Raw genomic sequence first — 57126 nt, 5'->3', positions numbered from 1 at the left:
ATTTGGTCGGAGGAATAAATGTCTTCAATGGCAATAAAAATGCATCTCTCTATTATATTTATTTTGAACAGAAAATTTTAAAATCAGACACATTCTGTTATGTGCTAGTCCTTAGTCGGAAATAATCCGAATTACCATGAAAATTAAGTGTTTTTTACTATAAAGTTATAACAAAAACTATCAAGCGTCAGTAGTCACTCGTGTCATCATTTATTGCACGTTTACGACGTAGATAGATGAGCTCTGCGCATGCCCTGTGTAATACCCTCTGATGTTGAAGTGTAAGGCAGTTGACTTTCATAGCAGCACGATCAATCCTTTTTAGCTAGCGAGTGTTCTTGGACACAGTTTTGTTAATCATTGTATTGATGCTCTTTTTTCCCTTTTGCTATCTATCATCTAAGGTTCACTAACCATGCATGCAAGGAGCCTCGCAACTTTGGAACAGTTCAAACGATTTATTTCAACATGATGGTGTTCTGCAGAAAACTGATTATGTAGCTCATGTAGACAATAACTTTGCTGTCTCACAGCTGAAGTCTTCTAGCCCTCAGTGTTGTGTTAATTTGTTTGCTTCTGTTTTATTTATTTACTTATATAGTTTTTGGCTTTGTGTCAGTTAAAGCAAAATATGTTATTCTTTTCTTTTTAGTTTGCTTGCTTTGATTTATGCATGTTTGCTTAGCTATTTTATTATGCATTTGTTTTATTTGTATTTGTAGTCTGTCATATATGCTTGTAATTTGTTATTTGTTTTTAAATATCAAGTCGGTTAAGAGCTCTACAGAGCTCATGTCTACTGCATGTGTTAATTTGTACATATGATGCCCGACTCTAAATAAAATTAACTTAATTACTTCACTGGCAAATCTAACTGGAAGTTCATGAGGAGGAGTAAGAATCTAACAGGCAGTTCATTTTTGGAGGATTAAAAATCTAACTGGCAGTTCATGGGGAGGAGAAAGAATATAACTGGCAGTTCATGGGGAGGAGTAAGAATATAACTGACAGTTCATGGGGAGGAGTAAGAATATAACTGGCAGTTCATGGGGAGGAGTAAGAAATTAACTGACATATCATGGGGAGGATTAAGAATCTAACTGGCAGTTCATGGGGAGGAGTAAGAATCTAACTTACAGTTCATGGGGAGGAGTAAGACTATAAATGGCAGTTCATGGGGAGGAGTAAGAATCTAACTGGCAATTCATGGGGAGGAGTAAGAATCTAACTGGCAGTTCATGGGGAGGAGTAAGAATCTAACTTGCAGTTCATGGGGAGGAGTAAGAATATAAATGGCAGTTCATGGGGAGGAGTAAGAATCTAACTAGCAGTTCATGGGGAGGGGTAAGAATCTAACTTGCAGTTCATGGGGAGGAGTAAGAATCCTCCTTTTTCGATTTGATTTTGTTGATTTGTTGTGTTTGTTTTTTATCATTATGTATTAAATGTTTCATGGTGATTTAGGGGTTGGAACACCTACTTTATCTGCGCTTTGTATAATGTAGTAATGTATAAAGTATATTATAATTGTTGTGTGGCGTTCTAAACCAGATTTTATGAATTATAAATGTTTTTTCGTCTAATCTAAAACAGCTGGGATGTAAAATAGTTATCCCATTCGGACTTGGGTAGTCAGTGTTCGATCACCCTCTGGCCTCCGGCCATCGAGGTGATCTTACACTGCCAGAGGGTGAGCTAACACTGACACACCGCGTCCTCGTAGGATAACTATTACATACACTCCCCTTAAAAAGGGCTATTGTTTTAACGTCCCCTGAATTACCAACAAAACTGCATGTACTTACACAGCACATCAAAAACAGTGTAGGATCCATTTTACCTACATCTAAACTAGTTTTAAATTTAGCATTCTAAAATCATTAATAAACTCTAAGATTTGGTAAATTCCTATAATTTTACACCCATGCAGACGACATGAGCATCGAAAATGAAACGGACTATACCTTGTAATGCAATATCGAACTTAATCATATGAAGTAAATTGAAACAGACTATAAACCTATTGTTGTAAAAGCAATTAATTAAGTCATCGTTCATGGCCATTACGTATATCATTGTTCACCATATATTAATGAGTTCATAGTCGTACCATTATAAATAATGGAAGTATCATGCAATAGAACTGCAAATGGAAGAATGATAAAATAAGTATCGCAAATCTTTCGGAAGGAAATTATCTGTTAAAAAGTGCAGTGAAATTGTACAAGGTGACCCAGATTCATTGATATCAGCCATGAGTGTTAAACGGATGAATTATATCGAGCTGTCGACATTTCTTACAAACAAAGGATTATCTGATACGGGAAAGAAAAGTATTACAGGTAAAAACATTGTTTACAGGTATATTTTTAGTGGATAAAACCCTTGAACTGGATCTGTTTTTCCGGGAGGGGAAAGAGAAAGGGGGAGTCCAATCATGTCGTGTTTCATTTAATTTCGGGGGGAGGTGGAATAGGTGCAATTATCAGCTTTATAAATCGGTTGAAGACTAAACTATCAAAACGATATTAATTGCTGTCAAGCCTTTTTATATACTCCCAATATCAGCCTAGGGTTCCTTTAGTTTAGCAGGAGCAAATTGTGATGCGGAAAAGGGGGAACTCAGCAACAGGAGGGGGAGTATCATCAAAAGTTCAATGAATGATAAAAAACTTAATTGGCATAGTTTTTTCACTGACCCCCACCCCCTTCTTAACTTAATTTGGAAAAAATTGATTGACCCATATGGATATATGTAAAAATCAATGTCAGACATTTGTCAGATAACCAAATCTTGCAGCAGTTCAACCCCCACCCCCAAACTATTTGAATTAAGTTTTTTTTTATCTTGCATTGATCTTTTGATGTCGTCCCTAACAATATATGCATTTACCATGTATATACATTTGTACTTAGCTTAATAAATTGAAAACATATATATATATTAAAAGAATCAAAACATGTGTTCATAAAATAAAATATAGATGGATAAAACATAAAATCCATAATTGTGCATAAAACTATATATATATATATATTGATTGAACATATAAGCATTTTTAGGAACAAATATTTAGCTTTATATTTTGATTTTTTTTTAATGAATATTGCAACGTTTAACACGTCCTTATATCATGTATATAGAGTAGAAACATGATAAAGAAAAGCTCTGAGAATAATGGGCCAAATTAATAATATAAAAAAATAAAAATAAAAAATTTATAAAAAAAACATCAATGAACATAGAGAAAATTGTCTACAATTTAGAGAATTCCGAAATTTGATTTCCTTTCAGATAAGACACTCATTATGATAATGTTGATCAATAATAACACAGTAAATTGCCAAAGAAGGAAGTAAAACATTTTTTTTTATAAATGATGTTGAGACGACAATGGACGAGTGAAAAGTAAATTTGATTGTATAAAAATAAACATGTACCTTCCGGCTCTTTTTTCCGTTCACATAATATCGTAATCCTACATTAGATAATATCTCTAGATTATTGTCACATAAACATATATTATAGTTTGTGACAAAACAACTCCATTGAATATATAGCATAGTCAAAATATATATATACAAATGAACTAAAATAATTTTTAAAAAATGTACAAGGCCAGAGACTCCTTCGGCTGTCAGTAAAGTACAAAAGCAGCATATATTGAAAAGAACTAATTCATGTATACCAATGCAAAATGCGAAGCAGGACTGCACTCAACCACCCATTCACCTACCAATCATCTTCTTTCAAATTTAAACCCACGTTAAAATAATAATAAAAACATTCAGTTTTTAGAATCATGGTAATATATATGGTTAACATAAGAATTCGTGCATGTGCTTTTGTTCCGGGGGAGAAAAAAAAAACAACTTACGCCGATTTGTTACCATCATGACCATATAAACATGATAAATTAGAAGTGACATTTATCCAACGGAGTTTTTTACGCGGTGTATAAGTTTCTGTTTTAAATAAACATTTTCATTATTTTTTTCAGAAAATGAAATTACAGGACATATGTTATTTGAATTTTGTGAAGAGGACATTCAGGATGCGTTTTCTGTGTTCAGAGACAGATTTACAATACGGAAAGTATTAAGGGAACAAAAATCAACAGAAAACCAGTCGTCCTCAGTCGTCTCCCCTAACCGGCCCTCGTTACCATCAGCCAATCATCAAGTTCAGCCTTCATTACCATCAGCCAATCATCAAGTTCTGAGTTCCCAACAATATAAACAATGCGATTTAAATAAACAGTTGTCTAATTCATTTTCAAACAAACCTGTTTCGTCATCAAGTCAACAAAACAATATATACAGTCATCAACATCATCAGCCAACTCGTGGAGTTATTTCCCTTGTGTCATCGGAACCTGAACGGAATTCTCCGATGAAGACTCAAGTAAACCCAGCATTTATGTCTCCAAGTCGGACTATATCATCACCACCAATCAGAAGAGATGAAACCCAATCAAGGCGTCAGTCGATCGAGTTAATGAATGAAAAGGTTTCTAGTACGGACGAATATAGTCCTCATCGCGATCGGAAAGTAATAGAAAAAGTCGATGATAGCCAACGGAACATTTATGACTCGGCAGTTGATGCACTAGTTTCATTGTCAAAACATATGGGCAGTGACTCTAACTTACAACAGAGAGCTGGTTCGACTGAATTTCGTATAGATCCGAAAAGTCAATCGCCTTCAAAGACTGCGTCTACAAATTCGTCAAATATCATGCACCAAAATCAAATACAGCTATGTCAAATGCCATCTGCAAGTAGCATATATGGCTTAAATTATGACTGCACTTACGCATGGAGTGTCATGTCAAGTAAAGTGAAAACTTTTACAGCAGACGAACTGTTGTCAAAGAGATCACGTTATGCCAAACCAACGGAAGCACAACGATTGGGTGGAATACTTATAAGAAATGCAGCACACGCAGCAGGTATATGGAAGGATGCACCATGTTTGCATGAAATCAATGTTCCCCAAAAGAAAGAATTTTTCAAGTTTATAGTTTCTTTGGCTCCGCAGTTATCAGCTAGTCAAAATACTATATTTACTAGGTTGAGAGAAGCTCTTCAAAATAGGAGGAAGTATCTTCTGGACAAGAAACTTGGTAAAGTACAGGCAAGACGAAAACGAGGCTCTAGCGATCTCAGTATAGAAATCGCAGATAGTGGATCGTTTGTGGATTTGTCTGGCTTACCCGATGATTTTGAAGACGAAAGTATGGATAGTAATGCAGACGATGACGTTAAATTTCGAATGAATAGTGAGGAAATCCATATTAAAACAGAAGCAGTTATAAAAAAGGAATAATAAACACTTTACAGCAAATACAACAGTTGTCTCCTTGCCACAGTATATTTTTTATTAAAAGGACGGCACCTAGGTTCTTTGTGCAAACTTTTTTTCAAGTCACGTCTTCAGCTTCCTTTTTGGCCATTTCAAACTCTAGTTATGTCCATTATTAGCAATTTCTGTTCCATAGTAATTCCAATTCTGGGTTTCTATTCCGTCATAAAATGTATTGAATGGGATGAAATTGGATCATAATAAAGACTCCTGTATCTGCATGTGTTTGCCTCAAATTGACCGAAGTGTCAATTGGCAGACTTGAGGCAAAATTTATAATTTGCAAATGGTCTCTATTGCCTAAATAACATACACGTATTGTATGTTTCTTTTATATTTCTTTTCTTAAAAAATTCCGAATACAACTATCATTTTCTTGACTAGAGCCTCCTCATGTAAACTTGTGTTATAAAAATAAGGAGAAGTGATGTGATTGCCATTAAAATCTTTCAATTAGAGTCGCAATAACCTGGACGTACATATTTAGCCAAAGCTCACTATACAGCCTTCAGTCTTGAACAAAACCAATATCATCTAGTTAGCTTTGACATGACAAAATGTATATAATAATTCAGACGAGAAAACTAAGAACCTTTTTAATGGTAAAACAATAAACAAAAAACTAGTATGATCTACACTTTTCCGAAATTGTGTTACATGAACATCATGCATGTCATGACGGGTGCCACATGTTAAGAAGGAATGAATTAATTGCCTTCAAAAGTCGTTGCCGGATCCAAAACTGTTCACAGGGGAGGAGTGCTGCTACTGACTCCCATAAGAGGCCCGCCTCAGTCTAGCTGCATGTAATCTCTGTCCTGCCTTTTTATTTTTCACTCTGATCGGTCCTGCCTTTTTGTTTTTTTTGTTTATCCTGACTATTTTTTACCTAAATTTTCGTCCTGACTTTTTTTTTTGCAAGTGTCTCATCCTGCCTTTTTTTTACTCAAAACTCCTGTCCTGCCCCCCCCCCCCCCCATAAAAATCAAATGGTAGCTCCCTAAACAGAAACATACAGAAAGACTCCTGATTTGGACATGCACATGCAGAATCTGGCGGTATCAAACATGTTTGTGAGAGCCACACCCTTCACAGTATACCTGCAAAAGTCACACTGGTGTCACAGCACAAAAATAAAACAAATAATAGTCAAAGTGAATTGGAAATGGCCTAACTCATTAGATTGACGGGAAATGCAATACGAACAACAATAAAGAAAAAGACACAAAAAACCGATTTACTACCACTCTCGGCCACTGAAATTTTCTTATAAACTTATAAATAAATAATTTTCTCCCAATTCAGAAATTGCTCTGACGTCTTATGGCTTTATAAGGACTGACTTTGAGTTGGCTCAAACTGATACGCTAGCTAGCACACAACCAAATGGCCCAGTGTAATTATACGTAGGTCGTTATGTACATGAAGTCTTTATTCGTAAAACAATATCCAGGGGCGCGCGGATCAAGGATTTTTGAAAAGGGGGGGGGGCGAAGGTTTTCATATCAAAAACTTTTGGACCTTTTTGGGGCTATTTTTATTTAAATAAGTGTAAAATAGATATAGGAAGATGTGGTGTGAGTGCCAATGAGACAACTCTCCATCCAAATAACAATTTAAAAAAGTTAACCATTATAGGTCAATGTACGGCCTTCAACACGGAAAATTAAACTGTTCCTGACGTGTGGAATGTATATTTTATAGTCGCTGTAAAGTATAAGGGTTGGACTTGTTAGATAGATAGATTGTTTATTCTCATAAAACCATGCAAGTACAAAGGCTACAGAGAAGTTAAAAAAATAATATACATACATATGTTTGATGCTGTATTCTCCCTATTAATTGTCTATCATATAATGATAGAATCGATCCAAAGCTCTGTACAGATATATTTTTCAGTTAAGAATAGACCTGGAAAATTCTCGTTTGTTGTAAGTTAAGTTTGCATAACCTCACAGATTTCTTGTATTCGATGAAATTTAAAATACGACCGACACGAGTTAATAAAGACAAATAAGCAGTTTTTATCCAAATGTTTGGTTGATATGTTTCACCCAACAAAAAAGGGAAGTGAGGCAGTGGCGGATCCAGAAATTTTCATAAGTGAGGACCCACTGACTGACCTAAGAGGGAGCCCGCTCCAGTCACGCTTCAGTGGTTCCCTATATAAGCAACCAATTTTTTTTCCAAAAAGCCCCCCCCCCCCCGCCCACCACTAAATCCGCCTCTGGTGAGGGGTTCCAAATCAACATAAGGCTACGAATGAGTGAAATGACAACAAATTTATGTATGATGGTCGACAAATGGAGTCATAAAGGCATCACCCAGCAGGCAGGTTGGAGTCTGCCAGGTCTTGAAAAAGTATTCAAAGTATCAGTTCGGCGAAACAGTCATTCCGGTCAGACATGACCACTAAATCCGCCTCTGGTGAGGGGTTCCAAATCAACATAAGGCTACGAATGAGTGAAATGACAACAAATTTATGTATGATGGTCGACAAATGGAGTCATAAAGGCATCACCCAGCAGGCAGGTTGGAGTCTGCCAGGTCTTGAAAAAGTATTCAATGTATCAGTTCGGCGAAACAGTCATTCCGGTCAGACATGCAAACCCCTGCCCTCCAAAAAATACCCCCGTTTTTTATTCATCATGTTCATGTAATGTTTAATAATTCTGTTGGAAATTTTCGTTTCTAAAAGCAAAAAGTGGACAAGATTATAGTTTTCAATCCAGATACAGCCAGAATTTTTGTTTAAAGCAAAACATCAGAGTAATATTTTTTTCTCTAAAATATCTCGGACAGCTCAAATCAAATGGTTCGTACCTTAATCTTTAAATATATCTAGAGCTTATACTGACTCGGGATCATTATTCAGCTATGTTATTTTCAAATAGGCTGGGATGTTTAGGGTTAAACATGTTTTCGTAGGTAAATGATATTGCTGTGGAACTTTTTTTCATGAGAGTGTAGTAGAGTAATTTACTTTCTGTTTGGTTGAATTGTGAAATAGAAGTCAATACGTTCTTGCTCAATCCTGTGTCGCTTTGAAGATGTCATGATTGTCATCCTCAGCCTAATCAATGTGTTACTGTGATTTTAATTTCAAAATGACTGAGTGACGTATTTTATCAGTAAAGAATTATCGCATAAAAATTAAATACACGGGAAACGGCAAAGTTCACGAAGATAAATCAGTTTACAAAAAAAAAGTCCAAACAAAAAGGGGGAGGGGTGTATACGCCCTCTACGCCCCCTCTGGATCCGCCACTGATATCTAAGATAAAAATATACTTATATTTTTTTTTAATATTTATTATAAACTAGCTCTCTTTTATTCCCCCGTACGCACTGCCTTTAATATATCCATTGAAAAAAGACATAATTCACAAATATGTTATTCTAAGAAATATTATTTCATTCATTCAAATCCTTCATCTCATCTAGTCTCGTTTTACACAATCGTTCAGTTTCTAAAATACATGTACATTTGACATAAAATAAAGATCTGTTGTAATTCCCTTTGAAGTTCCGATTTTATTTACTTTTAAGAGTCAAAGATGAAAAGGAATATGAGGGCCCTCATGGGGTTTTTGATTATGTGATTACATGGCCGTTTTTTTAATGATTATTTGATTATTAAGCCAAATATTTCATGATTATTTGATTACCTAGGACTGTATTTTTAGTTTATGATTATTTGATTACTAAAGATAAGCAAATATTTAATGATTATGTGATTATATTGGCAAAAAAATGGTGATTATGTGATTACTAGGACCCCCCCATGAGGGGCCTCGAATATGAATTCAATTGAATAAAACGATCTAACAATCAATTATTAGTATTCGACATTCATTCGTAATTCGTCTAAGTTCCAAGTGATTATAATTACTTACAACTATTTCGTGAACCCAGAGAGCTCATGCACACACAAATGTATGTGTTACAATGGCACAGGGGCGAATCCATCCATTTTTAAAAGGGGAAGGGTTCCTAACCCAGTAGTCAGGTCAAACTATATGTCCCCATTCAAATGAATTCATCGTCATACAAAAGGGGGGTTCCAACCCCCGAAACCCTCCCGCTGATCCGCCACTATGTCATATACGTATACAGTTCAAACATTATTTTTTAAATTTCTTGTTTATTCCGAGACATCTTCTGGGAAATTGTATGTTGTACAGTCTTTTACCTGCAATTTAAAGAATTATTTAGTTATTTTAGAGCGCAAACTTCTGCCAAATGAAAAGACAGGAGAAAATTATTGAAAGACTAGAGGCTCTAAAGAGCCCGTGTCGCTTTCCTTGTTCAATGTGCATCGTCAACTCATTACATTCACGATAAAAATCTCATTTCTCTTGATCTTGTATTATTTGTAGATCTTGTCTTGCTTTCAGATTGAAAGTGTGTGTGATCTATTAGTTGATAAGATAATAGGCAAAAACGCAAAAAAAAGAAAAATGGGAAAAATTGTCATTAAAGAGCAAGAACTCCAATAAAAGGTCGACTGACGATTTGGACCATGTAGACTAACGACCTTGTAGATCATGTCCTGCTGATCATTTTTTCTATTTAAAACTTATCTCTATCTATTATAGTACTCAAGAATAGACAAAAATGAAAAATAAAATGGTACAAATTGTAGTAAAAAAGGCTATAAGACTTCAAAAAAGTTGATTGTTGCCAAGGTTAGTTAATTTGGTCAAGTAGTTTCAGAGGAGGAGAGTTTTGTAAAAGTTGACGGACGACTACGACGGACGCCAACTGATTAGAAAAGCGCTCTTAGCAATTTGGACAAAAAAAAGGGAGAGTCAATTGTGTGCATAGGAAATTTTTCTGCATTTTTTGTTTGTATGCATAATTCTTTTTTTTTTTTTTGTATTTAGCACTCCATTTTTCTCCTTTTTCCCCCCATATTTCTCCATTATATTGAAAATTATATATTGAAAGCATGCTTATGTAACAGCCACTATGTTCCGTCAGTTACTTTTTAACTAGTTATTTTGTTCCGATGGAACTTTCCAACTAGTTGTTTTATTCCGAGTGCAGTCGAAAAGTTCCGGAAAAAAGTAACTAGTTGAAAAGTCCCGGAACAATGTAGCTAGTTGAATAGTTAACCCTAACCCTAACCCTAACCCTAACAAAGAGGAACTTTGTGAGTAGTTAATAAGTTCCGTTTGACTTTTGTGGCTGGTATTTTTGTTCCCCTTTGAAATAATATGTCGCGCTTTTACTTTGCATCAATTCTCCAAATGGAACTTTGTGACTGGTTGATAAGTTCCGTTGGAACTTTTGGGCTAGTTTGTTAGTTCCGGTTTTGACTAATTTGGCAAAAAGGAACTTTCTAACTAGTTGATATGTTCCGTTGGAAGTTTTCGACTAGTCACTTTGTTCCGGTGGAACTTTCAAACCAGAGGAAGAACAAATTAACTAGTTAATAAGTTCTTCCGGAACTTTTCGGCTAGTTATTTCTTTCCGCCTGGAACTTTCCAACGTCGGAACAAAAGAGCATTTATACTTACAGGCATAAATCCTGTGTCGCCATACTGTTTCAGAACAACATCACCTGTGTTTAGGATTGTTAACCACGTGATACTCCCATGATTCAAACTCATACGAAGCCATGCTTCCGGTGGCAACTGTAATGCTCTGCAAAGTATATTATTACAATTATTACAATGCATCAAATAAAAGAACAATTGCAATACATTTTCCCCGATTTAGTATGAAGGATCAGTTATGAGCTCACGTGTAAAAACATGTTTCATATCTCGATGAAAAAACATTTCGGTGTTACTAGTGGACCTTGGTTGTCTTTTCGTCGTTTTTGTCGAGCCTGCGACGTCTGTCGCAGAAAGCTCGACATACGTATAGTGATCCGGCGGCGGCGGCGGCGTTAGTTCACTTTTCAAAAGCTTTATACTTCAGAAGGTGGAAGACCTGGATTCTTCATACTTTGTATATATATGCCTTATGTTACAAAGTTTCCGTCTGTCACATGTCCATTGTCCTTGAACTCATTTTCATTGTTCAGTGACTTCTTGAAAAAAAAGTTAAGATTTTTTGTAATGTTAATTTCTCTCTTACTATGAGAAATAGGATAACTATATTTGGTATGTGCGTACCTTGCAAGGTCTTCATGCCCGTCTGACAGTTTTCACTTGACCTTGACCTCATTTCATGGATCAGTGAACAAGGTTAAGTTTTGGTGGTCAAGTCCATATCTCAGATACTATAAGCAATTATTATTATAGGTCTAGTATATTTGGTTTATGGAAGGATTGTAAGGTGTACATGTCCAACTGGCAGGTGTCATCTGACTTTGACCTCATTTTTTATGGTTCAGTGGTCAAAGTTAAGTTTTTGAGTTTTGGTCTTTTTTTCTGATACTATATGCAAAAGGCCAACTATATTTGGTGTATGAAAATATTTTATGATGTACATGTCAGTCTCGCAGGTTTTATTTGTCCTTGACCTCATTTTCACGGTTCATTACTCAGTGTTAAGTTTTTGTGTTTTGGTCTGTTTTTTTAAACTATAAGCAATATGTCAACTATGTATGTTGTATGGAAGGATGGTAAGCTGTACATGTCTGCCTTGCTTGGTTCATCTGACCTTGACCTCATTTTCATGGTTCATTGGTTAATGTTTAGTTTTCTTGGTTAAGTCTGTTTCTTAGAAACTATAAGCAATAGGTCAACTATATTTAGTGTATTGAATGATTGTAAGGTGTACATGTATTTCTCATTTGGTTTATATGACCTTGACCTCATTTTCTTGGATCATGTAAAGTTTACATATTTTTGTGATAGTTGTAGTAAAGCTTTATATTTAGGATATCAACATAATATCAATGGTAAGTAAAGAAGGCGAGACATTTTAGCGTGTGCTCTCTTGTTTACACAAAATTGTCCGTTTTTATTCGACTAATGGTTTTGCCTATATGTATGTATGAATCTTCTCCCTCATTTTGCATTTTATATCTTAATCAAATATTCATACTTGCCTGCAAACGAAATATCGTATGACGTTGGCATGGCATACTAAGATTTCATAACTATCCTCTGTCTGTGTTGCGTCTGGTCTGTTGATAAAATGTCTGAATGCAGCCTCTATCCGAACACTATCTTGATAAAAGGGCTAAAAATAATTTATAGTTTGTTTTGGATAGAAGACATAATTATGTTTTTAAAAAACAATTAAATTGATATGTATTGCTTCTAGATCATATGCTGCTCGTTGTTGTTAAACTTTGTTTAGTAGGTCTTTTTTGTCAGTAGAAATGGATGTGAATTGTGGGTGTGGTCATTAACATTTGTATTGTCCAATATTTTGGGTCATCTTTTTTTTTTAATATTTCTAGACACAACTGATCCTTACTCGTATTTGATCTACAATGAATAAGAGATAAAGAAACGGATATATCGAAAACAATGTCCATTTTAGACCTACAATGTATTTCATCCAGGCCCATGCTATAGGAGTACGATTATTCCGGTTTGTCAGTCCTAAAACTTACATCTTTATCCGGGTTCCAGCCATCTACGAGCGGTTCCGGTTTTATAGGTGCGCCCTCTGTTAGAAGATATGTCTCCTCGTGCTGAATTTCGTTGATTGTCTCCTTAATGACGCAGGCTGTGTCTTTGGCCCTGGTCATTCTTGAACTAACGAGTCTGGTGTAAGTGTATCCATACTGTTGTAGTCTTTTACCTGCTAAATCAGCTTGTCTTTCACCTATATATTTGTGCAAAATGTGAACTATAAGGATATGGTATAAATTCAGAAATTATTGCGATGATTTTATTAATGCTAATCTGCGACATATCAGTTTTGCGATAATAAAAACTTGCATTCGTATTTTAATAGTGATTTTCCTTCATATACTTGTGCAATCACATTTATTAGATTCCGCATTTTTGTCAGTGGTCACGGTTTCGCAATAATAAATATGCACGCATTAATTTATGAATCTAAATGAGTCTATTAAAGATTAAAAGTCTTGAGAATATTATCAAATTAATTCTTAAAATTCTAAAATCAATTTAACTTAATGACATTTGTTCCTAAAACAAGAAAATCAAAATGTGTGCATTCCTCTCTTTGCAGTGATCCCCTTTTGCCTTTACAGAGGAAAATTATGAGATTATTCTCGATCGTCTTGTAAATGCCTGAAATATTTGACACTGGAGGTAACACCCCGCCCCGCCCTAAATTCACATTTCAACGAACTTAATTATATATAATTATATATATATATAGAGAGAAAGAGACAGATAAAAGAAGAGTGTCTTTTCTACTTTCTTCGATATAAACATCATACCTAGTGATGTAAGACTTTGTTCCAAGTCTGTTCTGCCTTGTACCTTGTATTGTCCATGTCTAACGAGGAAGATATGTCTTCGTACATGTGGTGATCTTTTTGCAGATGTATCTTGGGTTTCTGTTGTGTTCTTGACTTCAATTGGTATTACATGTCGTCTTTATTTATATCAAGAACAGAAAATAAAGTAAAAGTTTGGCATAATAAAATATTTAGGTCCATGCATTCAAAAAACTAAAATTCGAAAACTTTTAAAAATGTTTATTTGATAAGTGTTACACGGACGGACCCAATTCGAGTTAGGATAATTATGCATTACTTAAGGAGCTTTATTTTTAAAGGTTACAAATGTATTTATGTCACTGGTCGATATTTAAATATTTGTTTACGATCGAATGTGTGGGTTTAAAGTACTCTTATTTTCGTGTCGCACACTTGTATATATATATACAAATAAAATTTCTATCTCGCCGCTGCGCAATAGGTTCTTGTGGGTGTTTTTTTATTGCTCTATATATGTACTATATGGTATGGGTTTTACTCATGCTGTAGGCGGTAAGGTGACATATAGTTGCCGATACCCACTTTATTTGGTTTCTTGTTGATAGTTATCTCATTGGCAATCAAATTCCACTGTGTATCATCGCCACCGGAAATTGGGTACTAACGAAGCGGAGAGAAATAGAAAAAAAAGTAAACAAGTTAAGAATTCATTCAATTTAAAGCATTTCCACTCATTTGATGAGAGTGCCGCTTAAGAAATGATTTTCTGATATATAATTCTTTAAATTATTAGGCCGATAAGTACAAAATTAATACAAGATTTTGTATAATACTCCAAAACTTGCCACTTAGTACCGGAAAATTTCGAGGTCGATCGTCCTCTGTCGCCCCATTCTCAAGATACTGAACTGTTTTTCATTATTTTTCCAGACACGTTTTTAGATTATTATAGTGTGGCATCATATTTACTGAAATTTGTTGTCAAAAAGGTGTATTTTAAAGAATATAGACTATAGACCATACAAAATAAAGTCTAGGGTACGGCAACTTGCTCGTGTTGACAAATTTACTGTATGGCAACTTGTTTTCAGCTGTACGGCAACTTGCTAATTTTAGAATAGTTATTTACCGTCCTTTCAAAGAAAATAAAGTATTAAGTTCAAATATCTAAGGTTGGGGGGGGGGGGGGGGAGGTTTTAATTTGTTTAAAACTGTTATTTGACTGATAAATTTTAAAAACTGTTAACTGTTTTCGACCCACTGTCTGTAAACGTTTTGTTAAAATTTGCAATGTTGTTAACTGTTTATTTGAAATTGAGATTCCTGTTATCTGTTACTTAATACTTAAAGTGTTCACTGTTTTTGACATTATTTTCTCTGTTAACTGATCTTACATGTAACTGTTATTTACAAGAATCACATTAAAATCTGCTGTCCGTCCGTCTTTCTTTACGTTGCTTCCGCAAAGGAGTGACATAAACAGCATATATGTAACTGTACATGTCTTTAAAAAGTCTTTGAGTATAGTAAATCCTTAATAAAATTGAGAATGGAAATGAGGAAAATGTCAAAGAAACAGAAGCCCGACCAAATAGAAGAAAAAACCCAACGCAACGAGAAAATTATGCACTAGGGTGGGGTGTCAATTCACAGATAGGAAAAAAACTTAGAAATGACACTCATGATTTTTAAACACCCTCTTTCCCTTTCTTCCTAATAAATAAGGCTTACTATTTGAGTTATGCATGTGTATATTTATGGAAAGAGAATCGTCCATAGATTTGATTTCCAATAGTAATAATGGTGAAATATAATCTTTTTTTGTTTGTTTAACCATGGCAACAATCAGCATTTATTTGATACCAAATATTGCAAAATAGGGGGTTGAACATGTCATAAAGATCTCAAAAATTTGGTCCAAAGGAAAATTTCAATCAATAAGAGTGATACCTTTCCTGAAACCACAGACATATATCTATCAAAAGGTAAAAAAATATCATATGCATTTCTGCTGTTTTTTCCATAAAATTGAAAAGATCGAGCGTCAAATCTTTGTTGAAAAACAATACAAAATTTCTTAATCTATGGCGGTACGGATAGGAACGTATGGACGTTCAAACCGAAAAATGTCTTATAAAACATCCTAAAAACAATCTAAGTGTTCATATAAACCCACTAGGAAGGCTATATTATTATTCAACTATCTAAAAATCAATTCAATTGTACAAAAACTTTCATATTTAAAAAATTCGCCATGGCTATAATGCGAAACTACACTTGTAACTGTGTATTGATATACATGAAGCTGTCTCCTAAGTGAGCAATCATTTAACTACAAAAAGGGGGTAGAAGTTCAATGTTTGTTTCTTGAAACATATAAATGAACCAAAATTTAAAAAATGAAATAAATACAAGACTATATACAAATGTAGCAAAGGTTACGGACTCAAGTTGGGTCATGCAGGTGTAACAAATGCGGCAGTGTTAAACATGTTTAGGGATATCTCATGCCCCTCTTTATACGTCTAACCAATGTAGTTATATCTGCCTTCTATTTGTAATGTACCCAAAACGTTAAAAGGAAAGGCCACTTCTTATCCAGCTAAAACTCTGGTCAGTCCTATGATGAAATAATTCAGATGTATATGGAATGTTTGATAAGTTATATTGACCCAGAGTACCTGGACGGAATTGTGAAAAATAAATTACCTTTTCAATTTGCAATTCGTAAAATAACTGAACAGTGTGGCCTGGGAGACGAGGCCGAAAAATGAGGACTATAAGGTTCTCAAATTGATGCCAAATTTTCTAGTCTAAGACTTCAGAAATGTAAAGATGGACCAAGGCTTTTTTTTTTATATCAGATCAGAGTTCTTAATTGGGACTTGGAGATGAAAGAGCGCTTCAACTTGTGACACCTTACATGGTTTTTTTCTGATTTATACACTGGTTTTGATGATTTAAAATAAAAATCAGTAAACCTTCGTAATTCCTTTTAATAAAATCATGTAAGCAATGAGTCGTATGAATACCCTGACTGAGATGTAACCATAATTTATAAGCGTCCCCGCCATAAAAAAAAATAATGTTCGCGCCCTATAGTATTCACTCATTCTATCTGGGTGTTACACTTTCCTACGTCATGACGATAACCCAAGTTTGCTACGACTGATGACATAAAACATTTATTAACAATATACATAACCAGAAGACGCCTCCCTTTTGCTGTTTGAAGCATTTTCGATTATTCATGACATAGTCCTTTTTCTTGGAGTCAATCACTCCGTCTGCTTTTCCATCCGTTCAATTGTCTGGCCATGTGTCAATAAAAAAAAATATGGTACTTGCGTGTGTCTTCTGAAAATTAGTCAGCTTTATAAAAGATTCCTTATGGAGCTTGGCATTTCTGTGACTTTATACAGTGGTTTTCAAACTTTTGAATACATTGAAGATATGCACTTGCCCTTTTCATTGCTTTTGGGTTCGTTTGGAAAAAAAGGTAAATTAAAGTTGCTGTTAACTCTTATCAGCATTTAAAATTTGTTGTTAACTGTTTTTGCCAAAATCGGGGTGTTGTTAACATGTTAACAGACCCCTCCTCCTATCTTATTATGCATTAGATAAAATGCATTAGATAGAAACACCATTTGCTAGACAGCATTTAAGATGTATACAAATGAAATTTTTCAAAAAGAAACTGACAAGAAAATTAATTCGAAATGCAATTCACGATTTGTTTCTCCTTACTTTCGATGAAAACAAAGTCTTTTCTTAATTTTGTCTGTCCGAATTCTCGATCCCGTGGTTCGGTGGTTGTCGTTGCTTCATCTCTATCTGATTTGTTGTTTTCATAAATTGTTTTGTTACACTGTATATGAGTTAGACCGTTAGTTTTCTTGTTGAGTCCTTCCACATTTTTCTGTCGGTGCTTTTTATAGCCGACTATAAGGTATGAGTTTTCGTTGTTGAACGCCATACGATAGCATATAATTGCTTGCATACACTTTATTTTATCCTGATGGATAGTTATCTTATTTGCTATCATACCACATCTCCACTGCTTTTATCTATAAAAAAAAAGCCAGCACCAACAAAAGATGAATGGACGGTTTATTTTATTGAACTTACACAATTTCAACCTAACAACAAATAATACAACAGTCGTTAGTAGTATAACGATATGTAAATGTATTTAGGATAATATGGTTGAAAAAACCTTTTTGTACAAAATCAAAAAGCGGTACGAAACGAGGCCTTCTGAACTGAATTAACGGCATATATTTAATAATATTTGATAAGTAAGACATTAAGTATATTTGTAAGCCTGTAAAGCTTTGATGTCAACAAAATATCGTCACTTGATATTATCTAAACAGCGATTAATTTCCTCTAAAAATCATAATATATTGCAAGACGCCGTACAGACAAAAGTTGTTATTTTGCAATTCGCCGTACAACGTTCTGCAATTCGCCGTACAACAAACAAACAATGTTTTTGTCCATATTCTTTACAAAACATGTTTTTGACAACAAATTTCAGTAAATATGATGCCACACTATAATAATCTAAAAACGTGTCTGGAAAAATAATGAAAAACAGTTCAATATCTTGAGAATGGGGCGACAGAGGATGATCGACCTCGAAATTTTCCGGTACTAAGTGGCAAGTTTTGGAGTATTACTCAAAATCTTGTATCAATTTTGTACTTATCGGCCTAATAATTTAAAGAATTATATATCAGAAAATCATTTCTTAAGCGGCACCCTCATCAAATGAGTGGAAATGCTTTAAATTGAATGAATTCTTAACTTGTTTACTTTTTTTTCTATTTCTCTCCGCTTCGTTAGTACCCAATTTCCGGTGTCGATGATACACAGTGAATTCTACACCTTCATATTTTATGATGGTTTGGGTGATACGTGTATCAAAACGTATAAGAAGTCCTGATAATGAATGTATTACTTTCCACTGAACTTCAGACAAGCATAATTTTTTTACCATTTAACTATCAAGTTGTCGAAAAATTGATAGAAATAGATATGAAAATTGAAAGATAGGCAAAAGATTCAAACTCATAACTCAAAAATAAACAGACAACTCCATAAAAAATTGAAAGAAATAGATATGAAAATTGAAAGATAGGCAAAAGATTCAAACTCAAAAGTCGAAGATAAACAGACAACTCCATAAAAAAAGAAGATCAAAGCGACAAACAGCACACGAAACACAACATAGAAAAAACTAGTACGCAAGAAAAAAATTAGTATTAAAATGTTTCAAAACTTATAAGAATGTTCGATAACATGCCATGATATCAATTTTTTTGTTTACCCGTGACTATGCATTAATCAAACTAAACAATTTTTTTAAGACATACCCATCCCAATTTGCATCCCATTTCACACTGGAGTGTCCATCGATAGGCAATATCCATGGAGCTAAAATGTTTTGTTTTTTCTCAGACACAAATGCGCCACACCAAACTGCAATTGCTACTGTAGGTACAGAAATCAATTTCCTCCATTTCATAGTTTAACTTGTGCATTACAAGACATACTAGTACATTTCAGTAATCGCTGTCAATTGCATTGCATTATTACTTTTTCAAGTGTTATCTTGAAAATTGTCTTCACCCGAGCAAATCTGTGTGGTAATATTAATATTTCATTTTGCGGTTGATTTGAAGTCAGTTTTTAAAACTTCACCTATAAGAACTTATAACTAAAGGCGAATGTACTATGATATCTAACATATGTTATAACTTTTTTTAATTGTTTTGAATAATATGATCATTGGTAAATCAATAAAGCATCGTAAATCAAATAAAGTTCAATACGAATTCGAGATATGAAATTTTATAAAAATTTTATTGAATAAAACTTAGTTTTAATGATTGGTGTGTGTGTGTGTGTGTGTGTGTGTGTGTGTGTGTGTGTGTGTTTACTGTCTTGTTCATTGATATTCATATTAAGAACAATAACAACTTAACAGTTAACCTACCAATTTAATTCTAAAAAATAGATCGACCGTCTGCATAGTGTAAAATTTCGACTGCAACTGTAAGAGAGGGTATATCATATACGGACAGCAAGCCATCTTCAGAGCCATCAAACTGGTAACGAATATTCGCATAGACAGCGTAGTACAGGCCCTATACATGAACCATTTTAACGCCTTCTTTCCGATCGGACGTGGCTGTTTTTAATATATCCCGCGTAGAAAAACGGACTACAAACTTGAGCAATGATTTTATTAGATGACCATAGTTTTAACTATTTTTTGTGGTACAATATTAACTGAAGTACACATGTTGTTTATGGTAATATTTATCACTACACAATATATGACTTCAAATCAATTGGTTCAATAACCAATGATAGGCTGAACAATTAATGACTGGAAGATCCTGCTCCACATTTGGCATCCGTCTTGTACAAATTCGGTGATAAGTCAAATACATAAAATGCTCGTTTATTTATAGTAGATATCATATGGTATAGTTAAATCAATAACATGAAAATAAATCGGATACTTATACATGTATAAGTACAAACTTTAGTTTCCTAAACGCATACACTTTTAAAGAGGAGTATACTAATCGAAGAATTCAAATAGAGAAAAATATTCAACGCGTGACCGAACAACACATTATTCACAAATGCGCATGTGTTAAGTATCAGTGTTGTTCGGTCACGAGTTGAATATTTTTCGATATTTGAATTCTTTAATTAGTTATTCTTTTTATTACATTGGCAAATGGCTTTTTTAAAGAAATTAATGTATAACATGTAAGGAACTATATCTTGTTTCTACGCATTCACAATTTGTTTTGATCCGCCGTTATCGACGTCTTGACAACGCCTATTATTGTATGACGTCAGAGAGTGAAATAACAACGTTTATTTCACTTGTGAAATTATCGGTTTTTATCTAACTAGGAAATCAATGTAATTCATTGCAACCAATGTAATCAGTTGGAAAGCAGGTCACGGTTTGACCCCAAGTTTATCAGCAACAATAGAGTCACGTGACCGTGAAAATTCAGTAAAAAAACGGATGAGACAAACCTCATTTTAACTCACTGAATACTATTGTCGTAATAAAAACTTATTGACCTAACTAATCTTGAGTATCCATAGTTTATTCTCGTCAAAGCTCACACATCAAATCAAAGTCCTTTATTCTTTATTTTATCTGCAAACTTGGAGTTTGGATGAAAATTGTCAAGTCTCCTGAACGAAAAATCTAAATATTTACGAGGAAACTAAAAATGATGGGCTGAATTTAAATTTAATAAAGCATCTCATTAAGACAAACATTCGATATGAATATCTCGGCAATAGAATGTTGGATACGCAAACGTCAAATTGATTTCAAACCGAAGCGGTGGTTTTTATGCCGATTTGTGCAAGTGGTTATCTCCCCTTAATATCACCAGTCAAAAATAAAAACCCAGCAAAATGCATAAAAATTAAAAAAGGAGTTTACTTTACAAAAACTTGAAAGAAAATAAACGAAACTCGATTTATAACTAGGTATGTTATGATAATATAAAGAAGAGATACTTCCCCCTATTTTTCAGAGAAGGACTAAATGTAAATATTAAAAGACAAAATATTACTGCAGTAAAAAAAACACAATTCAGAAATGTGGATAATGACACCTACATGTAAAATTAAAAACCTAGCTATATTGAAAGAAATTAGATCTGGCGGATGAAATATACTACATGTAATTTTTATATGTGGGATCATTCCTAGCAGAATTTTTTTAAACACTTCTGATTATATTTAATGCAATAAAACATAGTTTATACATTTTACAATTTCAATAATCTTTCTGAAAATTGATACAATTATTAAATAAATAGTACTGATCATATATATTTTATATTCTATAAAGTGTGACCAAGAGTCACAACAAATTTCTTCAAATTAAGAGAGCCTTTAAACTCAAGCCTATGTTTCTTAGTTGAACAGTAGAATACAAAAAAGGGATTTATAAGTTTTATACCAAAAATATTGACAGAAATTCTTTAAAAAAAATATGCTTTAAATAATAAGTGAAAGTGACACAATTTTGAATTTCAGAATCATTATTATTGTAAAATTAAACTTTTAGATTAGCTTGCACAGTAGCACTTAGTCTTATTTCTCAGGGTATTTTATAGATCATGAAAGTAAACTCTTTGAAAAAATGGGGCTTTTTCTCTTGAACAGGTTGCTGTATCAGCTTCTTTAAATAATTACATATTTATAAACAAAGTATTGTATATATACTTTACCTGAATACTAGTAATAGGAAATGAAATGAAACTGGTGGGACAAATTTTGTGCATTTTACTTCAATAATGATCAAAGATGCTTAAATTTGACAAGAATTTGCCATTTGAATAAATTCAATTTTGTAAGAACACATCTCTATGAATTAACTTCTTGTTTGGCTTGATAAGCTAGTTTTTGCTCTTATTACTGCAGCTTACTAAGTAAAGAGATAAAAATATAAGCAAGATTTTATTTTATAAAATATAAATATAATTAACTGACCTTCATTTCCTTTTTTCATATGATTTTTTCCTACAGAATTTTCTTTGCAATGCATTTTCTATTGCTATTTTTTTGTGCTTTTGTCCATCCATACAGTAGGCTATCAATAATTTGTCAGATCTGTCAGAATTTTCCAAGACGTTTAGCTTTAAATGCAATAAAGAAGATCTTTGTTTGTTGTTTCACTTTTCCAATGTGTAAATTTTTACTATGCACATGACCCTGACACTTATTTGGTTATAAACGTTACATGACGTATGTTGAAAAAAGAAAACAATGTCACCGTCAATTTGTGTAGGGGATCAAAAGGGGTTTTAGTTACTTTAAAATACAGGTATCGTATGGAATTGTGAAAATCCACAACTTTTAATCAAAATTTCATTCATGTCTTTAATAAAATCAGTATTTTAGAGCACTTTGAAACAGGTACAATGAAAAGAAGCTAAACTTTACTGTTTTGAAGTAGAAACGTAGCTAAAACCAGATAAAAATTGACATGGCTGGTGGTCACTAAAATTGATGTATAAAAGTAAAAAATGATGGCTTCAAAACAGTGTATAAATTTGAAATAGGTTTCCCGGTTTCATTTAAGATTATAACCGTTCTTTTCTGTATTTGGATACGCAAACGTCAAATTAGGAAAAATCGATTTTTTTGGCGAACAAAAAAGATGGCTATTTTTTTTAGAACGGACAGGATAAAGGAATAGCAATAACAAGCTATTTTTTGTAATGTTTGTATGTCGTAAAGAAATTATATTGGTCACAAAACCTACAAACTTTAAAATTTAATTGTAATAAAAGCATGACAAGTTGCAAAAAATACTTTAAACGTCAATCTTTTAGCCGATTGATTTGGCGGACTTTTTGACGTTACGGACGACTGTAGCGCCACCTAATTAATTCCCCCTGCTATTGTTGCTGATAAAGCTTGACGACAACGGACGTTTCAAGGACTTGCTTTCCAACTGTAATAATTTCCAATAACTCATTACTAACTTAAAATATTAGGTTCAGATATGTATTTTGTGTTTAAAAACCACATACATGTAGATGTGTCCGTTATTTGGATTGGCTAACTGAGCAATTTCGCGTCATTCTGAAATTAAACTTCATGTAGATGTGTACGTTATTTTGATTGGCTAACAACAATTTCGCGTCATTCTGAAATTAGCCTTCATTTCAAAATGAGATTCAACATTCATGATGACAAGTACTTCCACAATTAAGTGCATAAATAAATAAAAGAAGAACTTTATAGAAATTGTGTTTTTATGATCCTAGCAAAAAATTGTAATTACAAGTATTTTAAGAATGCTTCTTTTCGTAATTTTATAGGTTTTTAAAAGCGTTGACCGTGCTCAAATTTTAGAATGAAACGCTTTCGCGCTTCATACAAATTGTAATTAGGTCAACGCTTTTACATCCCTATAAAAAAGAAGCATTCAATTTTAAATTACAAATATATTTGCATTGTGCAATGAATCAATATGATAATACTATAATACATAATTGGCTAGATGGAATTTAATGAAAAATTGTAGTACTTTCTCGTACTTACAGAAGAATATAAACGCCAATATATATACATGTATACACAATAATAGAACTCCAAAACAATCATTTGCAAATTCGTCGCCGCCTGTCATTAGAGCTACCGTGTCATGTTTATAACCAAAATGAGCAGAATTACATGGGATTCAATAAATTCATTACCTTTCTGCTGTTATTATCAAAAATACTTTGCAATTTGTCTAGAAAAAAAACCATGGGATTTACTCATCCTTATAATACATCTTTTTGTTATTTCGCAATAGTTTGCATAGCTACGCAAAATATTTACTAAATAATTATTTTTAAAAATGTGGTTCTTATGCACAAGCATACGGGTAAACATACAGAAATTTAAATATTAAATTTGCTAATTGTAAATGTTGCGTTTATAGTTTCATGGTTGTCAATTTAACTATGTGTCGGGAATAATAGTTTCAGTATACTGTATTTATATCTACGACACCTGTTGACATATTGTTTACATAATCCTGGTGTCAACGTACTCGATTGCAAAGTAAGAACACAATCAGGGTGGACTTTAAGTTTCCCGGATAAACTTAAGACACATAAACAAGGACAGCACATTCCTTTTCAACAACCTAACTGCTATGATATGTAAAAAAAAATTTAAAGCCTTAAATATATTTTAGTTTGATAGTTGTCTTAATAACATTTTATATAAACAAAAGCTATTATGATTGTGTGTGCATTAAATCTATAATGTCCTTGTAACCTTCCATTTTTGTAGGATGTCTTGTCGTGTATAGTGAACCCGAAAAACTTGCCATTCCAAAGTTATTGATTGCATCCCTTTGATAAGTTTATTTTCGTTCTGCAGTTCTGTCAGTGCAATATATCATAGGCTTATGTCATGTTTTTGTAGTAAAAAATAATAATTTATTCGGCTTTTCAGTATCTAGAGGACTATGGGTAATCTCATTGTTCGTACACCAAAATGAAAATAACGTGTTCGTCATTTGTGGAATTTCTTTCTATCTATCGATTTATGAATTTTGAACAGCGATATACTACTGTTACCTTTATTTACCATATAACAAAAATCTTGAAATGAAAATAATTTTGCAATACCTGTTTCATTTCGAATATTTAAGAAGCATAGTTCATTTTTTCAAGTCTTCGCTATTTTATCTAATTTATTTCCAGAAATTGAGAATCATAAACAAATTAATTGGATTTAGGAAGTTATCATACCACACACAACAAAGTCAATAATCATTAGAATAATATGTTTGACCGTCAATCCGTCCGTCCATTAGTCCTGTTCCTTTCATCGCAACCCTCTGAAACAAGAATTTCATTAACTTAGTAGATAATCAGGACATACTATGAAGATGATCATATCGACAGGAAATTATGATATATAAGTGTTGCCACTTTTGAACTGATAATTTTGTCTTAAATATACTACTGCAAAAGAAAGTCATCAGATCTCATAGTTAATGAGGACATACTACACGTATGTAGATATACATATATCCACAAGAATATTTTATCAGTTGACTTTTGTAGGAGTAGCGAGTCTTTCAAGCATGCTCATAAAGGTTCTGCAATTGATATTATTTTCATGCCGGTAAAATGTTCTTTTTGTAATTTTAACTAAGCCATGGAGAAGACGTTTTTCGAAGAAATAATTTGAATTACACAGAAGTGTACATTCTTGTTCAAATAGACCCAAGTGTCATTCCATGCATGTATTGTCATAACTTAAAACCTTAGATATCTGCTTAAAAAAACAATCTGAACATTTAATCAAAATTTTGCACTAATTATTCTCGGACTATTATATAGACTTATCTAATTTACAGTTTTTGTGTACAAACCCAAGTAAAGAATGACCACCACTATTGATAATAAATGGAACCATACAAATAGAACATGCATGCAGGTTCTCAGATACCATCTTGCGTTTAAAAAAAAACCCACATCATGCAGTAATGCACGGAATGTGTTGTTCTCCTAATTTCTCCGAGTTTTTGCTGCTACAATGTATCCCAAATCAAAGTTGTAGAACATATTTTATTAGAATCATGTACTAATCCATGCAATAAGTCTTTCCTCCATGACAGTCTTGAACATCGTAACTGAATATTAAATAATTGTTTAGTGGTTGGTACAGGTTGGCTTTCACTGTACAAAATAGTTTAACATATAACTCTATAAAGAAAAAAAGGGAACTCTTTTTAACAGAAAACATTACTATACACACTGATCTGTGTCCACACTTGCAGAAGTATAAAAATATCTGAATAATAAGCAGGTAACGAAAGTAAATCTGTATTCCCAAGAACGAAACAATCTCTATTTTTGTGTTTTGTTTTCTGTCGGATTATATTTCATAACAGTGACATAAAAAATACCGGTTAATTATATACATTACACTATTGTTATATAATACTAAAAATAGGACACAGGTGTATCATTTTAATATTATATATAACTTCTGTGTCAACAAGATTTTCAAAAAGTATTGATTATCAGAAAACGGGTCATGGATATAAAGACTACAATTAAAATGGAAGCTAAATATTTCTACTGCTGAAATTGTTGGAATTGTTAGTCATAGCAAACTACATTTAACATTGTTTATCGCTTTTAAAATGTCTGGATCAATTCAAGAATTTGCTATTTCGTGTCAAGGATGTCCGGAACAAAGTCCTATCAAGGGTAGATGTTTAACATGTAATTTGTTTATGTGTATGAATTGTTGTATGTTACACCAAGTGAACGAATTGAACTTGTATAACCAGCACAAAATAGTGAGGCCCCTCATGGGGGGGGGGGGGGTCCTAGTAATCACATAATCACCATTTGTTTGCCAATATAATCACATAATCATTAAATATTTGCTTATCTTTAGTAATCAAATAATCATAAACTAAAAATACAGTCCTAGGTAATCAAATAGTCATGAAATATTTGGCTTAATAATCAAATAATCATCAAAAAAACGGCCAAGTAATCACATAATCAAAAACCCCATGAGGGCCCTCAATAGTGGATATCGAGATAACCGGTTCAACTGACCAAAGGTATGATAGTATTGTTAACTGTGAACTCCATCGTCAGCGCGGATGTGGTTTTTGTCAGCAGTGCGAAGATGTCGTCTGCACAATGTGCGTTTCGCATCCACATAGGGACCATCACATAATTGATATAGATTCCGGTTATACATTTTCTCTTTACAAATTAAAAGCTCGAAGTTCTAAATATCAAGAGATTATTATCGACATGTTTAGACATCAAAATACATTAGGATCAATGAAGCAGAGAGGTTATTCTAAACTTGAAACGGAAGTGCAGAATATTCAAAGACAAGGAAAAACTTTAAAAGATGCAATTGACGCACACACAAACAAATTGTTGCTCGAACTTGGTAAGAAATGGGAGACAATGAAAAATGGCATTGAAGAAGAAGAGAAAAAGACAACCAAATACGGGATCGAATTGGAAGCAAGGAACAACAATCTCACAAGTATTGTCGATTCTAAATGCAAAAACGCCGTGTTTGAAGCTGTGAGGACAGAAATGAGTTTTGACTTGCGAATAGACCTTAAGACAGAGTTTGATTCTTTACCGGAATTCAATCCAGGAAAAGTAACAGAGTGTGGTATAGAATCACTTTATGGCATTATAAAACATGTTCAAGAACTAAAAAATCCTACTAGCACCTCTTTGAGTGTGCTGGAAAGTTATAAAACAAAATTTCCGTCCATTGATAATATTGCATGTTGTCCTGATGGATCTATTCTTATCAACGCAGAAAAAAGCTATGATTTCGAAGGAGAACTCCATCATGTGAAGATTTTCAATGGTACACTCGAGAAAATGCACGAATTCGTTGTTAACTTTAAAAGTATGGCACTGCTGCCGTCCGGCGATCTTTTATTATCTACTCAAGAGACTGTTCTACGTACACTTTCTACAGAAAATAAATTAGAAGAATCTAAGTACAGCGTGGCGCCATTGAAAACAACCGCTGCTTTGCATATCACCAGCGATGGCAAAATTATCGTTGGTGCCACCGACAAGTATTTGAATACAGGGGGAAAAAAAGTAATTGTGATGAACTTGAACGGACAACACATAAAAACGTACAGTGTAGACAACAACAAGAAACCACTGTTCAAGGACGGCTCTACACCATTCAAAATTACTTCAGACAAGTCAAGAAATATTTACGTGATTGACAAACAGGAGTGTGTTAGTATACGTAAAGGAAGGCTGGTCATTTTAAGTGGTGACAATATATGTGACGAGGTTAAATGCATTTATAAAGGTTCAGAATCGTCAGTCCGTGTAAACTTTGACCCTACTGACTTAGTTGTCACGGAATCTAATCGAGTTATTTTATGTGATGCCGCTAACCTCACGTTACACATTCTTAATACTTCCGGGCGATGTTTAGCAACTCAAAGTTTGTTCAAATTGGATATCAAACGCATACCTAGATGTCTTGCTATTGACCATCGCGGATTTGTTTTATTAGGATGCAGGAGCAGCTTGAATAAAAAGAATGCGAAACTCTATGCCATGAAAATATCCCCAAAGTGAAAATTCTAAAAGAATATACATTTGCACATATTCTCATAGAGAAAATATTCCACTTGCGTTTCTTGTAATGATTTATTTCGATGCACATGAAGGGTTGTTTTATCACAATAAAAAAATAACAGATTTTTATATGTCTTTTGCTGTAAGTAGAAGATTAGAATGTGCAGCTCTTCCATGAGTGTAAGAAAATCTGTACAATTTCCTTCGCGAGATATTGATTGTGAAAAAAATATTTGTACCAAATTTTATTCATTGATTACTATTGAATTTTGTACAGATTATCGAGGTAAACATTATGTAGATAATAAACTTCTGTGCCTGTTAATAAAGACAAAACAATTTTCATTTAAATCTTCAAATTAATGATGTAATGTCTAGACGCTGCGTTCTGAAAACTTTTCAATTAGTTTCATGTAATGAGCACTGGTTTTACTTGGCTTTTTAAACTTTTTTGGATTCGAGCATCACTGCATGATGAGTCTTTTGTAGACGAAACGCGCGTCTGGCGTATATACTAAATTTAGTTCTGGTATCTATGATGAGTTTATTTACATTCAAATTTGTTATATAAGATGAATGAATGAATTCATTCATATATAAGATAAGATAAGAAAAAAATATTTTGTTGCGGCAGAAGTCAAATTTACAACACTCTAACTGTCTAAGGAGCTTTTGACATAATATATATAATAACATACATACATTATAACATAAAACCGCAGTCCAAGATAATGTTACAACCTGCAATATGAGAGAATAACCTCACACATATAGCATGCAATAACAATTTAGCAGCAAATTCAAAATGAGGTCAAGTATATATTTGTATAAAACACTGTCTGGTTCAACTTGTCAATTTTCTGATTTGTCAAATCTCAAGGGTTGAACTTAGTAGATATCTTATTCATTATATTATACCATTTAACATTCAACATTGTATGCAATGTGCATAATTTCATTTCCATTTTATTTAAAACGGATTAAAACGTCAACCGCGGCAAAGAAATATTTTCATAAATACTTTATTAGTATTATCAACTTACAAAATATGAAGAAAAAAAAAACATTGTATTGTTATTATTATTTGAGTGACTTCAGTCACTCGGTTTCATCTTTATATCAAAGAATTCAATCAGTATATTAGAAAGTAACATAACTCTTATTTGTACTTGTTGCTTCTTAAATAAAACCCAAACTGTGAATTCAGATAAAACAGAATTCGGATTACAGATTAAATACAAACAACATATAACAGAATAACAGCTAAATGAAATTAACTCTGTATCCTGTTCATTATTTTCACAAAATGTTGACTGAATTCAGTCACACAACATTTGAAAGAAGCTTCAAGAAATTGAACCAAATAAGAGTGTTTCATAAGACTTAAATTACACCAAGTGCGATTACATAGTACTAACATCTATAAAACAGATGACTGAATTCAGTCAACACAAATTCAGTAAATATTTGTTGAAAAGATCAATTCTGCAAAAGTAAAAATTAGAATGACTGAATTCAGTCACAAAATTAGGTTTACACAGTTATATTCAATAGAGCAATAAATGCACATAGTTAGTTTACAGGTCGATGTTTGTGATTTGGTCCGTTTAAGGCTTAACACTAACGATGATTACATAAGATGTACTATATTATTGTATATAGACCGTTATCTTTTTCAATTGAATTGTTTGATATTTGTTTATGTCGGGGCCGTTTATAGATGAATAAACGGTATGGCTGTTTCTTATAATGTTGACGATCGTATTAAATGATTTACTTTTGAAAGTTATAGAAAAAAGTTTAATTAGTATTTGTTAACTTTTTAAATAAATAAATTACTTCCATAAAATTCCAATCAATTTTTTTTAACTATAATATATGCTTTGTGATTTAGAAATTTCAAAGAACAAAAATGTTTTCAACCTGCATTGATTACACAATTTCTGGAAAGAGGTGTCAACAATTAGAAAATAAAATGAAATGGAAATCTTTGTCACATTCATCATAATATGCTATTTATATTACACAGCTACTTTTGCATAGGTACTATTTCTGTTCTATTTCTGTACTTAAAATCTGTAGTACTGGAAATTTACTTTTAATATTTAGTACTAATTCTTTACTTTAGAATCATTGTAACATTAAGGTACTTGGTATTTTCCAATACTTGATTTGTACTTAAAATATTGGTACAAAAATAATACCAGCAATGATCACAGTATTCCATGTTTGAACATCATAACTTTATGAGATTTGAAGAAGACTCTTAGACAAACTTTCAAAATGCTGAAAATGTAACCATGCAACACAAAATCTGTAGTACTTAAATTTCAAGTACAAATCAAGTACTGTAAAATTTGTGTAAAATACAGGTACCTAAATATTACAATAATTGTATAATAACAAAATAGACTAAGTACTGAATATTAAAAATAGATTTCCTGTACTACATATTGTTGGTACAGAAATAGTACCTATGCAAAAGAAGCTGTGTAGTATTTAAACATTTCTCAGTACATTTTTATAAAATCTATTTTCTGTAAATCAATTGTAAATTTTGTAACACATATATATATGATGCATCCGACCCGTGTTTTATACAGGTAAATTTCCTTTAAATAATGTGACAGTCACTAAGAACATTTTAATTATTTTTGGACTATTAATTGTTTTAAAACACATATTCTTTTTACTTGTGATAGTAGAATCCACAAGGATTATAACCCATCTCTTTTAAAGCATGTTATCTCAATCAATTCATGAACAGCGGTATACTACTTTTAGACCTCTGACCAGTTGTGCGGTGTAACAAGTTGAAAATATCATATACACATGTACATGTATTTGGAACTATTATACTAACAATATAGTTACTAGTATTTTTATCATTGGGAACGTAAAAGAGATTAGCTTAAGTGTAGAGTACATGCACGCCTCCCCGAATTTAGCTTAATGTGACCACGACCTTGCTTGTTTACATCTTTAAATTAAAGGCTATTTATGTCACTGGTTGCTATTCATACATTTGTATACGATCGTTTGTGTGGGTTTAAAAATACAAAATTTATTTTTCACTGATTATATAAACATATACAAATGAATACACATACCATCTCTGTTGTGCAAAAAGTACTTGTGGGTGTCTTTTATAGCGGGCCTTTCTATGAGGGGGAGGACAGGGGGGTACCCTTCTCCCTTCTCCCACCCCTCTTCTCCTTTCTCCTACCCCTGTTCTCCTTTCTCCCATTAGAATAAAACATCTCCTTTTGAGATATTTTTTCTTGAAATATTAGAAATTTTTTTAAAAGGAGAGATATTTTATTTTTTCTCCTTTCTCCAACTTTTTCTCCTTTCTCCCAGCCTTCCTCTCCTTTCTCCTATCCCCTTTCTCCTTTCTCCCACCCCCTTTCTCCTTTCTCCTACCCCCTTTCTCCCTGTCTCCCTTACCCCTGTCCTCCCCCTCTTCTATACTGTATGGCTTTTACTCTAGTTGATTGCGATACGGTGGCATTTAACAGATGACACCTCAGTTATTCGGTGCTTTGCTCATTGTTGTCTCAAGAGCAATCAGATTCCAAATATTCTATTTTTATGCTGGTTGGGGTAATACGTTGATGAAAACGTAAAAGGAGTGTTTGAGATATATATGCAACTTAACGTTAATCAATGAAATATAAATAAATCACATGTCTCCACTTTAGAATGAAAATTGGGATTATGTTAAAGACCAAAAACAGCCCAAGACATGTAGCAAAACGAGAAAATTCCGCACCTGCAGGCGGGCTTTAGATTGCCCTTAACAAAGTTGTGTACTAGTTCAGTGAAAATACAAATCGTCATTTCCCATTTTACGAAATCAAGATAACGGAAAATTGAAACATAGATGTCAAGTTTCTTAGCGAGCTATACAAATACTCAGGAAGAAATGTTTAATACTAATAAGCATTGGGATGATATCAAAACTTATATATAGACTTTGAAGAAGTTTTTGATAGCAGGTCTAAAGCTTATTCCGGCATTATCTCTGTCTGTATCATAAAAGTTAATGATACATACCCATTCCAATTTGCATCCCATTTCACATTGGAATATCAATTTATAGACAATATCCATGGAGCTAGTATTTGTGGTTATTCTCAGACACAAATGCACCACCCCAAACTGCAATTGCTACTGCATGAAGGTACAGAAATCAATTTCCTTCATTTCATAGTTTAACTTGTGCATTACAAGACATCCTTGAACATTTTAATAATCGCTGTCAATTCAATTGCATTAACAATCTTGAGTTTCGAGTGTTATCTTGACAATTGTCTTTACCCGAGCGAATCTGTATGATTATGTCTAAAAATACCATATGCCCAATACTAATTCAACAACCGTATGCATACATATTACCTTAGATTATTAAATTAGAATAGAGCGAAGCAGTCCATAGGTTTTTAGAAAGCTCAAACTTGTGTGAACTCAACTTTTACTTATAAGCATTTACAGTGTGATTGTACTTTGTTAATTTATATATCATTGTCAATTTGTTTAATTTTTAGTATCTTTTGTTTTCTATTTTGACATCGGACCCGGACTTCTTTTAAATTGAGTTTAACTGTGCGTATTGCTGTGTGAATGTTTTGTTTCTAGATTTGCTAGAGGAATAGAGGCAGGGTTGAGATCTCACAAAACCTTTTTAACCCGCTGCATTTCTGCGCCTGTCCCGAGTCAGGAGCATCTGGCCTTTGTTAGTCTTGAATGATTTTAATCTTTTGTTCATTTATATGTTTAATATAACTTTCATTATTAGTTCTGAACTAGTACACATTTTTGTTAAGGGGGCAGCTGGGTATACATTTACAATTAATTCTCCATAGGCCGTAATGGTAACGTTTTCCTCCGTTGCTCAGTCCATATCGTTTACTTGAACATGTATGATGGCTCATATCGAAGCTGATACATTTATACATGTCTGGTTAAATTTTCGGGGTGGCAAGTGAGATTACTTTTTTCGCAAATTGCTGGACCCCGGAAGATGGTGAAAAATGTCACTCTCCTCATGAAATAATCCCAAAATTCTGATCATAAAATTCAATAAAAAAATTGTCCTTTCTAATAATTTATTTCAGGTCAAATCTACATCTTTCTTTTCTCATCACATCAGCTCTATAAAACAGTTCTTATTGTTCATTTATGTCCATTTTTAAAATCACAGCATCCACAATTGTATGGCGGACTAATATTTTTTTTTAATTACGTCATCTGAGTTCCTCATCTCAAGGTCTATTAGGGATCCTGACCCATATTGAAATCAATACTTCTGATTTTTCCAAATATTTTTATGTGATCTTCATCGGTATAACATTCTGAATAAATCTGTGTATTGTTGTCCATTTCTGAAAAAAAATAAAGTTGTTTTAGCACTATAAGGCAATGACACTTTCGTCGCTATATTCATTTATTTTGAATACAATGTGTATGTATAATTAATTTCTTCCAGAATACATTCACTAGTCAAAACAAGGACAAAACTTCTGATTATAACCTTTAATTACAATACACAGACCCTGTTAAAGCATTCTATAAAATTTTCTTGTGTCTTAAAGTGCATTTTGGCAGAGAAATTATGCAAAAATGAAGATTTTATAAAAAAACCAACACCAAAATAATTATTCTTACTAGTGGAAATCTGGTATTTAAAACTGTGGAAAGCACTCTAAACTACTGGGAAAGTCATCCTTATCATATAATTAGAGTGCAATATAGTGCAAATTTTCAAAACTTGTCCTTTCACATAATTCTATTTGAGAAAAAATGTTTTTAACATGTATTTCAGTGAAAACCTTTTATCAGTGAGAAATCCACATGAGGTTTTAAAGGAAACATTGTGACATCACATGTATTATGGCGTCATTAAATAACGACAGATCAAAATAGTGCTAAATATAGTTTGCAGTGTTACGTGAGAAACAGTTGCCGCAAGATTTAACTCGAAATATTGAGTCGAAACGATCTGTAACTAAGCCTTTCCATTCAATATCAAGACCATAGCAACAGTTTTCATATTTGCATATTTTTAACATACCGACTGTAATTTCAATTGCATAAATACCATAAATAAACAATTTAGAGCTTGCCTAACAAAACAAAATGCTTACCAGTTATTCAGGACTTTTTAAAACCTCTAGTTTGCCATCTCAGGTTAAAAAGTAATGATATGTCTGGAACTGAAATAAGACAAAAAAAAATTACTCAGGCTGTGTTATCATTTGATTTAAATACATAAGTATTATTGAGAGAGAAAAATCTATTTCTTGAAAGTTTAATTACAAAGAAAGACAAATGCTTCTCCCTTGTGGCTTAGTAACCTTCATTTAAACCTTTTATATTAGAAGCAATGGGTAGTAGCTAACTAGCTTAATAGTTGAATCGGTGCAGAAATATTGTTTTTTAAAAAGGTTTGACCCTCCCCCTTTTCACTGAGAAATGACAATATCTTTTGTTTTGCTCAAGTGCATTAAAAATAATAATTCATGATTTTCTAAAAACATGTACATGTGTTTTCTGTTTTTTTGCATATATCTACTGACCAGGGGTCAAATCATTGGATAAAACCACATGCGATGATGTATCTCACTTTACTCGTATGAAGTGTGTTATCTCCCATGATTATCAGGTATTCCTGTAGACCGAAGTGATAATTACATAACAAAGACTATATTGTGTCATGTTTACTTACAATTTAATAATATTTAAAAGTTATTTCTTGCCTTTTTCAATATAGTAAACAAATTCCTTTAGGATATCTCGGAAGTAAACAAAGTTATGATTGTGCCTAAAAAAAGTGTTCAGCCCCGTGCCAGTAATGCATTTTAAAAGCGAAAATTTCATTGAGTTTTTGCTGATCTTTATCAATAATATTTATCTTAAACCATTTATAATAACTAGGTATAAATAAAAAAACTACTAACCATCATTTTCGGTGGTGTACAAGGTGAAATCATCCATAAATCAGCCTGAAAACTTCTGGAATTAAGCTTCTAATTTGGGTATACATTTACAATTAATTCTCCATAGGCCGTAATGGTAACGTTTTCCTCCGTTGCTCAGTCCATATCGTTTACTTGAACATGTATGATGGCTCATATCGAAGCTGATACATTTATACATGTCTGGTTAAATTTTCGGGGTGGCAAGTGAGATTACTTGTTTCGCAAATTGCTGGACCCCGGAAGATGGTGAAAAATGTCACTCTCCTCATGAAATAATCCCAAAATTCTGATTATAACCTTTAATTACAATACACAGACCCTGTTAAAGCATTCTATAAAATTTTCTTGTGTCTTAAAGTGCATTTTGGCAGAGAAATTATGCAAAAATGAAGATTTTATAAAAAAACCAACACCAAAATAATTATTCTTACTAGTGGAAATCTGGTATTTAAAACTGTGGAAAGCACTCTAAACTACTGGGAAAGTCATCCTTATCATATAATTAGAGTGCAATATAGTGCAAATTTTCAAAACTTGTCCTTTCACATAATTCTATTTGAGAAAAAATGTTTTTAACATGTATTTCAGTGAAAACCTTTTATCAGTGAGAAATCCACATGAGGTTTTAAAGGAAACATTGTGACATCACATGTATTATGGCGTCATTAAATAACGACAGATCAAAATAGTGCTAAATATAGTTTGCAGTGTTACGTGAGAAACAGTTGCCGCAAGATTTAACTCGAAATATTGAGTCGAAACGATCTGTAACTAAGCCTTTCCATTCAATATCAAGACCATAGCAACAGTTTTCATATTTGCATATTTTTAACATACCGACTGTAATTTCAATTGCATAAATACCATAAATAAACAATTTAGAGCTTGCCTAACAAAACAAAATGCTTACCAGTTATTCAGGACTTTTTAAAACCTCTAGTTTGCCATCTCAGGTTAAAAAGTAATGATATGTCTGGAACTGAAATAAGACAAAAAAAAATTACTCAGGCTGTGTCATCATTTGATTTAAATACATAAGTATTATTGAGAGAGAAAAATCTATTTCTTGAAAGTTTAATTACAAAGAAAGACAAATGCTTCTCCCTTGTGGCTTAGTAACCTTCATTTAAACCTTTTATATTAGAAGCAATGGGTAGTAGCTAACTAGCTTAATAGTTGAATCGGTGCAGAAATATTGTTTTTTAAAAAGGTTTGACCCTCCCCCTTTTCACTGAGAAATGACAATATCTTTTGTTTTGCTCAAGTGCATTAAAAATAATAATTCATGATTTTCTAAAAACATGTACATGTGTTTTCTGTTTTTTTGCATATATCTACTGACCAGGGGTCAAATCATTGGATAAAACCACATGCGATGATGTATCTCACTTTACTCGTATGAAGTGTGTTATCTCCCATGATTATCAGGTATTCCTGTAGACCGAAGTGATAATTACATAACAAAGACTATATTGTGTCATGTTTACTTACAATTTAATAATATTTAAAAGTTATTTCTTGCCTTTTTCAATATAGTAAACAAATTCCTTTAGGATATCTCGGAAGTAAACAAAGTTATGATTGTGCCTAAAAAAAGTGTTCAGCCCCGTGCCAGTAATGCATTTTAAAAGCGAAAATTTCATTGAGTTTTTGCTGATCTTTATCAATAATATTTATCTTAAACCATTTATAATAACTAGGTATAAATAAAAAAACTACTAACCATCATTTTCGGTGGTGTACAAGGTGAAATCATCCATAAATCAGCCTGAAAACTTCTGGAATTAAGCTTCTATATTGAAATCAATACTTCTGATTTTTCCAAATATTTTTATGTGATCTTCATCGGTATAACATTCTGAATAAATCTGTGTATTGTTGTCCATTTCTGAAAAAAAATAAAGTTGTTTTAGCACTATAAGGCAATGACACTTTCGTCGCTATATTCATTTATTTTGAATACAATGTGTATGTATAATTAATTTCTTCCAGAATACATTCACTAGTCAAAACAAGGACAAAACTTCTGATTATAACCTTTAATTACAATACACAGACCCTGTTAAAGCATTCTATAAAATTGTCTTGTGTCTTAAAGTGCATTTTGGCAGAGAAATTATGCAAAAATGAAGATTTTATAAAAAAACCAACACCAAAATAATTATTCTTACTAGTGGAAATCTGGTATTTAAAACTGTGGAAAGCACTCTAAACTACTGGGAAAGTCATCCTTATCATATAATTAGAGTGCAATATAGTGCAAATTTTCAAAACTTGTCCTTTCACATAATTCTATTTGAGAAAAAATGTTTTTAACATGTATTTCAGTGAAAATCTTTTATCAGTGAGAAATCCACATGAGGTTTTAAAGGAAACATTGTGACATCACATGTATTATGGCGTCATTAAATAACGACAGATCAAAATAGTGCTAAATATAGTTTGCAGTGTTACGTGAGAAACAGTTGCCGCAAGATTTAACTCGAAATATTGAGTCGAAACGATCTGTAACTAAGCCTTTCCATTCAATATCAAGACCATAGCAACAGTTTTCATATTTGCATATTTTTAACATACCGACTGTAATTTCAATTGCATAAATACCATAAATAAACAATTTAGAGCTTGCCTAACAAAACAAAATGCTTACCAGTTATTCAGGACTTTTTAAAACCTCTAGTTTGCCATCTCAGGTTAAAAAGTAATGATATGTCTGGAACTGAAATAAGACAAAAAAAAATTACTCAGGCTGTGTTATCATTTGATTTAAATACATAAGTATTATTGAGAGAGAAAAATCTATTTCTTGAAAGTTTAATTACAAAGAAAGACAAATGCTTCTCCCTTGTGGCTTAGTAACCTTCATTTAAACCTTTTATATTAGAAGCAATGGGTAGTAGCTAACTAGCTTAATAGTTGAATCGGTGCAGAAATATTGTTTTTTAAAAAGGTTTGACCCTCCCCCTTTTCACTGAGAAATGACAATATCTTTTGTTTTGCTCAAGTGCATTAAAAATAATAATTCATGATTTTCTAAAAACATGTACATGTGTTTTCTGTTTTTGTGCATATATCTACTGACCAGGGGTCAAATCATTGGATAAAACCACATGCGATGATGTATCTCACTTTACTCGTATGAAGTGTGTTATCTCCCATGATTATCAGGTATTCCTGTAGACCGAAGTGATAATTACATAACAAAGACTATATTGTGTCATGTTTACTTACAATTTAATAATATTTAAAAGTTATTTCTTGCCTTTTTCAATATAGTAAACAAATTCCTTTAGGATATCTCGGAAGTAAACAAAGTTATGATTGTGCCTAAAAAAAGTGTTCAGCCCCGTGCCAGTAATGCATTTTAAAAGCGAAAATTTCATTGAGTTTTTGCTGATCTTTATCAATAATATTTATCTTAAACCATTTATAATAACTAGGTATAAATAAAAAAACTACTAACCATCATTTTCGGTGGTGTACAAGGTGAAATCATCCATAAATCAGCCTGAAAACTTCTGGAATTAAGCTTCTATATTGAAATCAATACTTCTGATTTTTCCAAATATTTTTATGTGATCTTCATCGGTATAACATTCTGAATAAATCTGTGTATTGTTGTCCATTTCTGAAAAAAAATAAAGTTGTTTTAGCACTATAAGGCAATGACACTTTCGTCGCTATATTCATTTATTTTGAATACAATGTGTATGTATAATTAATTTCTTCCAGAATACATTCACTAGTCAAAACAAGGACAAAACTTCTGATTATAACCTTTAATTACAATACACAGACCCTGTTAAAGCATTCTATAAAATTTTCTTGTGTCTTAAAGTGCATTTTGGCAGAGAAATTATGCAAAAATGAAGATTTTATAAAAAAACCAACACCAAAATAATTATTCTTACTAGTGGAAATCTGGTATTTAAAACTGTGGAAAGCACTCTAAACTACTGGGAAAGTCATCCTTATCATATAATTAGAGTGCAATATAGTGCAAATTTTCAAAACTTGTCCTTTCACATAATTCTATTTGAGAAAAAATGTTATTAACATGTATTTCAGTGAAAACCTTTTATCAGTGAGAAATCCACATGAGGTTTTAAAGGAAACATTGTGACATCACATGTATTATGGCGTCATTAAATAACGACAGATCAAAATAGTGCTAAATATAGTTTGCAGTGTTACGTGAGAAACAGTTGCCGCAAGATTTAACTCGAAATATTGAGTCGAAACGATCTGTAACTAAGCCTTTCCATTCAATATCAAGACCATAGCAACAGTTTTCATATTTGCATATTTTTAACATACCGACTGTAATTTCAATTGCATAAATACCATAAATAAACAATTTAGAGCTTGCCTAACAAAACAAAATGCTTACCAGTTATTCAGGACTTTTTAAAACCTCTAGTTTGCCATCTCAGGTTAAAAAGTAATGATATGTCTGGAACTGAAATAAGACAAAAAAAAATTACTCAGGCTGTGTTATCATTTGATTTAAATACATAAGTATTATTGAGAGAGAAAAATCTATTTCTTGAAAGTTTAATTACAAAGAAAGACAAATGCTTCTCCCTTGTGGCTTAGTAACCTTCATTTAAACCTTTTATATTAGAAGCAATGGGTAGTAGCTAACTAGCTTAATAGTTGAATCGGTGCAGAAATATTGTTTTTTAAAAAGGTTTGACCCTCCCCCTTTTCACTGAGAAATGACAATATCTTTTGTTTTGCTCAAGTGCATTAAAAATAATAATTCATGATTTTCTAAAAACATGTACATGTGTTTTCTGTTTTTTTGCATATATCTACTGACCAGGGGTCAAATCATTGGATAAAACCACATGCGATGATGTATCTCACTTTACTCGTATGAAGTGTGTTATCTCCCATGATTATCAGGTATTCCTGTAGACCGAAGTGATAATTACATAACAAAGACTATATTGTGTCATGTTTACTTACAATTTAATAATATTTAAAAGTTATTTCTTGCCTTTTTCAATATAGTAAACAAATTCCTTTAGGATATCTCGGAAGTAAACAAAGTTATGATTGTGCCTAAAAAAAGTGTTCAGCCCCGTGCCAGTAATGCATTTTAAAAGCGAAAATTTCATTGAGTTTTTGCTGATCTTTATCAATAATATTTATCTTAAACCATTTATAATAACTAGGTATATATAAAAAAACTACTAACCATCATTTTCGGTGGTGTACAAGGTGAAATCATCCATAAATCAGCCTGAAAACTTCTGGAATTAAGCTTCTATATTGAAATCAATACTTCTGATTTTTCCAAATATTTTTATGTGATCTTCATCGGTATAACATTCTGAATAAATCTGTGTATTGTTGTCCATTTCTGAAAAAAAATAAAGTTGTTTTAGCACTATAAGGCAATGACACTTTCGTCGCTATATTCATTTATTTTGAATACAATGTGTATGTATAATTAATTTCTTCCAGAATACATTCACTAGTCAAAACAAGGACAAAACTTCTGATTATAACCTTTAATTACAATACACAGACCCTGTTAAAGCATTCTATAAAATTTTCTTGTGTCTTAAAGTGCATTTTGGCAGAGAAATTATGCAAAAATGAAGATTTTATAAAAAAACCAACACCAAAATAATTATTCTTACTAGTGGAAATCTGGTATTTAAAACTGTGGAAAGCACTCTAAACTACTGGGAAAGTCATCCTTATCATATAATTAGAGTGCAATATAGTGCAAATTTTCAAAACTTGTCCTTTCACATAATTCTATTTGAGAAAAAATGTTTTTAACATGTATTTCAGTGAAAACCTTTTATCAGTGAGAAATCCACATGAGGTTTTAAAGGAAACATTGTGACATCACATGTATTATGGCGTCATTAAATAACGACAGATCAAAATAGTGCTAAATATAGTTTGCAGTGTTACGTGAGAAACAGTTGCCGCAAGATTTAACTCGAAATATTGAGTCGAAAAGATCTGTAACTAAGCCTTTCCATTCAATATCAAGACCATAGCAACAGTTTTCATATTTGCATATTTTTAACATACCGACTGTAATTTCAATTGCATAAATACCATAAATAAACAATTTAGAGCTTGCCTAACAAAACAAAATGCTTACCAGTTATTCAGGACTTTTTAAAACCTCTAGTTTGCCATCTCAGGTTAAAAAGTAATGATATGTCTGGAACTGAAATAAGACAAAAAAAAATTACTCAGGCTGTGTTATCATTTGATTTAAATACATAAGTATTATTGAGAGAGAAAAATCTATTTCTTGAAAGTTTAATTACAAAGAAAGACAAATGCTTCTCCCTTGTGGCTTAGTAACCTTCATTTAAACCTTTTATATTAGAAGCAATGGGTAGTAGCTAACTAGCTTAATAGTTGAATCGGTGCAGAAATATTGTTTTTTAAAAAGGTTTGACCCTCCCCCTTTTCACTGAGAAATGACAATATCTTTTGTTTTGCTCAAGTGCATTAAAAATAATAATTCATGATTTTCTAAAAACATGTACATGTGTTTTCTGTTTTTTTGCATATATCTACTGACCAGGGGTCAAATCATTGGATAAAACCACATGCGATGATGTATCTCACTTTACTCGTATGAAGTGTGTTATCTCCCATGATTATCAGGTATTCCTGTAGACCGAAGTGATAATTACATAACAAAGACTATATTGTGTCATGTTTACTTACAATTTAATAATATTTAAAAGTTATTTCTTGCCTTTTTCAATATAGTAAACAAATTCCTTTAGTATATCTCGGAAGTAAACAAAGTTATGATTGTGCCTAAAAAAAGTGTTCAGCCCCGTGCCAGTAATGCATTTTAAAAGCGAAAATTTCATTGAGTTTTTGCTGATCTTTATCAATAATATTTATCTTAAACCATTTATAATAACTAGGTATAAATAAAAAAACTACTAACCATCATTTTCGGTGGTGTACAAGGTGAAATCATCCATAAATCAGCCTGAAAACTTCTGGAATTAAGCTTCTATATTGAAATCAATACTTCTGATTTTTCCAAATATTTTTATGTGATCTTCATCGGTATAACATTCTGAATAAATCTGTGTATTGTTGTCCATTTCTGAAAAAAAATAAAGTTGTTTTAGCACTATAAGGCAATGACACTTTCGTCGCTATATTCATTTATTTTGAATACAATATGTATGTATAATTAATTTCTTCCAGAATACATTCACTAGTCAAAACAAGGACAAAACTTCTGATTATAACCTTTAATTACAATACACAGACCCTGTTAAAGCATTCTATAAAATTTTCTTGTGTCTTAAAGTGCATTTTGGCAGAGAAATTATGCAAAAATGAAGATTTTATAAAAAAACCAACACCAAAATAATTATTCTTACTAGTGGAAATCTGGTATTTAAAACTGTGGAAAGCACTCTAAACTACTGGGAAAGTCATCCTTATCATATAATTAGAGTGCAATATAGTGCAAATTTTCAAAACTTGTCCTTTCACATAATTCTATTTGAGAAAAAATGTTTTTAACATGTATTTCAGTGAAAACCTTTTATCAGTGAGAAATCCACATGAGGTTTTAAAGGAAACATTGTGACATCACATGTATTATGGCGTCATTAAATAACGACAGATCAAAATAGTGCTAAATATAGTTTGCAGTGTTACGTGAGAAACAGTTGCCGCAAGATTTAACTCGAAATATTGAGTCGAAACGATCTGTAACTAAGCCTTTCCATTCAATATCAAGACCATAGCAACAGTTTTCATATTTGCATATTTTTAACATACCGACTGTAATTTCAATTGCATAAATACCATAAATAAACAATTTAGAGCTTGCCTAACAAAACAAAATGCTTACCAGTTATTCAGGACTTTTTAAAACCTCTAGTTTGCCATCTCAGGTTAAAAAGTAATGATATGTCTGGAACTGAAATAAGACAAAAAAAAATTACTCAGGCTGTGTTATCATTTGATTTAAATACATAAGTATTATTGAGAGAGAAAAATCTATTTCTTGAAAGTTTAATTACAAAGAAAGACAAATGCTTCTCCCTTGTGGCTTAGTAACCTTCATTTAAACCTTTTATATTAGAAGCAATGGGTAGTAGCTAACTAGCTTAATAGTTGAATCGGTGCAGAAATATTGTTTTTTAAAAAGGTTTGACCCTCCCCCTTTTCACTGAGAAATGACAATATCTTTTGTTTTGCTCAAGTGCATTAAAAATAATAATTCATGATTTTCTAAAAACATGTACATGTGTTTTCTGTTTTTTTGCATATATCTACTGACCAGGGGTCAAATCATTGGATAAAACCACATGCGATGATGTATCTCACTTTACTCGTATGAAGTGTGTTATCTCCCATGATTATCAGGTATTCCTGTAGACCGAAGTGATAATTACATAACAAAGACTATATTGTGTCATGTTTACTTACAATTTAATAATATTTAAAAGTTATTTCTTGCCTTTTTCAATATAGTAAACAAATTCCTTTAGGATATCTCGGAAGTAAACAAAGTTATGATTGTGCCTAAAAAAAGTGTTCAGCCCCGTGCCAGTAATGCATTTTAAAAGCGAAAATTTCATTGAGTTTTTGCTGATCTTTATCAATAATATTTATCTTAAACCATTTATAATAACTAGGTATAAATAAAAAAACTACTAACCATCATTTTCGGTGGTGTACAAGGTGAAATCATCCATAAATCAGCCTGAAAACTTCTGGAATTAAGCTTCTATATTGAAATCAATACTTCTGATTTTTCCAAATATTTTTATGTGATCTTCATCGGTATAACATTCTGAATAAATCTGTGTATTGTTGTCCATTTCTGAAAAAAAATAAAGTTGTTTTAGCACTATAAGGCAATGACACTTTCGTCGCTATATTCATTTATTTTGAATACAATGTGTATGTATAATTAATTTCTTCCAGAATACATTCACTAGTCAAAACAAGGACAAAACTTCTGATTATAACCTTTAATTACAATACACAGACCCTGTTAAAGCATTCTATAAAATTTTCTTGTGTCTTAAAGTGCATTTTGGCAGAGAAATTATGCAAAAATGAAGATTTTATAAAAAAACCAACACCAAAATAATTATTCTTACTAGTGGAAATCTGGTATTTAAAACTGTGGAAAGCACTCTAAACTACTGGGAAAGTCATCCTTATCATATAATTAGAGTGCAATATAGTGCAAATTTTCAAAACTTGTCCTTTCACATAATTCTATTTGAGAAAAAATGTTTTTAACATGTATTTCAGTGAAAACCTTTTATCAGTGAGAAATCCACATGAGGTTTTAAAGGAAACATTGTGACATCACATGTATTATGGCGTCATTAAATAACGACAGATCAAAATAGTGCTAAATATAGTTTGCAGTGTTACGTGAGAAACAGTTGCCGCAAGATTTAACTCGAAATATTGAGTCGAAACGATCTGTAACTAAGCCTTTCCATTCAATATCAAGACCATAGCAACAGTTTTCATATTTGCATATTTTTAACATACCGACTGTAATTTCAATTGCATAAATACCATAAATAAACAATTTAGAGCTTGCCTAACAAAACAAAATGCTTACCAGTTATTCAGGACTTTTTAAAACCTCTAGTTTGCCATCTCAGGTTAAAAAGTAATGATATGTCTGGAACTGAAATAAGACAAAAAAAAATTACTCAGGCTGTGTTATCATTTGATTTAAATACATAAGTATTATTGAGAGAGAAAAATCTATTTCTTGAAAGTTTAATTACAAAGAAAGACAAATGCTTCTCCCTTGTGGCTTAGTAACCTTCATTTAAACCTTTTATATTAGAAGCAATGGGTAGTAGCTAACTAGCTTAATAGTTGAATCGGTGCAGAAATATTGTTTTTTAAAAAGGTTTGACCCTCCCCCTTTTCACTGAGAAATGACAATATCTTTTGTTTTGCTCAAGTGCATTAAAAATAATAATTCATGATTTTCTAAAAACATGTACATGTGTTTTCTGTTTTTTTGCATATATCTACTGACCAGGGGTCAAATCATTGGATAAAACCACATGCGATGATGTATCTCACTTTACTCGTATGAAGTGTGTTATCTCCCATGATTATCAGGTATTCCTGTAGACCGAAGTGATAATTACATAACAAAGACTATATTGTGTCATGTTTACTTACAATTTAATAATATTTAAAAGTTATTTCTTGCCTTTTTCAATATAGTAAACAAATTCCTTTAGGATATCTCGGAAGTAAACAAAGTTATGATTGTGCCTAAAAAAAGTGTTCAGCCCCGTGCCAGTAATGCATTTTAAAAGCGAAAATTTCATTGAGTTTTTGCTGATCTTTATCAATAATATTTATCTTAAACCATTTATAATAACTAGGTATAAATAAAAAAACTACTAACCATCATTTTCGGTGGTGTACAAGGTGAAATCATCCATAAATCAGCCTGAAAACTTCTGGAATTAAGCTTCTATATTGAAATCAATACTTCTGATTTTTCCAAATATTTTTATGTGATCTTCATCGGTATAACATTCTGAATAAATCTGTGTATTGTTGTCCATTTCTGAAAAAAAATAAAGTTGTTTTAGCACTATAAGGCAATGACACTTTCGTCGCTATATTCATTTATTTTGAATACAATGTGTATGTATAATTAATTTCTTCCAGAATACATTCACTAGTCAAAACAAGGACAAAACTTCTGATTATAACCTTTAATTACAATACACAGACCCTGTTAAAGCATTCTATAAAATTTTCTTGTGTCTTAAAGTGCATTTTGGCAGAGAAATTATGCAAAAATGAAGATTTTATAAAAAAACCAACACCAAAATAATTATTCTTACTAGTGGAAATCTGGTATTTAAAACTGTGGAAAGCACTCTAAACTACTGGGAAAGTCATCCTTATCATATAATTAGAGTGCAATATAGTGCAAATTTTCAAAACTTGTCCTTTCACATAATTCTATTTGAGAAAAAATGTTTTTAACATGTATTTCAGTGAAAACCTTTTATCAGTGAGAAATCCACATGAGGTTTTAAAGGAAACATTGTGACATCACATGTATTATGGCGTCATTAAATAACGACAGATCAAAATAGTGCTAAATATAGTTTGCAGTGTTACGTGAGAAACAGTTGCCGCAAGATTTAACTCGAAATATTGAGTCGAAACGATCTGTAACTAAGCCTTTCCATTCAATATCAAGACCATAGCAACAGTTTTCATATTTGCATATTTTTAACATACCGACTGTAATTTCAATTGCATAAATACCATAAATAAACAATTTAGAGCTTGCCTAACAAAACAAAATGCTTACCAGTTATTCAGGACTTTTTAAAACCTCTAGTTTGCCATCTCAGGTTAAAAAGTAATGATATGTCTGGAACTGAAATAAGACAAAAAAAAATTACTCAGGCTGTGTTATCATTTGATTTAAATACATAAGTATTATTGAGAGAGAAAAATCTATTTCTTGAAAGTTTAATTACAAAGAAAGACAAATGCTTCTCCCTTGTGGCTTAGTAACCTTCATTTAAACCTTTTATATTAGAAGCAATGGGTAGTAGCTAACTAGCTTAATAGTTGAATCGGTGCAGAAATATTGTTTTTTAAAAAGGTTTGACCCTCCCCCTTTTCACTGAGAAATGACAATATCTTTTGTTTTGCTCAAGTGCATTAAAAATAATAATTCATGATTTTCTAAAAACATGTACATGTGTTTTCTGTTTTTTTGCATATATCTACTGACCAGGGGTCAAATCATTGGATAAAACCACATGCGATGATGTATCTCACTTTACTCGTATGAAGTGTGTTATCTCCCATGATTATCAGGTATTCCTGTAGACCGAAGTGATAATTACATAACAAAGACTATATTGTGTCATGTTTACTTACAATTTAATAATATTTAAAAGTTATTTCTTGCCTTTTTCAATATAGTAAACAAATTCCTTTAGGATATCTCGGAAGTAAACAAAGTTATGATTGTGCCTAAAAAAAGTGTTCAGCCCCGTGCCAGTAATGCATTTTAAAAGCGAAAATTTCATTGAGTTTTTGCTGATCTTTATCAATAATATTTATCTTAAACCATTTATAATAACTAGGTATAAATAAAAAAACTACTAACCATCATTTTCGGTGGTGTACAAGGTGAAATCATCCATAAATCAGCCTGAAAACTTCTGGAATTAAGCTTCTATATTGAAATCAATACTTCTGATTTTTCCAAATATTTTTATGTGATCTTCATCGGTATAACATTCTGAATAAATCTGTGTATTGTTGTCCATTTCTGAAAAAAAATAAAGTTGTTTTAGCACTATAAGGCAATGACACTTTCGTCGCTATATTCATTTATTTTGAATACAATGTGTATGTATAATTAATTTCTTCCAGAATACATTCACTAGTCAAAACAAGGACAAAACTTCTGATTATAACCTTTAATTACAATACACAGACCCTGTTAAAGCATTCTATAAAATTTTCTTGTGTCTTAAAGTGCATTTTGGCAGAGAAATTATGCAAAAATGAAGATTTTATAAAAAAACCAACACCAAAATAATTATTCTTACTAGTGGAAATCTGGTATTTAAAACTGTGGAAAGCACTCTAAACTACTGGGAAAGTCATCCTTATCATATAATTAGAGTGCAATATAGTGCAAATTTTCAAAACTTGTCCTTTCACATAATTCTATTTGAGAAAAAATGTTTTTAACATGTATTTCAGTGAAAACCTTTTATCAGTGAGAAATCCACATGAGGTTTTAAAGGAAACATTGTGACATCACATGTATTATGGCGTCATTAAATAACGACAGATCAAAATAGTGCTAAATATAGTTTGCAGTGTTACGTGAGAAACAGTTGCCGCAAGATTTAACTCGAAATATTGAGTCGAAACGATCTGTAACTAAGCCTTTCCATTCAATATCAAGACCATAGCAACAGTTTTCATATTTGCATATTTTTAACATACCGACTGTAATTTCAATTGCATAAATACCATAAATAAACAATTTAGAGCTTGCCTAACAAAACAAAATGCTTACCAGTTATTCAGGACTTTTTAAAACCTCTAGTTTGCCATCTCAGGTTAAAAAGTAATGATATGTCTGGAACTGAAATAAGACAAAAAAAAATTACTCAGGCTGTGTTATCATTTGATTTAAATACATAAGTATTATTGAGAGAGAAAAATCTATTTCTTGAAAGTTTAATTACAAAGAAAGACAAATGCTTCTCCCTTGTGGCTTAGTAACCTTCATTTAAACCTTTTATATTAGAAGCAATGGGTAGTAGCTAACTAGCTTAATAGTTGAATCGGTGCAGAAATATTGTTTTTTAAAAAGGTTTGACCCTCCCCCTTTTCACTGAGAAATGACAATATCTTTTGTTTTGCTCAAGTGCATTAAAAATAATAATTCATGATTTTCTAAAAACATGTACATGTGTTTTCTGTTTTTTTGCATATATCTACTGACCAGGGGTCAAATCATTGGATAAAACCACATGCGATGATGTATCTCACTTTACTCGTATGAAGTGTGTTATCTCCCATGATTATCAGGTATTCCTGTAGACCGAAGTGATAATTACATAACAAAGACTATATTGTGTCATGTTTACTTACAATTTAATAATATTTAAAAGTTATTTCTTGCCTTTTTCAATATAGTAAACAAATTCCTTTAGGATATCTCGGAAGTAAACAAAGTTATGATTGTGCCTAAAAAAAGTGTTCAGCCCCGTGCCAGTAATGCATTTTAAAAGCGAAAATTTCATTGAGTTTTTGCTGATCTTTATCAATAATATTTATCTTAAACCATTTATAATAACTAGGTATAAATAAAAAAACTACTAACCATCATTTTCGGTGGTGTACAAGGTGAAATCATCCATAAATCAGCCTGAAAACTTCTGGAATTAAGCTTCTATATTGAAATCAATACTTCTGATTTTTCCAAATATTTTTATGTGATCTTCATCGGTATAACATTCTGAATAAATCTGTGTATTGTTGTCCATTTCTGAAAAAAAATAAAGTTGTTTTAGCACTATAAGGCAATGACACTTTCGTCGCTATATTCATTTATTTTGAATACAATGTGTATGTATAATTAATTTCTTCCAGAATACATTCACTAGTCAAAACAAGGACAAAACTTCTGATTATAACCTTTAATTACAATACACAGACCCTGTTAAAGCATTCTATAAAATTTTCTTGTGTCTTAAAGTGCATTTTGGCAGAGAAATTATGCAAAAATGAAGATTTTATAAAAAAACCAACACCAAAATAATTATTCTTACTAGTGGAAATCTGGTATTTAAAACTGTGGAAAGCACTCTAAACTACTGGGAAAGTCATCCTTATCATATAATTAGAGTGCAATATAGTGCAAATTTTCAAAACTTGTCCTTTCACATAATTCTATTTGAGAAAAAATGTTTTTAACATGTATTTCAGTGAAAACCTTTTATCAGTGAGAAATCCACATGAGGTTTTAAAGGAAACATTGTGACATCACATGTATTATGGCGTCATTAAATAACGACAGATCAAAATAGTGCTAAATATAGTTTGCAGTGTTACGTGAGAAACAGTTGCCGCAAGATTTAACTCGAAATATTGAGGCGAAACGATCTGTAACTAAGCCTTTCCATTCAATATCAAGACCATAGCAACAGTTTTCATATTTGCATATTTTTAACATACCGACTGTAATTTCAATTGCATAAATACCATAAATAAACAATTTAGAGCTTGCCTAACAAAACAAAATGCTTACCAGTTATTCAGGACTTTTTAAAACCTCTAGTTTGCCATCTCAGGTTAAAAAGTAATGATATGTCTGGAACTGAAATAAGACAAAAAAAAATTACTCAGGCTGTGTTATCATTTGATTTAAATACATAAGTATTATTGAGAGAGAAAAATCTATTTCTTGAAAGTTTAATTACAAAGAAAGACAAATGCTTCTCCCTTGTGGCTTAGTAACCTTCATTTAAACCTTTTATATTAGAAGCAATGGGTAGTAGCTAACTAGCTTAATAGTTGAATCGGTGCAGAAATATTGTTTTTTAAAAAGGTTTGACCCTCCCCCTTTTCACTGAGAAATGACAATATCTTTTGTTTTGCTCAAGTGCATTAAAAATAATAATTCATGATTTTCTAAAAACATGTACATGTGTTTTCTGTTTTTTTGCATATATCTACTGACCAGGGGTCAAATCATTGGATAAAACCACATGCGATGATGTATCTCACTTTACTCGTATGAAGTGTGTTATCTCCCATGATTATCAGGTATTCCTGTAGACCGAAGTGATAATTACATAACAAAGACTATATTGTGTCATGTTTACTTACAATTTAATAATATTTAAAAGTTATTTCTTGCCTTTTTCAATATAGTAAACAAATTCCTTTAGGATATCTCGGAAGTAAACAAAGTTATGATTGTGCCTAAAAAAAGTGTTCAGCCCCGTGCCAGTAATGCATTTTAAAAGCGAAAATTTCATTGAGTTTTTGCTGATCTTTATCAATAATATTTATCTTAAACCATTTATAATAACTAGGTATAAATAAAAAAACTACTAACCATCATTTTCGGTGGTGTACAAGGTGAAATCATCCATAAATCAGCCTGAAAACTTCTGGAATTAAGCTTCTATATTGAAATCAATACTTCTGATTTTTCCAAATATTTTTATGTGATCTTCATCGGTATAACATTCTGAATAAATCTGTGTATTGTTGTCCATTTCTGAAAAAAAATAAAGTTGTTTTAGCACTATAAGGCAATGACACTTTCGTCGCTATATTCATTTATTTTGAATACAATGTGTATGTATAATTAATTTCTTCCAGAATACATTCACTAGTCAAAACAAGGACAAAACTTCTGATTATAACCTTTAATTACAATACACAGACCCTGTTAAAGCATTCTATAAAATTTTCTTGTGTCTTAAAGTGCATTTTGGCAGAGAAATTATGCAAAAATGAAGATTTTATAAAAAAACCAACACCAAAATAATTATTCTTACTAGTGGAAATCTGGTATTTAAAACTGTGGAAAGCACTCTAAACTACTGGGAAAGTCATCCTTATCATATAATTAGAGTGCAATATAGTGCAAATTTTCAAAACTTGTCCTTTCACATAATTCTATTTGAGAAAAAATGTTTTTAACATGTATTTCAGTGAAAACCTTTTATCAGTGAGAAATCCACATGAGGTTTTAAAGGAAACATTGTGACATCACATGTATTATGGCGTCATTAAATAACGACAGATCAAAATAGTGCTAAATATAGTTTGCAGTGTTACGTGAGAAACAGTTGCCGCAAGATTTAACTCGAAATATTGAGTCGAAACGATCTGTAACTAAGCCTTTCCATTCAATATCAAGACCATAGCAACAGTTTTCATATTTGCATATTTTTAACATACCGACTGTAATTTCAATTGCATAAATACCATAAATAAACAATTTAGAGCTTGCCTAACAAAACAAAATGCTTACCAGTTATTCAGGACTTTTTAAAACCTCTAGTTTGCCATCTCAGGTTAAAAAGTAATGATATGTCTGGAACTGAAATAAGACAAAAAAAAATTACTCAGGCTGTGTTATCATTTGATTTAAATACATAAGTATTATTGAGAGAGAAAAATCTATTTCTTGAAAGTTTAATTACAAAGAAAGACAAATGCTTCTCCCTTGTGGCTTAGTAACCTTCATTTAAACCTTTTATATTAGAAGCAATGGGTAGTAGCTAACTAGCTTAATAGTTGAATCGGTGCAGAAATATTGTTTTTTAAAAAGGTTTGACCCTCCCCCTTTTCACTGAGAAATGACAATATCTTTTGTTTTGCTCAAGTGCATTAAAAATAATAATTCATGATTTTCTAAAAACATGTACATGTGTTTTCTGTTTTTTTGCATATATCTACTGACCAGGGGTCAAATCATTGGATAAAACCACATGCGATGATGTATCTCACTTTACTCGTATGAAGTGTGTTATCTCCCATGATTATCAGGTATTCCTGTAGACCGAAGTGATAATTACATAACAAAGACTATATTGTGTCATGTTTACTTACAATTTAATAATATTTAAAAGTTATTTCTTGCCTTTTTCAATATAGTAAACAAATTCCTTTAGGATATCTCGGAAGTAAACAAAGTTATGATTGTGCCTAAAAAAAGTGTTCAGCCCCGTGCCAGTAATGCATTTTAAAAGCGAAAATTTCATTGAGTTTTTGCTGATCTTTATCAATAATATTTATCTTAAACCATTTATAATAACTAGGTATAAATAAAAAAACTACTAACCATCATTTTCGGTGGTGTACAAGGTGAAATCATCCATAAATCAGCCTGAAAACTTCTGGAATTAAGCTTCTATATTGAAATCAATACTTCTGATTTTTCCAAATATTTTTATGTGATCTTCATCGGTATAACATTCTGAATAAATCTGTGTATTGTTGTCCATTTCTGAAAAAAAATAAAGTTGTTTTAGCACTATAAGGCAATGACACTTTCGTCGCTATATTCATTTATTTTGAATACAATGTGTATGTATAATTAATTTCTTCCAGAATACATTCACTAGTCAAAACAAGGACAAAACTTCTGATTATAACCTTTAATTACAATACACAGACCCTGTTAAAGCATTCTATAAAATTTTCTTGTGTCTTAAAGTGCATTTTGGCAGAGAAATTATGCAAAAATGAAGATTTTATAAAAAAACCAACACCAAAATAATTATTCTTACTAGTGGAAATCTGGTATTTAAAACTGTGGAAAGCACTCTAAACTACTGGGAAAGTCATCCTTATCATATAATTAGAGTGCAATATAGTGCAAATTTTCAAAACTTGTCCTTTCACATAATTCTATTTGAGAAAAAATGTTTTTAACATGTATTTCAGTGAAAACCTTTTATCAGTGAGAAATCCACATGAGGTTTTAAAGGAAACATTGTGACATCACATGTATTATGGCGTCATTAAATAACGACAGATCAAAATAGTGCTAAATATAGTTTGCAGTGTTACGTGAGAAACAGTTGCCGCAAGATTTAACTCGAAATATTGAGTCGAAACGATCTGTAACTAAGCCTTTCCATTCAATATCAAGACCATAGCAACAGTTTTCATATTTGCATATTTTTAACATACCGACTGTAATTTCAATTGCATAAATACCATAAATAAACAATTTAGAGCTTGCCTAACAAAACAAAATGCTTACCAGTTATTCAGGACTTTTTAAAACCTCTAGTTTGCCATCTCAGGTTAAAAAGTAATGATATGTCTGGAACTGAAATAAGACAAAAAAAAATTACTCAGGCTGTGTTATCATTTGATTTAAATACATAAGTATTATTGAGAGAGAAAAATCTATTTCTTGAAAGTTTAATTACAAAGAAAGACAAATGCTTCTCCCTTGTGGCTTAGTAACCTTCATTTAAACCTTTTATATTAGAAGCAATGGGTAGTAGCTAACTAGCTTAATAGTTGAATCGGTGCAGAAATATTGTTTTTTAAAAAGGTTTGACCCTCCCCCTTTTCACTGAGAAATGACAATATCTTTTGTTTTGCTCAAGTGCATTAAAAATAATAATTCATGATTTTCTAAAAACATGTACATGTGTTTTCTGTTTTTTTGCATATATCTACTGACCAGGGGTCAAATCATTGGATAAAACCACATGCGATGATGTATCTCACTTTACTCGTATGAAGTGTGTTATCTCCCATGATTATCAGGTATTCCTGTAGACCGAAGTGATAATTACATAACAAAGACTATATTGTGTCATGTTTACTTACAATTTAATAATATTTAAAAGTTATTTCTTGCCTTTTTCAATATAGTAAACAAATTCCTTTAGGATATCTCGGAAGTAAACAAAGTTATGATTGTGCCTAAAAAAAGTGTTCAGCCCCGTGCCAGTAATGCATTTTAAAAGCGAAAATTTCATTGAGTTTTTGCTGATCTTTATCAATAATATTTATCTTAAACCATTTATAATAACTAGGTATAAATAAAAAAAACTACTAACCATCATTTTCGGTGGTGTACAAGGTGAAATCATCCATAAATCAGCCTGAAAACTTCTGGAATTAAGCTTCTATATTGAAATCAATACTTCTGATTTTTCCAAATATTTTTATGTGATCTTCATCGGTATAACATTCTGAATAAATCTGTGTATTGTTGTCCATTTCTGAAAAAAAATAAAGTTGTTTTAGCACTATAAGGCAATGACACTTTCGTCGCTATATTCATTTATTTTGAATACAATGTGTATGTATAATTAATTTCTTCCAGAATACATTCACTAGTCAAAACAAGGACAAAACTTCTGATTATAACCTTTAATTACAATACACAGACCCTGTTAAAGCATTCTATAAAATTTTCTTGTGTCTTAAAGTGCATTTTGGCAGAGAAATTATGCAAAAATGAAGATTTTATAAAAAAAACCAACACCAAAATAATTATTCTTACTAGTGGAAATCTGGTATTTAAAACTGTGGAAAGCACTCTAAACTACTGGGAAAGTCATCCTTATCATATAATTAGAGTGCAATATAGTGCAAATTTTCAAAACTTGTCCTTTCACATAATTCTATTTGAGAAAAAATGTTTTTAACATGTATTTCAGTGAAAACCTTTTATCAGTGAGAAATCCACATGAGGTTTTAAAGGAAACATTGTGACATCACATGTATTATGGCGTCATTAAATAACGACAGATCAAAATAGTGCTAAATATAGTTTGCAGTGTTACGTGAGAAACAGTTGCCGCAAGATTTAACTCGAAATATTGAGTCGAAACGATCTGTAACTAAGCCTTTCCATTCAATATCAAGACCATAGCAACAGTTTTCATATTTGCATATTTTTAACATACCGACTGTAATTTCAATTGCATAAATACCATAAATAAACAATTTAGAGCTTGCCTAACAAAACAAAATGCTTACCAGTTATTCAGGACTTTTTAAAACCTCTAGTTTGCCATCTCAGGTTAAAAAGTAATGATATGTCTGGAACTGAAATAAGACAAAAAAAAATTACTCAGGCTGTGTTATCATTTGATTTAAATACATAAGTATTATTGAGAGAGAAAAATCTATTTCTTGAAAGTTTAATTACAAAGAAAGACAAATGCTTCTCCCTTGTGGCTTAGTAACCTTCATTTAAACCTTTTATATTAGAAGCAATGGGTAGTAGCTAACTAGCTTAATAGTTGAATCGGTGCAGAAATATTGTTTTTTAAAAAGGTTTGACCCTCCCCCTTTTCACTGAGAAATGACAATATCTTTTGTTTTGCTCAAGTGCATTAAAAATAATAATTCATGATTTTCTAAAAACATGTACATGTGTTTTCTGTTTTTTTGCATATATCTACTGACCAGGGGTCAAATCATTGGATAAAACCACATGCGATGATGTATCTCACTTTACTCGTATGAAGTGTGTTATCTCCCATGATTATCAGGTATTCCTGTAGACCGAAGTGATAATTACATAACAAAGACTATATTGTGTCATGTTTACTTACAATTAAATAATATTTAAAAGTTATTTCTTGCCTTTTTCAATATAGTAAACAAATTCCTTTAGGATATCTCGGAAGTAAACAAAGTTATGATTGTGCCTAAAAAAAGTGTTCAGCCCCGTGCCAGTAATGCATTTTAAAAGCGAAAATTTCATTGAGTTTTTGCTGATCTTTATCAATAATATTTATCTTAAACCATTTATAATAACTAGGTATAAATAAAAAAACTACTAACCATCATTTTCGGTGGTGTACAAGGTGAAATCATCCATAAATCAGCCTGAAAACTTCTGGAATTAAGCTTCTATATTGAAATCAATACTTCTGATTTTTCCAAATATTTTTATGTGATCTTCATCGGTATAACATTCTGAATAAATCTGTGTATTGTTGTCCATTTCTGAAAAAAAATAAAGTTGTTTTAGCACTATAAGGCAATGACACTTTCGTCGCTATATTCATTTATTTTGAATACAATGTGTATGTATAATTAATTTCTTCCAGAATACATTCACTAGTCAAAACAAGGACAAAACTTCTGATTATAACCTTTAATTACAATACACAGACCCTGTTAAAGCATTCTATAAAATTTTCTTGTGTCTTAAAGTGCATTTTGGCAGAGAAATTATGCAAAAATGAAGATTTTATAAAAAAACCAACACCAAAATAATTATTCTTACTAGTGGAAATCTGGTATTTAAAACTGTGGAAAGCACTCTAAACTACTGGGAAAGTCATCCTTATCATATAATTAGAGTGCAATATAGTGCAAATTTTCAAAACTTGTCCTTTCACATAATTCTATTTGAGAAAAAATGTTTTTAACATGTATTTCAGTGAAAACCTTTTATCAGTGAGAAATCCACATGAGGTTTTAAAGGAAACATTGTGACATCACATGTATTATGGCGTCATTAAATAACGACAGATCAAAATAGTGCTAAATATAGTTTGCAGTGTTACGTGAGAAACAGTTGCCGCAAGATTTAACTCGAAATATTGAGTCGAAACGATCTGTAACTAAGCCTTTCCATTCAATATCAAGACCATAGCAACAGTTTTCATATTTGCATATTTTTAACATACCGACTGTAATTTCAATTGCATAAATACCATAAATAAACAATTTAGAGCTTGCCTAACAAAACAAAAT

The 57126-nt window shown here is 31.8% G+C and overlaps 3 protein-coding genes across 3 annotated transcripts; 2 read left to right on the top strand and 1 right to left on the bottom strand.

The window, feature by feature from the left end:
* Window positions 1–2016: 2016 nt before the first annotated feature.
* On the top strand, window positions 2017–5352 carry LOC139482082 (uncharacterized). Its single transcript, XM_071265734.1, has 2 exons — window positions 2017–2342; window positions 4002–5352. Exons 1-2 carry the CDS (start codon window positions 2255–2257, stop codon window positions 5327–5329), a joined length of 1416 nt encoding a protein of 471 aa, XP_071121835.1. The 5' UTR covers window positions 2017–2254; the 3' UTR covers window positions 5330–5352.
* A 4022-nt stretch (window positions 5353–9374) lies between these two features.
* Window positions 9375–19218, bottom strand: LOC139483374 (serine/threonine-protein phosphatase PGAM5, mitochondrial-like). Its single transcript, XM_071267394.1, has 6 exons — window positions 19067–19218; window positions 13686–13843; window positions 12885–13099; window positions 12372–12505; window positions 10888–11014; window positions 9375–9557 (listed from the first exon to the last, which is right to left on the bottom strand). Exons 1-6 carry the CDS (start codon window positions 19216–19218, stop codon window positions 9510–9512), a joined length of 834 nt encoding a protein of 277 aa, XP_071123495.1. The 3' UTR covers window positions 9375–9509.
* Window positions 19219–27037: 7819 nt separating this feature from the next.
* LOC139483373 (uncharacterized) lies at window positions 27038–28360 on the top strand. Its single transcript, XM_071267392.1, has one exon. It carries the CDS (start codon window positions 27038–27040, stop codon window positions 28358–28360), a length of 1323 nt encoding a protein of 440 aa, XP_071123493.1.
* The last annotated feature ends 28766 nt before the right edge of the window (window positions 28361–57126 follow it).

This window comes from Mytilus edulis, chromosome 7, assembly GCF_963676685.1.
Source record: "Mytilus edulis chromosome 7, xbMytEdul2.2, whole genome shotgun sequence".
Taxonomy (NCBI): Eukaryota; Metazoa; Mollusca; class Bivalvia; order Mytilida; family Mytilidae; genus Mytilus; species Mytilus edulis.
The sequence above is the reverse complement of the archived record's forward strand: the minus strand, read 5'-3'. Positions and strand labels throughout refer to the sequence as shown.

Bases quoted from the DNA above. Each gene is read 5' to 3' on its own strand.
- LOC139482082 (XM_071265734.1), top strand. From the start codon at position 2,255: ATGAGTGTTAAACGGATGAATTATATCGAGCTGTCGACATTTCTTACA. The intron at 2,343-4,001 runs GTAAAAACATTG...TATTTTTTTCAG, and splicing joins GGGAAAGAAAAGTATTACAG to AAAATGAAATTACAGGACAT.
- LOC139483374 (XM_071267394.1), bottom strand. From the start codon at position 19,218: ATGAAATGGAGGAAATTGATTTCTGTACCTACAGTAGCAATTGCAGTT. The intron at 13,844-19,066 runs GTATGTCTTAAA...ATATAAATAAAG, and splicing joins TGGGATGCAAATTGGGATGG to ACGACATGTAATACCAATTG. The intron at 12,506-12,884 runs GTAAGTTTTAGG...AATTATTTTTAG, and splicing joins GCTGGAACCCGGATAAAGAT to CCCTTTTATCAAGATAGTGT.
- LOC139483373 (XM_071267392.1), top strand. From the start codon at position 27,038: ATGTTTAGACATCAAAATACATTAGGATCAATGAAGCAGAGAGGTTAT.